Source organism: Haematobia irritans, chromosome 5 (genome assembly GCF_050003625.1).
Source record: "Haematobia irritans isolate KBUSLIRL chromosome 5, ASM5000362v1, whole genome shotgun sequence".
NCBI lineage: Eukaryota > Metazoa > Arthropoda > Insecta > Diptera > Muscidae > Haematobia > Haematobia irritans.
Window position 1 is genome coordinate 909,632 of NC_134401.1, and position 72,089 is coordinate 981,720.

At 32.9% G+C, this 72,089-nt stretch overlaps 2 protein-coding genes across 7 annotated transcripts; both read left to right on the forward strand.

The window, feature by feature from the left end:
* Positions 1 to 3,678: 3,678 nt before the first annotated feature.
* lov (BTB/POZ domain-containing jim lovell protein) lies at positions 3,679 to 16,585 on the forward strand. Of its 2 annotated transcripts, none has more exons than XM_075312936.1 (3): positions 3,679 to 5,899; positions 9,843 to 9,974; positions 12,786 to 16,585. In XM_075312936.1, exons 1-3 carry the CDS (start codon positions 3,679 to 3,681, stop codon positions 13,541 to 13,543), a joined length of 3,111 nt encoding a protein of 1,036 aa, XP_075169051.1. In that variant the 3' UTR covers positions 13,544 to 16,585. The 2 variants fall into 2 exon arrangements, with proteins under 2 accessions (XP_075169051.1, XP_075169052.1); XM_075312937.1 differs by having other exon boundaries at positions 3,679 to 5,863.
* Positions 16,586 to 24,314: 7,729 nt separating this feature from the next.
* gol (ring finger protein goliath) lies at positions 24,315 to 58,713 on the forward strand. Of its 5 annotated transcripts, none has more exons than XM_075309213.1 (8): positions 24,315 to 25,259; positions 51,727 to 52,583; positions 52,655 to 52,787; positions 55,301 to 55,442; positions 55,517 to 55,668; positions 55,757 to 55,853; positions 57,568 to 57,915; positions 57,964 to 58,713. In XM_075309213.1, exons 2-8 carry the CDS (start codon positions 52,034 to 52,036, stop codon positions 58,357 to 58,359), a joined length of 1,818 nt encoding a protein of 605 aa, XP_075165328.1. In that variant the 5' UTR covers positions 24,315 to 25,259; positions 51,727 to 52,033; the 3' UTR covers positions 58,360 to 58,713. The 5 variants fall into 5 exon arrangements, with proteins under 5 accessions (XP_075165328.1, XP_075165327.1, XP_075165331.1 ...); XM_075309212.1 differs by having other exon boundaries at positions 24,315 to 25,249; XM_075309216.1 differs by having other exon boundaries at positions 24,316 to 25,249; positions 55,325 to 55,442.
* The last annotated feature ends 13,376 nt before the right edge of the window (positions 58,714 to 72,089 follow it).

Genomic DNA, 72,089 nt, shown 5'->3' on the forward strand with positions numbered 1-72,089 from the left:
GATGTTTTATATTTATTTAATATAAACGGAATTCCGAAATGGTATATATACATCTCTATTATGATAATGTTTGGATGATGTTCCCTTAGCTAATAGAGCCTAGCGTTCAAGGTCGATGACCACCAAACCAATATGTTTATGTTGGTCTTTTCAAATTAATCTGTAAATTAAAAGCAAATCGCAATAATAATTTTTGGTGTTTAGTTTTGTTTACTTTGTATTCTACATTTATGATCCTTCGTAAAGCGCAGGCTTGGTAAATATTCCATACTACTTAACTCTTGATCTCACAACACGACTTTTAAAAACTCTGATCAACTAATCCCCGTAATAAATCGCGAATTTGTTTTTCTTAAAAACAAACTGAAAAACGCTACGCCTATTATTTCAATGTCAACAGAAGGATATATCTTGTTGAAGATACGTAGAACATGATTTCTCTTTCCATGCTAAGATCTGTTGGTTACTCAAATTCCACGAAATGATAATAAAAATTATGCAGATGCAAACCTATATGACCCACACCAATTTTATGTCACTAATATAATAACTAAAACAACAATCATATGTGTCTGCTTTGAAATTATGAACATAGTGACAATGAAGAAGAAATATAGAATTTGTTCTTGTGTGTTTATGTATATGCGTGAGTAGAGTATTTCAATTTATTTAGTGCAAGTGTAAATGAGCATACTAAATTTTATTACCATCGGTCCAGACGACCATGTGAATAGTGTTTGCAATTTACCTGTACAAAACACGCACGACTACCCATATCATATGCTCTGCGAGTTAGCTCTCGTTTATTGTGCGTGTGTGTGCAAGTATATGTGAATACTTGCTCCTACCTGAACTCTTGCCAGTAGTGTGTTTGTTTGTCAACACATATGATCACGCACCTGATTATCAGTTTTTATGAGGGTTGCATTTACCATCTTCTCCCATGGTCTGCAATGATCTACCAAGGCCAACAAAAAAAAACAAGGTTACGTTTTAGTTCTTCCACAAGGGATTTTTGTCTTGCAGAGAAGAATGTTGTTGCATTTCGGGGATGTATATTATTTGAGAATTGAGAGAGCCACATGCACTTGTCATTGATAGTTCCTATGTTTATTTGCATGATTTGAGAAAACAGTTACACTTAAACACTTGTCGTGTGAGCATCAAACCACATGTGTTCCTGTCGTGTGGTGTTGAGATAATAAAAATCATAAAACAAAACAATTAAACCAACATAAACATTTACATGTCAGTTAAACAAATAGAGAACGTGATCCAAACATCATTCAACTTATTAAGAAATTGTGGAAATTTTATGTCGATACAGGAATAGCTTAAAGAAATAAAATCAACAAGGTGGGCATTCAAGGCATATGGAATATAACTATTTCAACTCGAAATTAAAAACTGAACTAGCGAGAAAGTGATGCAAAAAAACAATATCTACGAAAGAATAGAATTCAAGGATCTTGGTCTAACACCAAAATGTGTTTCTGGTGAAATATTCTACGTTTGGATATAGATATTTGTTCATGATTTAATTTATATTTTTTTTATAAAGAAATGTAGAGTGAATAAGGAATTTGTATAACAACATTTACATGTGTATTTAATTTCGACAAGAAGAGTGTTAACAAAAAACAACTCATTTGAAGTGATTTTTTCTTTTTAAGCATTCCTAGCCTTAATTATGCTATATTGTATAGTGCATTTTAGTGTAAAGCATGTGTTAATATGCGGTTTCATTTCATTCAACAACAAAACAATCCAAGATCTAACCATTCAACCAACTTCCCATCCATCTATCCACACTGTTCGTCGTATGCGTACCAGTCAGTCATCATATCATCCAAGAGTTCCAAACAATCATCCTTAAGATGTTACACCAATGTTGAATGCTGTTGAATTGGAAAGGGAAAAGGGCTTGAGTGTAGGATGGAATAAGCCAAACAACGAATAACCAAGTCAAGGAAAAAAGAAACAAAAATAAAATAAAAAAATGTACAAAGTGTACATTTGTGGTAACAGCTGTTTTAAAAGTAAATTACTCCAGAAATAACGACGACGTTTCTTCTTGCACTCCTTCATAGAGGGCAAGAAGCAAACATAACTCTTTTACTGTGGAATCTCCTACGATGTGATGAACTAAACTAAATTATACTTGTTTCTGTGTCTCCTCCTGTTGCTTGTGGTGTTCTCGTTTTTTTTTTTTTTGTTTTGGAGGGAAGGAATTGGAGAAATTCAAGAGCGTATGTTTGCATATCCTTGATATGCATTTAAAGATCTACACGTGAAATAGAAAAAAAAAACTTTTTTAATTTGTTCTCCACTAAACAAAAAGTTTTCCAGCAAAAAGCATATTGCGAGTAAAACCAATATCATTATAAAATCCCTGGAATACACTCTCAGTCATGGTAGCAAATGAAGACACCTGTCTTTAAGTTTCATGAGTGGTTTCGCACTTTGCTTGATGCATTAATTAGATTCAGCTTGGTTGGAGGTAGAATAAAAATCTTTACAAAAAAAAAATCACCTCACAAGTCATTCGAAAACAAAAACCTAAAAGTAAGATAAATATAAAACGCATACATCAGCTATTATCAAAGCCCTCGTTTTAGCATACAAAAGCTCAAAAAGAAAAACAAAACATATCCTTAAGGATATGCAAGAGGACACGTACGTTCCATCTCTTCAATGGGATCTCATATCGCGATTCACAGGCATTAGGATGATATATGACAAGGCTCATTAACATATTATCACAACGCATATGTCAAAAAGCTTACGTTACGATGTTAAGATTATTTAGTGGCATACGTATGAAACGTTTTTGAAGAAACGAAACGCATAGGCATTTTATTAACAGCCAAGAAACTCAAGGGAGTTTAAACGAAAGTTCCATACAAAATATTTATTCCTTAGAGCCATAAACAATGAAACCAATATTAGATACTTGCATCTTAATGTGGATCAAATGTTTTCATATTTTCTATAATCATTTGTATATTAAGACATTGGCTTTCTTTATAAACATATTTCTATTTATACCTTCGACAGTTCGGAAATAAATACGCATCTCACCTCTACCAGGTTTTTTGTGGAAATTAAAATTTCTATTTTCTATTACTTATGTTTATTGTTGTTCTTATTTTACCTTTTCTTATTCTTGCAGACTTTACATCACAACTCTGACTGTGACTGTGCAGGGAAGAAAGATAAATATACGTGGCAAGGACCAAACAATTGTCGCTTATTTTCGACAAGGAAAGATACGGAATACACAACGACTACCGCAATGATGAGTTGGCTGCTGCAATAAGACAAAATTAAAACAAAACTCAAGGAAAGGAAAAAGGACAAACTCCTTTCTCACCAGCCAAAGCAACCATCATCTATTCATCCATTCTACATACATTCCATAGAATACCACCACGTGATTTCTTTCAGTTTTTTACTTCACCAAAGTAAATCGCCTTTGAAAAGGAAAAACGGCAACAAGAAAATAACCTTCAAAATAATTCAAAACTCACGTGAGTCTACCGCCTAAGTGTTAGTGAGTGTCGGTGTGTATGTCTCGCTGACAGACAAACGAAGGACGACGGCGACAAAAAATAAGTAGAAGAAGACCAGACGATAGCAGCGGAACATAACGGCAAGCAAAAGAAGATTGCCTGTTAAATGTTAAAGGAATCAGAGGAAGTCATTAAAAGGCGTAAACTGTCGTTAACGACAGATACAGCTACACTTGCTACAGATTTAGTTGGCGACTTAAACGCCACCAACATTCCGCCAGGTACGCCGCCCACACCCCCACCATTGAATATGACAATGGAAATTGAATCATCCACAGAAGCTTTAGCTTTAACCACCACAACGCGAACAACAGTCCCTGCCTCAACGGCGGCAGCTACTGCAACAACTGAATCGAAAACATCACCGAATGTGACCGACACCGCGGCTGCCGTGACCGCCAATGAAATGGTCAATGCCTTGTTGGCCAACAATGTTACCACTACCGCCACTGCATCAATACCCGATCACTACAGTCTGCGATGGAATAATCATCAGAACCATTTAATGCGAGCTTTCGATGCCCTACTGCAGTCCAAGGCATTGGTCGATGTTACCTTGGTGTGTGCCGAGACTAGCTTAAGGGCCCACAAAATAGTTCTTTCTGCCTGCTCCCCATTTTTCCAGAAATTATTTGCCGATACTCCTTGCAAACATCCCATCATTGTTCTCAAGGATTTCCGAGGTTGGGTCGTACAGGCCATTATTGATTTCATGTACAGGGGTGAGATCAGTGTGCCTCAGGAGCGTTTGCAAACTCTAATACAAGCGGGAGAATCTCTGCAGATTAGAGGTTTGGTTGAGAGCTCTATACCAGAACACACCCCCACACCGGCAGCGTCTCCAGATGATTTCGGAATGCTTGATACTGCACTGCTTTCACCCGAACTTGGGAGATGTTCCAGTTTTGATGAAGAATCGCCTTCCATGGTAACATCTGGATCGAAAATTATTCTTCCCTCTAGACTGTTTGGTGCTTCGTATCGACGCGAAAAAGAACGAAAAAGGGATCGTGACTTGGATCACGAGTTGGAGAGTGATCAGGAACTATTAAACGACTCCTTGACCCACAATGATCTATGCACGTCACCTATGCCTCGAAGAAAACAAGCACGACCGAGAAGACGATCAGGTGAATTGACCCATGATTTAATTAGTAAATCCTGCACACCCCTACCTCCTTTAGATTGTTCCCAAACAAGTGATCATCAACAACTGCAGCTAGAAAAATGTGACGAAAATGAAAAACCTGAGAAGAAAGAAGAACAAGATCCTCTTAAAACTGTGATCAAATCAGAATTAGCAGATCCCTTGGACGATGATGAGCCCCATGTAGGCGAACACGATAGTGGCAATGACAGCCATGAACACTCCGAAGAACTGAGTGATAAACAGCACGCGGATAACAATTTGACCTACGATGACCTGGAACGCCACCACAAGTCCTCAGCTCCATTGGCTGAAGCCGAGGACTTGGACGATGATGAGGAAGAACGCGAAGATGAGCCTGAAGATATAGAAGAACTTATCAATACCACCAATGAATTAAATAGACGACGAAAATCCGCCTTATCCATGAACTCCGATGGCCCTGAAGACCTGTGTACAACGAAGAAAGACAACGATACAAGTGGCCACCATTCTGCCTCCGATAATGAAGACTCATCCAATAATAACAACAGCTCCAAACTTAATAACAATAATCGCATAGTTCTATCACTTAAGGATATAAGGCAACTAAACAAACCTGCATCTTCAACGCCAAACTCCTCGTCGAATAGCTTAAACCCTTTTAACTCTGGTAGTCTAAGAGACTTGCGATTGGATCGCAGCACTATGGAGAATCAATGTAAAATGGAAGCCTTAGAAGCACAAATGCAGGCGGCAGCGGCTTGTGCCGCTGCAGCAGCAGCCAATGGCGAAAATCCTTTTCAACATATGGAACACCAAATGGATCTATCGTTAGCCGCAGCAGCAGCGGCGGCAGCCGTCTCTCATCAACAATCCCGCGAACGTGATCAGGCAATGCAGAGAGAGCAAAGGGAGATGCAACATAATGCTTATGCAAACAGTATTCTTGGGCAAATGGGTATGCCCGGTATGCCTCCTTTTTGCGGAGGACCCGGAGGTCCGCCCTCTGGTGGTCCAGGGGGGCCTTCAGCTCATGAACGTCTTGAGGAGAGTATGAATCGTCTGAGTAAAGAATTTACACCAACATCGCCAATGAGTCTACCACCACACTACAATCCCCAAGATGGACCACCACATCCACCGTCACCATTACCCTTCCCTGGTATGTCTTCAGCTTTAGGTTTAACGCCACCGCACAGTGAGTAGTTAGTAGTAGAATGTAGTTAAGCAAAGCCACCCCTTCATCACCCATCCCTAAGCTTATTCGCGACAAATGAAAACTCCTCTATGTTATTTTTGTTTTTCTGAAATTTCCATCAGGAAGAAGAAAAACTTCATAGAAGTCAAACATATTAACTCCTCATAAAACAAGCGGAAATCCTTAATAACAGCTTTGCAAATGTTGTCGCAACCTCGTCAACGCATATACATATGTTAAAGGCAACTTGCATCAATTCCTCTCCTCTCTGCCCGTAGCCTTCTAAAAGTCCTTTGATGTCTTGGATGGAGAGAGAGAGAGAGAGAGAGAGAGAGAGTGTGAGTGTGAAAGGATCATGCAATAATATGAGGCATCCTGTTTACTTTGTCAATCTTCTGTTTCTGTTTTTGCAACGTTTGTGTAACGTTCTTCTTTTTATTCTATTTTTGTATTGCAAAACATTTGCTTTTGGGATTTCAATCTGTAGCTTTTTTCCATAGTTATTCCTTGTTTTTCTGAGGGGCTGCGTGTTTTTTTTAATAAGTATTGCCATTCAAATGAAGGTTGAATTTGTTGCAGTTGTTGCTAATAAACGAGACTGGAAGTTGCTTCAAGTACTTAGGGAGCCAGTTTTGGTTTTATTATTATTTATTTTTGTCCTTCATATTATCATCACTTTGTTGTTTTACTTATGACACATGATGGTAAGGAATAACGACAAGGTTGTTGCTAGAACATATGTATGTCTGGGGGATTTGGTTGTCATGTGTCTAGTCTCCTCCATAGATTTCTAGCAAAAGCCACTTGAAAGATTATTTTTATGTTGTTTTGCACAAATGCAACAGTTGGTTGAGAGATGACTTGTTTCTCTGGTACCTTTTGGTTTGAAAATCAAATTATTCTAAAGTCATTATAGAGGTTTTTTTCTTCAAATATGGATTGCTGGCAGTAGAGCACAAGGAAGGGACAATTTCATTTTATACAATCGATTTATTTCACCACTCAATGCTTTTTACTACTAATAGCTAAAAACCACATTTAAATTAGTTGCAATATATTAGAGAAATTAAGTCAATTATTGTCTTCAAAAACAAACGACCCAGTTTGATTATAACTTGATTGAATTTCTAAAAATGTCAAGCTTTCTGGAAATAATGAAGAAAAGAAAAAAATCTCAACTAACACACTCAATAGTTACCAATTCATTCGTAGTGACTAAACGAGTTTATCGATATACTTTTCAAATCATTCATACATACATATATGTTTCGTTAAAACAATGACACAATGATGACACTTATTATTCTATTAAGATTTTACGCTTGAACGTTTTTCGTTTACCCTCAACACGTCTTTACTACTACATGTTTCCTCATCCAAATAAGTACTAGTCCTGTTGCAAAGACAAATAGACGTAAATTTATAGAGACAATAGAATACCAAATAAAGCGAAATACATTGCATAAGAGCCAGAAAGAGCTCGAAAATAATGTAGAAAGAGTCATTAACATACAAGTCCTTTTATCAGAGGACTATTAGAGCATATGACAACGCATATAGTATTGAAATTACGCAAATCACTGGTGGATATACTTAAGAGTGGGGAAAGATGCTTTCACAATATGACTAGGGAATGGTTACGTTATGTTTTTTTGTCTTTTAGACATCTCAAGTACGGATATGTGAATTGTGACTACAGCTATTGTAGACTACGATTGACTATCGCCAAGTTGTAAGAGATAAAAAGGAAAATGTTATAACTTGACAAATATAAATTCATACATGTTAGGTTAGGGTAGGTATAGTAGAAGCCCTTTATTTCAAGTTCATTTAGACTAGACTAGAAACCACTTAGAGAAGCTTTGAAACATTCAAAAATGTCACCAGCTGAGAGATGATAAACCATCACTCACTTTTTGTTGTTGATTAAAACTGGGATTGAACCCAGGACCCTTTGTATGCAAAGCGGCCATGCTAACCATTGGTGGTATAAAAAAAACTTCAGGATGTTGAGAAAACTATTTCTTGGAAATCAATTTATATGAGACTGCATAAGGTTAAAGTTTTGGAAGGCTGATATAATTATCACAGATTAAGGACCATCAAAACATTGTGGAATCAAAGCTCAATTATTATACTTATTTTTCATATTCTAAATTATGCAGAAATATATTAGAATTATTACGTGTGTTTTCAACAATTAACCTGTTTTGCTCGATACTACTTTACATGTATATCCGTCCTTTTTGTGGTATTCATTCGATTAAACTACCAATTATTCCATGCAAGCATTAACTCCAAAGGGAAAGTTAAATTTGATTTATTTCTACTGTTTAGGTTTGTTTTTATTTCTTTTCTATTTTTTTTTTTTTGGTTTCGTAATGTTCAAATTCCCTCCACTTATGATGTAAAAGAAACTCAGTGGATAACTAAAAAAATACGTCATATGACTCTATTCCCATTGCTAGATATTTATACATGTATTTTTGGCACTCATACAATTTCTAGAGTTAAGTTAAAATACCGCGATTTGGTTTTTTCCGGCTGTGATTTTTGTGATTCCGCTTCAAACCCGGCCCATTCCATCCACATAGTATAGTTGCTTGGCTTTTGCCACCAAACGTTCGTTTATTATTGTCATACACATCGTGCTTTTTCTTTTTTTTTTTGCATTACCTTCGCATACTGCTATGTATTCTGGTAATTCCTTTGGCAGAGTCCTTAATTTATTTTGCATATCCTGCGAAGGTCTATATGTTCGTCTGCCCGTCCTTAGCTACGGTTCTCGTTCTCTATCTGTGTTCATGTGTGATTGAATGGTATGTTTGAATATAAAAAACACTATGATGGGTAAGCGGCCATGGATAAGGAGTTATGAATGATGCATATATGAATATCTACCTCTCTTCTAACAGAAGAGGAACATCTTCTTAGTTTGCTCTATCCGAAGAGTTCTTAGGCAAACGGATATTATTAATACTCGTACGTTCAGTGTGAATGCCAAGGAGTTTGTGGACCGCTTTCTTGCATCTCTTAGGATGGTTCAATGTTGTGCCATTATTTGTGGGGTGTATGAGTGTGGGCCGCGGGCTTTGCTTCCGCTTCAGTGTTATTCCCATACCAAATGTGTGAGTCAAATATAAAAAAAAATCTATATTGAGTTTATTGAGCATATGAATCGGTAGATGTATGTAAATAAAAATGGTTTTATCCTTCCACATTTCTTTTGTGACAAATCATGAAGTGAATCGAAGAAGAAAGCTTGAAATAAAAAAGCAACAAAAACCTGTCAATTTAAATCAATGTAAAACCAAATAATGCTTTACGATAACTATGAGGAAAAAATAAAGAAAAAAAACCTTCGAAATTTTTCACCATTAACCTAATGGAAATTATATACACCGAAACTTTTGGCATTTAAATTCGAATAGTTAAAAGCAAATTTTGATTCAAAAATGAAATTTTGGGAGATATTACACACTAAAATTGCACTAACAGTCCCGCAAAAGTTTTACTTTGTATTGCTACTGTGAGATATTTATTCTCTTTCTTCAATTAGAACATTTCGATTCTATGTTCTAGATTAAATGGTTATTGCACTAGAAATTCTCAGAAATAATATTAGCATTACTTTTTTGTATGTCCTGCGTATTTAGTTTTTTGTATCGATGTTTAGCTTGCGATCAGGATGAACCCCTCAGATATGGAATGAGCAGGTTTATCTATTTTTTTTGCTTGCTTTTTCATTTAAGTAACATAATCTAAGAAGAATTTAATGTTGTATATTGTCTCTAAACTATTGTCACATTAGTACTTTTATCAATAATTTACCTCCCTTCACTATTATTCTAACTACCAATACCAAGTATGCACTGGATCTTCTTATTTTATATTTCATGAAATATTGTCTTTCTAATCTTTTACTTATTTTGTTTCATTTTAGTGTTTGGATTAGATTCTCCACTTGGTTTATTCCCACCTGGTATAGATCCTGGCAAACTATATAACCCGCTAATGGAAATGTCTGATCCCAGAGGATTGCCCGGAGAAACGCCACCATTCTTGAAAAAGAAAAGTAAGTAAACAAATTCCTTTTAGCGCCCCAAAGTTCAAGTGAACAATAGTTAAGTAGGCGCCATACACTTGTTTAACTTTCCATTTGTCATTATATCCATGTGAATATTAAGGAAATCCTATATCCAACAATTGTTGACATTGACATAATAATACGAACATGTTTTCTAAATGTGAATGAAATAGTAAAGCTCAAATAATCCATACAAATTGTTTCAATTTATGGTATATATACTTATCACATACTCGTTATCGCCAAGATCTTTATAAGCCTCTAATAATTTCTTCATTCATATTTTGATACATAGCCCAATCAAGAGTCATTGATCCATCTAAACATAAAAAATTGTTAAAGTAAAGCTGTCAATCATCTTGGGGGAATAGTTGTAACCAAATAAAAAGTGATTCACACACTTCTTATACCACAATCTGCAAGTTCCATATATACCACTACGAAAGAACTAAAAGAGAAATCCATTAATTTTTCTTGAGGTTTTTCATTCAAGATGAAATTATGATGGGTTTTCGTTTTAGTTTTTTTTTTTTTTTGTATGACGGATATAATTCATATAGATTATAGAGTATATACAATCTGTAGACGGACATATGCATTTATGGACAAGTGATCATTTTTTATTGGCTTCATATCGATAGAAGTACTTTTCACTGAGACACAATAAAATGGAGCAAAAAAAACTAGATAATGCATTTTTTGCTTGGCTGCTGCTTTGGCTTCTCATGTTATTGACGACTGACTGGCTTACTGAGGCATTTTGCTGATATGCATAGGTGCACATGCTCAATGAGCAAATGCAGGAAAACCACAAAATTGAATTTACCGCCTCACATGATTTCGAATCATTGTATCGTTCGGTGACTCTGGCCTCTCTAAATCTAAATGCAATTGTTGCACTTATTGCAAAACAAAGTGTCGTCGAAAAGTGATTGAATTTGGTAGAATGTATAAAGAATATAAGCATTATGTAAAAATTGGAATGACAGTATATCTGATCCAGCCTAAAAGCATACACAAAGAAGGCGATTGATTTAGGGGGTTAAATGTATACCCTATTAGTTGTTAGAAAATATAGAGAATATGTTGGTTTCCACTGGAGAAAATGTAAACGATATTATAGACAAAATTTTATTCCTACTTAGCATTGTAAAACTTAAGTTTTAGTATAGGCCCATTTTTAAATGCTTTGTGAAGTCACTATCAATAATTTTCTACAATCTGAGAACAAACTAAGAAAAAAGCTTCATCAAATTTAACATTCTGTATAATATACTAGGATCTTTTATGATATATAGGAAATATGAGTCAGTCATATCCTAGCTTCTAATCATATTGACTTCATTCTCTTTGTCTTACATATTTTTTTCTTCTAAAATTTGTTCCAATTCCTTAAAACCATTGTTTCCAAATGGACACAAAAAGGGCATTTTATCAATGATTGCAATCTTCCAATGCTCGTTTCTGTTTGTCCAATTCCATTTCCACAGTAGAGATTATCATCTCCTGCTAGAGAGAATGTGTCTGATGGGGTGACAGGGGGGGGGGGGGAGTATTGTGGGAGGAATTGTACAAATAACATTTTCTTGACTTCGGCATACCACACATAGTGAACTTAACTTGGTGTGGGTGTGATTAACTGATTTGTTCACATTTAAAACGTGATTTAAGATTTGCTACAAATATTTCCTTTTATTCCAATACCTTTCGTAAATGCAGTTAAAGAGATGCCTTTTTGTCTTGAATTTCATCCGTAATCGCATTAAGGCTTCATATGCATATTGGCAAATTGCCAAGGAAAATGGCCATTTAGTTTGGGGGTACATTGCACAACTTCAAGTCTTTAGCAAGAGAGACAGAGAGAGAGAGAGAGAAAATAATTCCTACAGTCCCTATAGATATGACTTAGAACAGGAGTACATATTTAAACAATTGAAATATGATATGAACTATTCTTGGAAATTTATGACAAAGAACCAGAAGGAGTATTGTTTGTGGGAGAGGGGTAAGGTGAAGATCTACATGGATATTTTGCTGCCATAGTTACTTAGAAAACGTGTTGACCTCTTGCTAGTTACGAGGTCACGCCAACATAGCTCTACGGTCATATAGTGCTTGGGCAGATTAATTTTTGTGAGTGTATGACAGCATCCATTCTCTTACTCACATACACATTCGTGTGACTGTTCATATGTGTGTTTGTGTCTAGATGATCTGGGTTTTATAAAAGATCACATATTGCATTGTTGAAGTTGTTATTGTTGGTGTTTTGGCAACAACCTGTGGCAATAAGATTTTCAGCCGATAAAATCATTTCTTGCAAGGCATCAACAACCAAGACGACTCTCAATTGAGATCTTCGGTATTTTGGCTGGATTTTTATTGAAGTCTAAAGAATTGAGTTTCTGTTTTTTTTTCTTTTTTTTGGCAAAACAAAAGACAGACAGACGACAGAAGACTAAGTGAGTGTGGTTGTGGAGTTGATGTTGATGGCTTGCTTGGAGTATGTGGTGCATAATTTGCATATGGAACCACCACAATGTGATCGCTGATAATGCACAACGTCTAATCTTTGTTGCCACAGCTCCACAGGGTGTGGGTGATGAAGTTTTCAGAAATATATTTTTTTTGTACTATTGGCTTTGTTTGCCGTTAAGTGCAAAAGGGGATTGTTTTACTCCTCTTGTGGCACACAAACACACACGTTGAAATAAAAAAAAATTAAAACATTAGTATAAAAGATAATCTTTTATTAATATTTTACTGATTTTTTCTTCTTTTATTGTTTTGTACTTGCAGTGCCTCGTCCCAAAGGTCAGCATTCAGCTCCTCGGGGTGGCCCACCCCGTTCGTGGACAAATGCAGAGTTGACTGAAGCTCTGCAACATGTTTGGAATAAGAAAATGACCACCTCACAAGCTTCTCGAATCTTTGGCATACCCTACAACTCCTTGCTGATGTATGTCAGAGGTAAATACGGAAAAAGTTTAAAGTTGGAACAGTTACGCAAAGATTGTATAAGTGGGCCACCGCTTGAGCTACTACAAATGGGTGTTAATTCCTCGTCATCGAATTCGAGTAGCAAGAATTCCGGAGAGACTAGAGAACAGAAGGAAGCTCGCAAAGAAGCCCAACGCAATAATTCGGCGAATGCCTCAAATGACATGGATATGGTTTGTGGACCCATGACTGGATCGGGACCTCGTAGTTCTAGCTCTGAACCAGACCTCCTCGGAGGTCCCAATGCCCTCTTCAATCCTTTCAATCCTCAGGGATTTTATCCAGATTTCCCTGGGGGTTTTCCAGGTCTTCCTTTGAGCATGCTTAATTTATTACCTCCTTCCGAAAGACAACATGCAGCTGCTGCCGCAGCCGCTATGCATCATTCCATGGTGATGGATGAAGATTGTAAATCAGACCGCTCCAAACAATCCTCATCAATGGACGATGAGTTTTCAATAAGCCGCGAGGATAGACATCGTCACAACGAACTCATGCAATCCGCAAATACCACCGCTTCGTCTCTCTCCCAGCAAAATGGCTCAGTGCAAGATTGAAATTTGTGGCGGGATTGGGCTAATAACCCATTGATATTCCCGCCGCCAGAAAATAATGGTTTTGATCTAACATCACATGCCTCATCACAGTTGCCACCACCACCAGCACCTCTCCCACCACATCACTCCGAATTGAGTGCCACAGGAGGCGATGAAGAAAAAGATCATTTTCGTCCACACATATTCAAGGAATTCAATCAGAATTTATATATGGCCCGCAAGAAACTGAGACGTTATCGTAAAAAACATTTGAAGTTACATGATGTCCATCCTCCAATGCCCAGTCACCATGCGGATTCATTTAGCTCGAAGCAAGGCATGCATATGGATAGTTTTATGGGTTTGCAGCCTCCATTGAGTGCAGCACCTGCGGTTGTTAGGACTTAAAACATTTGGAATTAACTGCAAAAAGGGTCTTTGTTATTGGATAATCGCTGTATATAGTATGTTTTGGGAAAAGAGGTCCGCATTCGCGACGATTCATGTTTTTTTCTTCTTCTATAGCTTAAAAACAGAACCATAATATGTTTTTCCCACAACCTCAGTATGCCAAGTTAAAATGTAATTTCTTCAAAAACAAACATTTTACAGAAATCTAGCTAGGCTGCTGGAGCTATATTTTGACTTTTAATGAATATTGTTCTAGGTTATTGAAAGTAAATAATATATTTATCACTATCATATTATTTCCCTTCCAAATACATACGTATATGCATTTCCTAACTGAGCAAGACCCCAGGTTAAAATACTCTATGTTCATAAAGGCTTTATTGAAGAGAATTTATTTCCTAATTGAAAAAAAAACTTTCAAAGAAATAAGCCTTTATTTAAGTTGTTAGAAAAGATTGAAAACTTCATGACGGCCGTACCAAATGCAGCTTACGAAAAATCATTTTCATTTTGTTAAGAATTTTTCTAATGATAATAGCAAAAATAATATAAGAAAACCAAACAACAATAACTGTGACTTAATGTGTAATTAATTTGCAATATTTTTTCTCTCTTCTTAAATACAATGTAATGAACTTTTAGTAATATTTTGTAAAAAAAAAGAAAAAACACAAAAAACGAAACACAAAGACAAATAATATTTATGTACATGTATAATTTATATTTAATAATTTAGCATTATTATTCTTCCATTTTCGAGCAACAACGATACTTAATTTTATCCATTTTAATGAACTATATATATTTTATTTTGTACAAAGTATTTTGCTTTTATGGCATATTATTTTGGTGCTTTTAGTTCCTATGTCCTTCCCTAAAGAATTATAATGATGACCCGTGATTAGAATTATTTATACGTTTTCAATTTTTTACATATATTTCCCCCCTCACAATGTTGCTAAAAGGCTTACAAAGCCTTATGGTAATTTTTATGTTTCTTTAATTTGAAATGCTTTATTATGTTAAAACAAGAAAGTTATGTTTTTTATCGAAAAATCAAAAAATGTAGAGATAAAAATATATATATAATTGTATATATAGACCAAAACAAAAGATTTAAGAAACAAACGCGACCCCAACTCTTGCTCTCTTACTCTCTCAAACGAAAACTATTGGCATACTTTGCTCGACAAGAAACGAGAACATCAACCGAATGTATACACATAAAGTTTGTATAGTTTTGTGTAAACTCATATTCTTGGCCTGTAAAGGATGACAAATACATAATAGTATTATGATTGTACCAAATCTTAAACCCCTCCCCAAACAAAAAAAAAAAAAAAACAAGGAGATTTAGTGTAATGAAGAAAAATACTCAACAATTCAATTGGGGGTTTAAGCAGTTTCCCATAAAATAATTCTCACACATATACATATACGAGGTAGTAAGAATTGTATTAATTTAGAATAATATGTAGTAAATAGGAAACCTAATTAAGAGAAATTACATTCCACAAATCTCATCGATTCAACCACCAACACATTGTAAATAAAAACATAAATCAATTTTAAAATCACAAAAATCAAAATTTGTTTTCATTTAATTTTCTTTTTATAAGGAATTATACAAATAAAATTAAAACAATAAATCTCACAAAAAGGGACATAATACTCGCTTGAATCTAAAGCATGGGAAATTGATCACAGAAAACTCAATTTGTACAATATTCAATAAATGGGAATATATATAAATCCCTATATATTTTGGGGATTGTCATTATTTCCAGCTAAATTCATATTGAAACTTAAGCTATTGTATACGCTCAATAAAACTAAAAACCACAAATACAAAAACATATATACAGAGTAAATAATTCCAATAAAACAAAATCCCTTCATGTACAAATCGGCATTATAGAAAAAAAAAGAGATAAGATATATATAAAAAATTATTAATCATTATCTTAAACCAGATAAGTAAACCATTCTGAATTTATTAGAAATAGAAAACGCCCCCATATAAAAGAACAGTAATAAGGAAAGGGAAGACAAATATACTCAATAGTTTAAAATACCTAACCAATTCACATCTCCTCAATTTCCTATGAACAAAAAAAAAAAAAACAAAACCTAACAACAATTGAAAACAGGGTACTCAGCAACAAGCAAAACGAACAAAATAATAAATTTTTTTAAACATATTATACACTTATAAACTTACATATACTTATATAACAAAACAAGATATCCCAGTATATATGTATTTTATAAAAAAAAATGAAGAAAATACCAAAAAATGCTCGAAATTATTAACATAAATTTACTTACAACTCCTTAAATTCGAAAGGATTACCCAAATGAAAAACTTTGGCTTATTCCTGTAAAGAAAACAGAGAAAAAACAAAAACACACTTACATGATAATATAATTGTTAATTAGTTTAAAACGGTTTAATTAGGTGATAATTTATTAAAGAGGCAACAGAAACGTAGAAGAGTTAGTATTAAATTCATACAAAACAACAAAAAAATATACAATAAAATAAAACAAAACATACACATTCACATACAAACAGAAAAACACCACAAATATTGTAAAATTTCAAAATATCTAAAATAAACATTGAAATACAAAAATATTTAAAACTAAATATCAGTACTATCTTTTATTTAACACTATTTATCCTTTTGGGATTTGGAACCATCACAGGAACTTTTTAGTACTGAAACATTTGAAAAAAAAAGGCAGCAACGAACAATAAATCAATGTTCCGGAAGAATATAAAAACTTCAAATATTCCATTTTACAGCATATCACAACATACACTTCTAAACTCCTTCCCTCCTTCCTCTCTTAGCACAATCTACAATTTTAAAGTTCAAAGCCTAAAAATTTCTAGAAGTTGTATATATTTTCACAATTTGACCAAAAGCAAATTTACAGAAGTCTATTCACTTTTATTTCTGTTTCTTTAAATTTGAGAAATATGTGATATCAAAGCGGTTAGAAATCGTTAATGTGTTAGATATGAATTCAAACATTTCTTTAAGTGTTCTGTTATTACAGTCCGGTTTAGGTTTATGTCTTAGATAAGTTGCCAAATACAGAAATAACTTATAAACATTTCGATAAGTTAAGAATCGATTTCATATGTAAAGTTTAATAATCTATCGAAAACACAATTATTTAAAAGTTTGTGACTCGGCTAAATTAGTTGGGATAGGAAAAAATCTGACGGCGTTCGTTTCAACTACGAAATTAAGTCGCAATGGGGGTTCAAATGTCTCATTGGTGAGCTGCCATCTACATGTCAATATACAAATCAGTATTTTCCATGATATAGATACTTAAGCGCCGAAGAGTATTTCTGCATTGGAAAATCTATAAAAATCGATAATTACGCTTAGGTTTTAAAATCTACTTAACCTCAATTATGTATAGACGTCTCAAGTTGCTTCATAGCACAGTCCTTTTCGTCGACGCCCTTTCTTCTGTAAACGCTGGTATTATGTTAAATTATAAATGAAAATATTGACGAATTATAGATGAAAAAGAAAGTGCACACAAATTTTCGGGCAAAATATGATAAAAAGCAAATTCTATTCATGTAATGGACTAACATGATGACATTTGTTAGTTCATTGGTAGAAACCAATGACAGCAAATTCTATTCATGTAGCCCATTACATGATGAAATATGTTCGTTCATTGGTAGAACACAATGCTGCATTTTAATTACTGATATTGTAAACATAACCATAGCGATATACAATAGGCGGACACTGGTTTATATGCATTTCTTAGCCCAAAATCCGCGATGGAATACCGTGCGGCTATTGGCGTGTCGCCGAATTAAAATTATTCTTATTCCATGGCGGAAAATGCGATAGTGTTACTATTAGGGCTGTCACCCGGATTAAATCCCGTCCCGAAATCCCGGGATTTTTTTATTTTGAATCCCAGGATTTTTCGGGATCCCGAAAAAATAATTCCAGTTTTTTAAAATTGTGAGTTTATATGATTGTTTATTAATAAATTGGAGTCCTCACTCTTAGATTTCATACCCGACAAATTGAGTTAATAAACATTTATGGTACACCTTGAGTTAAAATTTATTATAAATGAGGTATACTAAACAGCACAATTTCATCAAAAATCGAAGTAAATGATAAGGTCCTTTGAATAATTAGTTAATGTGAAATGGAATTCGTGCCACATAAAATAAAAAGCAATGATAAAAAGGTCCGTTGAAAATGTGATAAAATCGCGTTTATCTAATAAAAAATTTGGATGTCTTGATATTTTTAGCTAAATTGAAGTACAAAAGAATTATCACAAGTATACCAAAAAATACGCATAATCTAACCTGATCCTTAAAATTTTTTGGCGCTGTAGATTGTTATTACTTAAAATATTTGAAGAATCCCGAAACTTTTGGGATACCGAAAAATATCACGGGATGCCGGGATTCTATATTTTGAAATCCCGAAACCCGGGATTTTTAAAAATCGGTCCCGAATGACAGTCCTAGTTACCATCGCTTATCAATTTTTTGACTAACTATTACGCATTATCGCCTGCCCACGTGGAAATTATTTATAATATTTTATAAATAACTCAACAAATTACAAGATATTACATGTTTTTATTCAACTTTTATATATAATATTGAAAAATCATGCTATATTCACATCGAAATCAAAGACACAAGAAAGAAGGACATTTTTGCCGACAAAGTTCATGTATCATATATCTTCGTCACGGCGAAATGTTTCGCCTTTCGCTGTGGTTATGTGTACGCTCTTTGGTAATTCTAGTCTTATTTATCCACTTGGTTTGTGGCTTTGATAACCTTACTAAAGCGCCAAAAAACACATTAGCGGGGAAACGTGTTCATTGTGGAAAATACCTGGTTTGTGAATTTGGTATTTTGTCGCCAGTAAAACATTCAGCTAATATGCTTTGAATTCAAGTATATAAGATGGTTGCATATTGGAATTGTAGTTTACAACAACTTGCCTTCCCCATGTACATTAAGTGACCGCTGTAGTCGACTTCCGTGTAATAGTCAATTTATTCGCAAATATGAAATTTTTAACGATGAAAAATGGTTTTCCGGTTTTACAAACTCTGATATTTCATATAAATACCTCTCAAGATTTTCTCTTCTAATATTACGTGATTAGGTTATAATGGATAGAATCTATATAAAAACCTGAGCTCTACGGCTCTGAGGCCCTCTTTCATACATTGACACGAAATGTGTTAATTGTGGAAAATACCTGGTTTGTGAAGTTGGTATTTTGTCGCCAGTAAAACGTTCAGCTAATATGCTTTGAATTCAAGTACACAACATGGTTGCTATATTGGATTTGTAGTTTACAACAACTTGACTTCTCCATGTACACTAAGTGACCGCTGTAGTCGACTTCCATGTAATAGTCCATTTATTCTCAAGTATGAAATATGAAGGTTTTAACGATGAAAAATAGTTTTCCGGTTTTAGAGACTCTGATATCCCATATTAATATTTACCTCTCAAGATTTTCTCTTCTAATATTACGTGATTAGGTTATAATGGATAGAATCTATATAAAAACCTGAGCTCTACAAGCATATCCCTGGTACTTGGCTAATTTAAAAAACATAGTTTCGTAAATTTAGGCCCTCTTTCCAACAATGACACTTTGCAAGTAAAATATCCAATTTTAATCAGTTTTACGACGATGAAGAGAATAAATCGGAAGATTGGTTTGTTGATTTTGTTATGCGCTAAAAGCAAAACTTTTTAAATGGACTTCCAAACCAATACTCTATATTAAGAATGTAATGGAACAAGTAACATCTGTAATTTGTCACTAATAAATATGGACATACCATGAAACTCCAGCAGTGCACTGTGAATATTCCATTATTTCCATCATTCAGTTCAAATTGAGAACATTATCAAGTCTTGTTGAAAATTTTCATTGAACACCCGCTAAGATTTAAGTAAACAATGAAAATGTCTGGTGACAAATTTTATGAGATTGGGGGAGAAATTTATATGTGTTAAGATTTTGTCTCCATAATTTGTTAATTCATTCATTGCCAAGGCAATGGAATCAATTCAGCTATTACGAGGGGAGACGATGATTGTCTATGGGGGGCTTTAGAGCATCACACATCCATTATATGGGAATGGCCAACATGAATACTTCATTAATTGAACTATGCAACTTTGGGGTATCTTTTCGAATATTTGAAAAGTAAAGTGGAGTTTGTTTCAATATTCAAAATATTGTGTTGGTTTAAGAGAACTTTAAAATAGAGATAAAATATTCAAATGGTTCTAGTTTGAAAAATTAAGAGTTAGTAACCATTACATTAAAAAAATCTTATTTGTATGGTTAGAAATCAAAAGAAAGCGTGGTATTCTTAGTAAATATTACTCAGACTTCAATCATTTGTCCAAAATACTTTACGACATACTTAAGATATTTTGTTGGTTTAATCTCGCAGTCATGCCCAATTTCTTTACATATTCCTCAATTGTTTTAAAAATGAATAGAAAGACAAAACACACAAAAGAATTCAACAGGCGTTGCAAAACAAATTATTCAGGACAAGCGACATATGTTGCTTCAGAAGGAAATTAATTTGGAACTAAACTCAAATGTGCCCTACAACAAAGGTTTCATTACATACGAATTTTACGCAATGTGTTTCAAGACGTAAGGAACAATTTTGTGTGAATACTGATATCAGTGTGTCTTTAATGTCCTCCCGTCCACATACGGTTACTCACATAGGCAAGTAACGATATTTTTATAACCACAAAGAAATACCAGAGGGAGGTTAAAAAAATTACAGTTTTTTTGTAATTCACATTACATGCCATTGCAATCGCTGTTTTTTTACCATCAAAAACCGCGATGCAGTCTTGCCGTTCTTTGTTTTGTTTTCGGTATTATGGTTTGATTTTTATACCCTCCACCATAGGATGGGGGGCATATTAACTTTGTCATTCCGTTTGTAACACATCGAAATATTGCTCTAAGACCCCATAAAGTATATATATTCTGGGTCGTGGTGACATTCTGAGTCGATCTGAGCATGTCCGTCCGTCTGTTGAAATCACGCTAACTTCCGAACGAAACAAGCTATCGACTTGAAACATGGCACAAGTAGTTGTTATTGATGTAAGTAGGATGGTATTGCAAATGGGCCATATCGGTCCACTTTTACGTATAGCCCCCATATAAACGGACCCCCAAATTTGGCTTGCGAGGCATCTAAGAGAAGCAAATTTCATCCGATCCGGCTGAAATTTGGTACATGGTGTTAGTATATGGTCTCTAACAACCATGCAAAAATTGGTCCACATCGGTCCATAATTATATATAGCCCCCATATAAACCGATCCCCCAATTTAGCTTGCGAGGCCTCTAAGAGAAGCAAATTTCATCCAATCCGGCTGAAATTTGGTACATGGTGTTAGTATATGGTCTCTAACAACCATGCAAAAATTGGTCCACATCGGTCCATAATTATATATAGCCCCCATACAAACCGATCACCAGATTTGACCTCCGGAGCCTCTTGGAAGACCAAAATTCATCCGATTCAGTTGAAATTTGGTACGTGATGTTAATATATGGCCTCAAACTCCCATGCAAAAATTGGTCGAAATGTCCATAATTATATATAGCCCCCATATAAACCGATCCCCAGATTTGACCTCCGGAGCCCCTTGGAAGAGCAAAATTCATCCGATTCGGTTGACATTTGGTATGTGATGTTAGTATATGGTATCCAACAATATCAGTCCATAATTATATATAGCACCCATATAAACCGATCCCCAGATTTGACCTCCGGTGCCTTTTGGAGAAGCAAAATTCATCCGATCTGGTTGAAATTTTGTACGTGGTGGTAGTATATGATATTTAACAACCATGCCAAAAGTGGTCCATATCAGTCCATAATCATATATATCTAGTATATGGCCGTTAACAACCATGCCTAACTAGGTCCATATCGGTCTATAGTATATAGCCCTCAGATAAATCGATCCCCAATCACACAAAAATTGGTCCATATCAATAATTGTATATAGCCCCCATATAAGCGACCCCCATATTTCAATTCTTGCTCCCTACGTACCGTGCAAAAGTCCATATCGATTCGTAATAATTTGTAGACTTACCTACACATACTTTTTTTGTCTAATGTATACCACGTATGGACTAACTCACAATTTAGAAAACGATTTAAGATACCACAACCCAAGTAATTCGATTGTGGATGACAGTCTTTCGTAGAAGTTTCTACTCAATCCATGGTGGAGCGTACATAAGATTCGGCCTGGCCGAACTTACGACCGTTTATACTTGTTAGGTATTAAAGACTTTTGTGTTTATTTATATATAGTCAGTAAAAGGGATGAAACCACACATTTGTATGATAGAAAGAGAGTTTTAAACCACACATACACTGAAAAATTAAATAAGGACATATATATAAAATATTTAATTCTGAAAAAGTAGTTTTTTTTTAAATAAAAATTACTTAAATACACTTAAAAAAATTGTATTTAAATTAAACAAACAAAGTTGTTTTCGGTATGTAAATAGGTACTTTCAGTTGTTGTAAGTATATAGTAATGTCTACTTTTTTAACAGAAAACGGTAGTATGTGCGGATTTCGCATTTAAAGGGTTCGCGGTTATTTTATTAATTTTGAAACAAATTATTTTCCTTAGGTGATGCCTGGATCTTTTTCATGTAATATGTTTGTTGCGATTTATGTTTGTAATTATTTTATATATGTAACTGAGAAAATAAAATAATTTTCAACTCAAAAATCGAACATATTGTCGGCCACATAGCAGAAAATTAATGACGAATGTTGTTTCTATATATATACGACATCAATTCCTTGGCATAATTTTATCCAGAATAAAATATATAGCAAAATTAATTCAATTAAATTTCTAGATGATTGTTATAATACAAAAGTAAACATATAAATAAAAATTAATTAGTGTTTATAAAATATTATATAAATTCTGGGTTTGCCATGTTTTCAGTTAAACTGTTAATTATTAATTAAAAAGAACAATTTCGTTGTTGAGGCCAACAATTGAATTTTGCTTTTAAGGTCATATTTCAAATGTCTTATCGTTGCATAATCCGTTCACCTGAACTCGACTCATCCAAATGTAGAAATGACTACAAAATCGAAATTATTGCGATATTATTCTGAATTTTATTTAATATTAAAAACCTTTTTTAACGGTGTATTAAAGAGAAGCGAATCTCTTGCTTCCTTCTTGTTTTGTATCTCGAGCACAAAGTAAAATTACATCGAGTTCAAAACTAAGGAGAGTTCATATAAAGTGAGGTGTCGTCCCGCAATTAACAAAAGATTGGAGGAAGCAAAAATTTTATAACAAAATAATTATGCAGAATCCGTTCACATGAACTCGACTCATCCAAACGTAGAAATGACTACAAAATCGAAATTATTGCGATATTATTCTGAATTATATTTAATAGTAAAAAACTTTTTTTTTACGGGGTATTAAAGAGAAGCGAATCTCTTGCTTCCTTGTTGTTTTGTATCTCGAGCACAAAGTAAAATTACATCAAGTTCAAAACTAAGGAGAGTTCATATAAAGTGAGGTTTCGTCTCGCAATTAACAAAAGATTGGAGGAAGCAAAAATTATATAACAAAATAATTATACATAAGTACCATTAAATATTCCTTCGCTGTTAATATTTTTATTTCAAATAAATAATGCCATACGAAGTTCAAGATGGCCGCATTATTGGTCAAATTTACAAATTTTAAGAAATTCTGAACTGTGTTGTGGGAGACACGCATATTTACGCTTCATTTATTTTTAATTTCGTTTTCCTGTGTTTTAGTTAATTTAACTAACCTACGCAAAAAATTATTAAAGCCATGGAAACTTTCTTAAAACGTTATAATTCCATGAATTAAAATATAATTAAATCGGCTTTAGTGAAATAGAGGGTTCACTTTTTTTGAGTGAACAAAATGTTTTAGACAGTGACGGGATACCCTTGACATAATTGTTTACATTTTTAATAGTATAAATTAAAAATTTGCTATATTCTTTCAAATCTCTATAGTTTGTATTCATATTCAAATACATTTTTCCCAATAAGAAAAATTTAATCAACACTGCTCAAATATGTTAACTGATATGGGTTCGTAGTATAAGTCTCCCTGAAACCAACCAACGGATTGATTGTTCTCTCTCTCTCTCTTTCTCTCTTATGTTTGTGCTCAATGTATCTTTGTATCTGGGAACGTTTTGGCAACGAAACAAAGGCAAGCAAGACAGCAAACATATACTGATGGATGTCAAGTCTCAATAGCCCCACACAGGCACTCAGAGTCACCATGTAGCAGTATGTTTACCATTCAGTTGTCCGCCAGTATCTGCAGTGGGTTGTTGGCCCAGTGAGATTGCTAAACAATTTAATAAAAAAATACAAAAACAGATTTAAAAGAGTATCAAAATAAACAAAAAAAGAAAAAAAACAAACACCAGCAGCATTTCTGTGATACAAATCTAAAGTTTTTCAGATTTCTCACATTCGGTCGGTGTAAAAAAAATGAAAAATTTATAGGTCGCGTAACCAGAAATTTACAAAAAACGACCAACATAAAATATTTGTGAAAATCAAAGAAAATCTCGTTGGTCTCTGCAGAAGAGTCATATGGTGTGAAACAAGTTTTCTCTCAAGTTTGTATTTCCAAAGCCCAATTTTACAAATCCTTAAAAACTTTGTGTACAACTCCATCAACTACTGCTCCTCTCCCCTGTGCTTCAAATGTTAGCCACTTAAAGCTCGCCAAATAACAGAGAATGGGATTTCAAGTCCAAGTATTAATTCAATAGATTTCTAATGAAAGTTGTTTATCCCAAAAATAATAAATAATATGAACCAAAAAACCACTTGGCAAAGTCCATATACAAAATTGTATTGAGGTTGGTTGTTCTAGTTCCAAAGTTAAATAGTGTGGTGTTTCAATATCGAGAACGATTCGAGTCGATAAAATTGGTGAGAAACAAAAAAGAAGAAAAAAAACAAAAGCATAGCCTCAACATTGTTTTAGCACATGAGAAAAAATATACAAAATAAAATAAAAATTGAATAAAAAAACAGTCATAGATAGTAGAACAACCTTTTTAGTGAAGCCAGCGTTGAAAGCAGTAGAATAAGTGAAATAGCAACGGCTTTAAGCAGCAACAGCAGCAGAAAAACTTCATCATAAATTGACAACATTTCTGAGAGAAGGTGTGGACCGGTTTGTTATTATTTTGTTGTTTTTTATTATAATTATTTTATTTATTATTAGCATTCGGCCTGTTATTTATTCCATTTGGCTCCCCTCCACCTTAGGGGTATAAACAAATAGCGTGTTTAATAAAAGTTTTATAGAAAAATCAATACTCTTTTTAGCTTAACGCCTTCTAAAAACACCAAAAATATCCTCTGCCAAATACTATTGTTACTCTCCCAAACCCTTATCTGAGGGAAAACTCTATCATAATAGAGAGAGTATGCGAGAAAGTACAAACAACCCTAAGAGGGAGTTTGACATAAACAGCTGTTTTTATTTTTTGTTTGATAAATCCTTGAATATATTTTGTTGTTGTGTTTCGCAAGAGAAAATTGATTTTGATACCATTTGGCATTATGCCTTGATATTGACGAAAGCTATTATGTACCTGTCAAATTTTGACATTTTAATTAGAGAACGCAGCAAACTAGACTCCTACTCAGTACTCCTTTTATTGAGGGTGTATATCTCCCATCCACGTAGATTTTTTTTCGATTTCATTGCCTTGCATAAGAGTTCTACCTTGACATGAAAGTCAAATAGGCTATGAGAGCATATTGTTGCCAACATTACTTTTTTTTGGATGTGGCTTGATTTGATAATTTAACTTTTGATTGTAAAAGTATTAGATGTCACTGAATTACCGATATGTGTTTGTTGGATATTTCCAAAATATGATTGTTATTTGTCTTTTATCAATGAGTGACTCTCGATTCTATATTTACACAAAATTTAGTATTGTATATATAATGTTTATCGATCTAACTTTGTTGACTATAATAGAATTATAAACAATTTTAGTCAATCACTGCGAGAAAAACAATGAATAAAATAAACAATGCAAAATATTTGCATATAGAAATTTATATAAAATTTGTTTTTGTTTATCATACATAAATTATTATGCAGTATATGAAAGAATGTATACAAAAAATGTATTAAAAAGAATTCCCAATAATAAACAAAATGCAAAGACCAAAACAAAAAATATATAAATTCTATATATATATATATATATATACTTATGCGAAATATATATCTAAAAGTAAATTGTATAGTATAGTAAAATTGGAATTATAATAAAAGTGCTATGGCCTGCTGGGTTCAAACCAATTGAGACATTGCATAAATAATACAATACTGTGGGCCATACGAAGAAAAACAATATTTTTTTTAATATGAATTATTATTTAAAAAAGCCTAACCAAATGCAAGTTTCTCCTATGAGTCAAATAATCGAGCTAGGAATACCCTCGCACTGACATAATTTCAAATAAAGCGAATGAATAATGAAGCCAAAATATAATGAAGAGACAAAATCTGGTCACTGGCTAATAGTTATATGTTTTTCGAGTAGTTTTGTTCATTTTTACAAACTTTATCACATGTAACTATTACTTTTTGATTCCATTGATCCATTTATTAGTCAATTCCACGACTAAACAATTAATTTAGCTTTTTCCCATAATTATTGTAAAGAATTTCTTATGTTATTTTAATTTGTTATGCTTAACATAAAGTAATACTAAAGTTGCTATAATTTCAGCTTTTAGCCAATAGTTACACTTACATCGGTATAAAGCATTAATTTTATTCTACCATTGAAAGTTTCGTGACATTTACCTAAAATGAACAAATGTAACTCCCCATGGGAATTTTAATTAAATAATATCAAGGCTATTAATGCGGTAGTGTATAAGTATTTGTGTGCCATATCCCTTGGCCTATTATTCCCAACTCATCTACATAACTTCTCTCCACATCAACTTAAATAATAAGTGGCCCCAGCCTCTTAGTCCACTATTTGTGTTACGACTTGTCAAAAAGGAAATTTCTTATATCTCCAAGGCGACATTGCGCATGTGTTGTTTTGGCAAAGAATATTGAAACTAATGAGCCTTTTGTGAGACCATATGACAGGAGTTTACTGCAGAGAGGATTTTGTGTTTGGTAAACGATGTTCTTCTTCTAGAACTGCATGTTTGTATTTGTTGATATTTATATTACTTTGAGGGGAAAACGAAATAAAAGTATTTACTTGGCAGATACAAAGTATCGTATCTTGCATAAAGTATATATACATAAAATATATATGTATTGATTTTTTGTTATTTCTGTTATTAAAAACAAGAAGTTATACATTAAAACGTAGTTGGTTCAATAGTTCAACTGGTGTAGCAAAGAATATTATATTTTATTACGAAATCCTTTGTTAAATGAAATATTTTGTTAAGAGAAATCAATTTTACTGTCCAATCTTTAATTACTGATGGAAATATTGCAAAAATATTTAACAATAATACCTTGGATTTATTTATTGTTGTCATACTTTAGTCACCAGACAAAGCGGCTCATGTTGAGAAAACTTATAAAAAAGAGATTTCCTTGTTTTCTTTTTTATTGGTACTTCAACTCTGACGAAAAGTTTGCACAATTTCACGGCATTTTCAGTTATGCATTTCTGTGTCGTTTTATTTTATCATACGAATACTGTGGGCTTTATAAGAAATAAGTGCATTGTTATTACTTTGTCTGTTTAGTAAATGCACATTGATACAGGTTAGCCTCATTCAACATTAAATAAGTATTTATTTATATGAATATATGTGAAAACATTTTTTTTAATTCGATGTTATATAAATTTTACGTCATATTGATTGACTATTGGCAAGAATAATATTTAATTCGAAAAAAATGAGTGTGCTTGTATGTTTCTATTATTCTTTAAACAATGTGTTTATATGTGTTGATATCTTAAGATTCCAATAAATATAAATTTTATCTATTCTCATTTCTAACTAGAATAAAAATAAAACAAATATATTTTTCTAATATGTTTTATGTAGAGTAGGTAACGGATATAAGCACATCTCATATGAGAAAAAACGCATGTAAGAAAATGTAGCAACAACATCATGTCTTTTTGCTGTGTTTTGGTGCGAAAAATGTTTCATATAAGAAAAGCGTGTATATGAAAAAAAAAACTGATAAAAGATCAAACTGGCAATCACACTAGACCAAAATCCTATTACAAAAAATTTCCAATAAGAAACTTGTTATTTTATTATATTGGAGTTTTTTAATATCCTTTGTTTTTTATTTTAAGATTATTTTAAATCATAGCTAAGAATTTAGCTAAATAGTGATACCCCAAAAGACAATAGAACTAAGCACCTTTAAAAATTACCTATCACATATTTAAAAATATTACATATCATAGCTAAGCAATTATCATAGTGGTATCAGAAAAGACTATAAAACTAAGCTCACTTAAAAATTACATATTGACTTAATTTTGTATATTTTGTTTATTCTAGTTTTTCAGATTGGAGTTCTTAAATTCTCAATTTTAACTTTTTTAATAAGAACAAAAAAACTATAAACCGACATTTTCTTACTTCTTTCTAAAAGATCTTTGTGAAATATAATCCTATAAAAATATATTCTTATAAATGAATTATAAGCATATTCACTTTTTTATATGCAATAATTGTCTATAAGAAAAAAAAACGCATATAAGAAAAAAAAAATTGAAAGTCATAATATAATATACTAAATAATATTTTTACAAAATATTGGGGTATCGGAGGCATGAGAACATCAAAGAAAATCCTGATCTATTTCTTGTGTAGTGTATTTAGTTCTGGCTTTAGTGTTTGGTATACATACCAAATATGTGCTTGATCGGTTTCTCACACAAAGAACGGTGAAGAGACTTATGGTACGGTCACACTAGGCAAATATTTGACAGAAGTCAAAAAATATTTCGTGGCAATAGTGGAACCAACAAACCGTTTTAGCTCAATTTGGATATATAATATCAATATCATCATATGAGCGATTTCCAAAAACTGTATCCAGATACTTCCCAAATGCTCCTAGTAAAAAGTTTGACACTCGTTTTGGTCAAATATTTGCCTTGTGGGGCCATACTCTTATTTATTACAAACAAATGTATTTTTTCGTTTATCAATGAAATGACACTGTTCGTTACACCCTTTTATAGCGACATATGAAGGCGGATAGTAACCTACAATGTATTCACATGTTGGATATGGTGAAAAGTTGATTGAACTCATGGATTAAGGTTCACATGTACATCTGTGTATGCATACGGAATTAATATGGGTACATTTGAATGTACACAAGAGAGCGGAGCACGAATAAATATGGCCAATAATAACAGTACTCAATGGATTCAAAGGTCTATAAATTTCACCGCTATATGAAAGTGGTTTTTAGCCTTTCAAAAATGAATGAAATACGAAAACACAATATTTTGTTAAATTTCTTAATTGAATAGTGAAGTATAGATGACCGTAGCAAGTGTATGAATACCCGTCTTTCATAGTCATGTAGTCTATACCGAAAAGATGTTTCTGTAGGTCCCATTGGGAAATTTAAGCACTCATTGATAAGGAAGAAATTTACCATTTATGTTAATAAACAGTTACCCCCAAAAACAAGTCCAGATTAAAGTGCTACATGATATTAATTGAATATTGGTAAATATCCTGAATATCTCCAATCATCTTGTTTAATATACTAATGAATTTAATCAATATTCATTCTATTAATGCCCACTCTAATTTCTGTAAGGGTAAAAACACCTCTATATATAAAGTATTTTTAGAATTCAAGTGGGAAAACAATTATATCAAGGGGGTAATACATAATTAAAAGCAAAACTCCCGTCCTCTTCATGCACAAGTCCTTAATTATTACTCATTAGTCAACCAATCTGGCATGACATTTGACATTTTTTCATGACCGATGTTTAAATAACATTTGGATTTTTCCTCGAATTGGGAGATGTGTGGTTAAGATTCAATTCCGAAATTCATTTCGAATTTAACTCCAATTTCTTCTTCCTACTTTATTTTCTTCTTCTTTTGCTTCATCTAGTACTACGTTGTTTGTTGTAAAAGGTGGTAACCAATTTGCCTTAATAGCGGTTGTATGTGTATGGAATAATTTCATGTGATTACTTCTCATGAAATGGAAGTGTGAGAATTAGGTATGCATTGTTAGGATACAAATCTCCATATATATGCTGTTGAGAGCGAAGTTAGGTATTACCAAATGTTAGAGGTTATAAAGGGTAAAATGCAAATTTCGTAAGAAGTTGTTCCGTTTTATTATTCGTGGAACTAGTCTAATTTGAGATATATGTATATATCTCAAATCAATTTGCTATTAACTTGTCTATTTAGTAACTTAAATAGAGCTAAGTATAGAGGGTCTAAGAATGGCATATGACTGGACAAGACTCAGGGGCCTGAATGTTCTCGCATCTTGTCTTAGGTTAGGTTAGGTTATGTGGCAACCCGATGTATCAGGGTCACTTAGACTATTCAGTCCATTGTGATACCACAGTGGTGAACTTCTCTCTTATCACTGAGTGCTGCCCGATTCCATGTTAAGCTCAATGACAAGGGACCTCCTTTTTATAGCCGAGTCCGAACGGCGTTCCACATTCCAGTGAAACCACTTAGAGAAGCTTTGAAACCCTCAGAAATGTCACCAGCATTACTGAGGTGGGATAATCCACCGCTGAAAAACTTTTTGGTGTTCGGTCGTAGCAGGAATCGAACCCACGACCTTGTTTATGCAAGGCGGGCATGCTAACCATTGCACCACGGTGGCTCGCATCTTGTCTTGTTACAATAAATAATATTTAATATACCAATAATTTCAAACACTCTTCATCCTCAGCTCTCAAAAAAACATAATTTTTGGTCTGCTACTTGCGAACTTTATAAATTAATATTCTTAAACCGGTGTTCACTGGTTGGAGGAATTTATTTTAAATGAAATCTTTAACCTCTCGCCAACAATTTAATTAAATTCAATTGATAATGTTATTTTCCTCATAAACACACAATCAAAGAAGACATCCAATCCAAATGGCCGTCTGTGAGTATCTATGAGTGATGATTGCGTTTGCCATCGAAAAGGCGGGCATACAGTGCATTGGAAATAATTGTAGACTTTAAGAGCTAGACTCTGGTATGGGAGCTTTTATAAATATTTATAGATCTGTAATGAATTAATTTTAACCAGAAAGAATTTTTAGATTTTAATTACGATACAATTAATTCTTATTTAATTGAATACAAACCAGGAGAAAAGAAGAGGAAGAGATGGACTACAAAGAGAGGTACATGTGGTGTGGACAGTTAAAATTCATTTGATCAATTAACACTAAATCCACTATATTAACCATTGTGATAAAATCAATGGTTTGAAATTGCAAAAGTCACGTGTATGCAATTAGCCTTGTTTAATTGGTAGAATTTAGAAAAATTGCCGTAAACTAAAATTATATTAAAATTCACAAAATTCATATATGTATGTAATTAGCAAAAGTTTATGAAAAACACTTCAGTTACCGGCATCATTGAGGGATTCGTCTTCTTCGCATAAAAAAAAAACGTTAGAGTATTGCCCCAATTTAGCTTCGTTAAAGTCTCATACTGAACACAGTTATTTCTGCATGCAAGGCGGTCAAACTGTACATAAAACCAAGCGATTGTCGATAAAGCCCATAATCCTTGGTATGCCTGGAGGACATTCTACCATCATGTCTCCATGGGTTCTGTCTATTCTGAATTTCTCAAAGTCACCCGATCAATCTCTTCAGAATCACATATTGTGGAACATAGATTTAATTATTCAAAATTGTTTTTGTAGAATAGTTTATTTTTCCCTATACTATCTGTCACATACCAAATTTGTCATTTATTTCATCAATGGAAAAAATGTCAACAACATAAGCGTTTACATTTGAAATAATATTGCAACCTATTTTTTGGTCATTTATGACTGATGGTGACAATTTGTTCAGCTACTATTTCACAACTCATAAATATATTTGAACTGGAGGGGGTATGGTTAAAATATGAGTCGTTTGTTCCTCCACACAACTAGTAAAAATAAACACAAAATGTGTGTAATGATGGTTCCAGGTAGTTTGCTCTCGCCTTACGTAGTCAAATTAGCTTAGACACTAAATGAAGACTCATGCCAGCTCAACATCAAATAAATACCCCGATAATTTTTTTACGCCATAAAGGGCTTCGAAAAAAATGGAGGAACAAAAAAACTCAAATACATAAATTTGCATTGCCGGAATTAATTACAAATCAACAACGAACAGCGTTGAACTACGGCATCGGCAACCACGGAGAGAAGTGAGTCACTCAAACATATTGGACGAACCCCAGCAGACAGATTAAACAAACTATTGTACGACAGACATATGGACAATGCGGAGACAAAGTTAATTTTATCCATTGGAGGCTTCTCTTTGCATGGTGTCAATTTTTGGTGTGACTTCGTGGTTTGGTTATCTCGGCAGGGGTAAATCTATCGACGCATTAATATCAGCATTTTTAGTCATTCTGTCTCCCCAATTGGAGAATGGAGAAGCATCATTTAACAGTGAGTTGTAAAGATCCATTAACACTTTACACATTGCCTCATCTGCAGGAGATGGAAATAGGGAGGGATGATCGCCTAGCAAGCAAGGCGTACGGCATGATGTGGCATTACTCCATTGAAATTAACAAAACTCTGTGACACATGAAAAATCAACGAACGCCTGCTTTAGCGAAGAATATGAATATTTATCCATAAAATTTAATTGGAAGAATACATCCCACTTGACAGTACAACTTACACGTATACACGCCCCACGCTAAGATGGATTGACTACCAGCACCCATGTAAGCAGAATATTTTATTACTGGCACTTCTGCAATACAGGAGTGGAATGGACTTAAGGAAACCAAACAAAACATCGTAAAAATTTTATGAAACTGCAAATAGGGGTCAATTGTATTTGGGGAACTTCTTTTAATGATACATCTTCTAGATTTATGTACACTCATATAATATTTCGAAATGCATATACGAATTACGTTGTATACTAAATCGATTTGTATAAATTCTGATGTTTCTTCATTTTTAAGATTTATAGAAATTTTTGGTGCCAAAATTATTTTGAGATCGGTACCCAGACCCTAATTTGTTAACTACGCCCCTGCAATCCAATTAGACTAATGCCATAATTAATTATATTTTCTCTGCCGTTAAAAGTATCTCATGTCATTAATGTGCGACGTAATAGAAAAATTCACTCAAATATTCAATTATAATTGTAATAAATCTGAATAAAATATCTAACAATTTTATTTCAATGAGTGTTATTTTTAACTTGGTAACACTATTTGAATCAACGCTAATTCTTGTGTAATTAAATGCGATTTGAAAGGGCTTTCCTAGAATCCAAGAGGAAATCTCTCAATATAATGGCCTTAAATATGTATTTATTAATATTATATCGTATAATTTTCTATAAGCTTTTTATGGAAATACAATAAAGTTGAATAATATCTCTAAAAATGGTATCACAAATAGGTTTGTGGTTAATTTCAGAAGTGATAGTTGGGGTCATTAATAAATAGAACTCTGATATCATTTAGCACAGACCACAAGATTTTCTAACGAAGCATTGTCATATCAAAGTTAGTTTTCCCTCTACACGGAAGAAAAAGACTGTTTTTCATATGATTGGGTGTACAACTTGTATGTTTGGGACTAAAATGTTAAGCACATTATTTTTAAGTGCAAGCATATAATGTTTGGGACATAACATTTTTTGTTAATATTATATGTGTGGATGCAGACATATATTAATTTAGAATTGCCTATAAACATATATGTGTTTAGAAAGAGAGACCGAGAGAGTATGCTGCAAGTATAAAAATGGAAGTACCCAAGGCGCCAGCCTAAAAAAAAATAAAATACACACAAAGAAAATGTCATTAAAAGTTTTTTTTTTACCAGTCTATGCCTAAGGTGAAACATTATATTTTTGAACAATACAAACAATATATTGATTGGACCAATCTTGAAAATATATATGCTTGAAGCAGAATGTGTAGTGGGATTGTTGTCGTCTTCAACTTAGTTGAAATTTTACATTGGTTTGCTAGCTACCTTCAACCATCATTTGACGAAAGTACAACACAGTGGAAATGTTAAGTGTTAATGGGTTTTTCGTTGTTTAATTTCAACTGAACATGTTGTGACCCAGATTCATTCCAATTTCTGTTAATGTATGTGGGGGGCTGTCTGATGTTATCCCAAACAAAGAGTGTCATGGTGCGATAATGACATGTAATTGTTTCAATTTCTGTTTGAATGGAGTATTGTATGCAAATCCCACATCAACATCATTGACAAACTCTCAGAGTCGGCAAGCGAAGGAAATCCCATTTCATTTGGAATACAGATAAACCATGGAATTGGATAAAGCCTTAAAAAACATCATTGAGCTCTGTTTGTTTGTTGGATAATCAGTAATAATTTTGAACTCTGTCCAGAGACCATCTTATCAATGTTGCATCCAGCTATTATATGATGAGATTTTGTACAGTTTCCCGGTAGCGGAAGTTTTAGAACAACAAACTAATTTGTAGCTGACCAAATAGGGTGCTTATGGTGCTCAGCCATAAACATGTTGTCTCTCCATTGACGATTGTATTCATCCAATTCGATACGGCATAAATGGTTGGAAATATTTACATATTTAGGTAGATGATAGTTATACTACATTTGCATGTATTTATATATCAGACGTATGGTTGACGTATTCTTATGAATGTTAACGTTAATGTGTCTCTAGCTCGATAAATTTCCGCGATATTGACCATTGGTAGCAAGCACATAAATTTAAAGTAAAATTATACCTTGTAACCAGGAAATTCATAGTAAATTGAAAACTAAGTATAACATAATATCTAAAATGAGAGATTTACGTTACATATAATATTAAGTGCGAATGAGTATAACATACATTAGGGGGAGTAGAATTTCTATTAAAGTGATAGTTTCTAAATATAGTGGAATGTAGTATGGTTTGATACACTGAAAAAATAGTGAACCCACCAGGAAGAAAAATTTCGGTTAATTTTAGAAAATTTTGAATATTTTTAGAAATTTTTAACTAAACAGTATAACAAACGCTGGCATCACGCCGATGTCATAAAAATAAGTAAATATTTTTCGACAAATTCAAGAAAATTTATTAGACATAATTAAGTTTTTTCACTTGTTAAAGAAAATTTTGTAGTTTGAAGGAAAAAATTGGAGTTCAAAATTGCAAGAATGTCTTTAGTGACATACGAAGTTCATGATCAACGAATTTGTAGTAAAATTTACAAATTTAAAGAATTATTGAACTATTTTGTGGAAGACACGAATTTAGTTAATCTTTATCCTTCATTTGTGTATATTTTTTTCCTCGGTTTTAGTTAATTTAACTAACGTACACAAAAAATTATTAGAGTAGAGGAAACTTTCTCCAAACATAATAATTCCATGAACTAAACGAAAGTAAAATTGGCTTTAGTGAAATAGAGAGTTCACTTTTTTTTGAGTGTAGTTTTAAGATTTTCAGTTAGATTTCAAATCTTTATAGACTGTCACAGTGAAATTTTCTTTTACACAATAAAAAAATACTAAATAAAATACACATATTAATTGAATTCTCTAATCACGTTTCCATACACGCATTTTTTCTATATGATAACAATCAAATTCTAACCACACACAGCCTGTTCGTCTCGCACTACGAGTAAAATTTGCGACCAACTTGGTGATAAACTAATTTCAAGTGTTGACTCAACTAGACGCACATATGAAAAGACAAACCCCCCTAGTGTGTGTGGGTTAAATGAATTAAACAATAAAAATAAATAATAATAAAAATCAAAAATCATTCAATCATAAACATTTACAAAGCCGGACGAGCAGACGGATGAATGTATTTGCCAAGCGTAAGGGTAATATGCCGGCAAAACGTAATCACGTTTTTGTTATAATTCTTTTCAAATTATAACAAACCTTTGCCATTATCATGAATGTACAGTGATCACAATCAGGTTAATATGAGGGTATACTTTTGAATTTTTTTTTTTTAATTTTGAAAAAATTAAATTAGCCTACCAAGCCACCGTGGTGCAATGGTTAGCATGCCCGCCTTGCATACACAAGGTCGTGGGTTCGATTCCTGCTTCGACCGAACACCAAAAAGTTTTTCAGCGGTGGATTATCCCACCACAGTAATGCTGGTGACATTTCTGAGGGTTTCAAAGCTTCTCTAAGTGGTTTCACTACAATGTGGAACGCCGTTCGGACTCGGCTATAAAAAGGAGGTCCCTTGTCATTGAGCTTAACATGGAATCGGGCAGCACTCAGTGATAAGAGGGAAGTCCACCAATGTGGTATCACAATGGACTGAATAGTCTAAGTGAGCCTGATACATCGGGCTGCCACATAACCTAACCTAACGTAACCTACCAATATATGAATTCAAGAATTAATCAAACTATTGCAAAATAAGAAAGTTTGGCAGTTTCTCCTTTCGATTAAATATGAACCCCTTTAGACTGTACATAGAAAGAAATATTTTTTTTTGTATTTAATTACAAAATTAATAATCCAATTAATTTTTAACTGAAATTACTTCTAATTTATCCAATTAATTTTTAATTGAAATTACTTCAATCACGGCTGAGTAAAAATTGAGAGATCTAATTAGATCTGAGCAAATCCGAAAAGTGGTAAGATATGATTATATCTAATTGCTATAAGATTAGATATTGGCCTAGGTCTGAAACCATATTTTTTCAGTGTGGTATTCTACATATATCTTTTTTCTTTGCTGAGGAACGACACAGAAAGTTTTCTTTTCACGAACAAAAATTGTCTAAAAAACAAATCAATTCGAAACAATCGTTACAACTTTTATCTAAAATTCAGATTTATGTACTTTTACAGAAAGTACTTTAAACAAAAGAGAAATTCGTTTGTTTAATAGTTCGTTCCGATGGAAAGTATTTTTTTTTTTTTTTTCAAGTTCGATTTTCTTCCGGCACACTCTTATAATGCTTGCATAGAAATATTCCATGGGGCAATTTATAATAATGTCACAAAACTAATTGTCTTGCTTCCCAGATTTGATATGGATCTTATTGGGGTAGCATAGTACTATATCTGCATTTATCTCTCTTGATGTTAAGGACCTTAAAGATATTAGAAAAACTTAGTTTATATTTTTGATACGCTAAAAATTAAAACCAATTATTTCCCTTGAGTTTTCCCCTCATTACACATCTATCATCCAAGCATTAGATACATGGAAGGTCAGTTAAGGCATTCTTGGATTTTTAGCAGCAAATACTACAGAAATACTTTTTATTTAATACTTAGTTTTTATTAAAATTTTAATACAAAAAGTATGGGACTTCTACATCCACATAGAGCAATTGAAAAAAATTCATAAAATTTTCAAATTACCCAAATGTTTTTTTTCTTCCTTGAGTCTTAAATACATAAATGGATCCTATACTAGCTTGCTTTTAGTATTGTTGGACATTCGTGTATCTTGAAAATAAAAACAACGTCATTGAGAGAACCTTCTTGTAATCCTTTTATTTATCATACAATTTGCCACCTGCCTGCACAGCTCACGTGTTCCAAAACAAGTGGATCGATTTTCGTTGCCGTGAGCCATACTATTAGGTCTTTGTGTTTTATTTTTAACCGAAACACGTTTTGAGCACAATGCAAAAAAGAAACAGAATAAAGTGGGGATATGTGAGAAGTATTAAAAATACCAAAACATATACTTAGTGTACAAAATAAATAAGTTTATTTATACCAAATAAAATTCTTTGTACACATGATGGTTAATACAAAGTTCAAATGCAATTAACTTACTCACATGTCATTCGCTTTAGGTCTAATTCCCATATATCTCTAAAAAAAAGTCGGTCAATGCCTTTGGAATACCGAACAAAGCAGCATTGTCCACCTGAAACCAATAACTTTCAAAAATTCTTTTTTTATATTATCACACAGCCGAATATATGGGCCAAGTTTATAAATACACTTATTGTTAAGAACGTTCAGAACCTCTTTTGTTTTCTTTATCATTTTTAAGGGCAATAAGTTTTAACTAAATGTAAAGTTAAGCGGGTATATTTTGTTTACAAAATTTATTTTATTTTTTTTATTAACAAAAATTAAATTCTTATGGAGCTGATATGGAACCATTTCTATATCAGCCATATAACATAAATTGGTACTATGAACGATATTCGATGTTTGTATGGGTTTTTTACCGACTTTACCGATGCGTATTAATAGCACCAGAAAGGCATATTCTATCGAATCCTCATCAAACTTGTAGTTGAGAGCAAACTCCTCAAGGTATTTTTATAAATTCTGAGAAAAAAGATCCTACATTGACGCCGTATGTGGAGGAAAGGTAAAAGCATTACCGGGAGGAGATGATTATAAGCTTTTACCTTGCATAGATCCTCATTATGGCGGCTATAAGAAGAAGGTCCCTTAGGATTGAACTGAGCATAAAATCGGACAATGCTGGTTTTTCACCTTTTACAGATTCTCTAAATTTTGTTTTTGTGTATTTTCTTTATTAATGCGATCTATTTTTTTGCAAATTGTACTTCAATTAAGAAGAAGGTCCTTTAGAATTGTACTGAACATAGAATCGGATAGTTTGATACCTGTTGTGTCACATTTAACATATCTCGCATTATCTACGTTTAGATAAAATACTCCATAAAATTCTAAATCAACCGTACTAACCAAAAATGTTAAATTTTGTTTTATATTTATCCCTTTCTTTAATTATTCATGTGATATCATAAAATTCATGAATGCCATAAAATTTGTCTGTAACAAATATAAACAAAATTTTTCAATATTTATTTAAAAGACCTCTAAACTGACCTAATTTTTTTGTTTGGTTTGTGAAGAATACTTTTTAATTATGTAATTTCTAATTATTGTTTCCGTTCGATTTTTTGTTCTCTATTTTTTTTAATCTACAATACAAAATATAAGTTCCATTAATCAAAATAAAATTAAGCCATTTTTTTGTTGAGTGGCATTATTATTTATCCATGTAACGATGAAGGGTGGGGGTTTAAATTACATATGACCTAGCGGATGCGACCCAATTTTGTTGTTATGATTATGTACACAGAAAATTAAATTATAAAACTACGAACCATGGTGGAAACACTGATTTGTTGATGTTGCAGCGAATGTTGACACATGTTCTTTTCATGGCTGAACATTGTAGGTTATGCTGGTAATTATATAAGATAAACAAAACAACTACTAATAGTTTGAAAGGAAAAACATAACTCACACAGTGCTATATGGATAGAAAACTTGCATTTGCTAATTAAAATTGTTAGTATATCTTTTAAATGACCTCCATAGATAGAGAATGATAAAAATTTGATTACATTGATTTCACACTGAAAAAAAAGCATACTCGGTTCCAAAGATTTTGTATTTACTTTAAAAAATTTGGAATTGATTGCGAGCCAAAGAAGCGGAGAATACAAGTAAGGATACTTTTAAGACACAATTCACTTTTAAATTTAGGTTTTGTGTACTTGCTTCTAGGAAGCAAATATTAATTTTTCGCTTTCTCAGCTTTTTTTCTTCATATGCTATCAAAGTCCTTTAAAAACGAGTTAACGGCAACTTTATTTTCCAAATTAGGACTCGACTTCCAGTAGAAATTATGCTATGTTTGAAGTAAAAAACTTCTTTAAAATAAAGTTTTGAAAAACATGTCCTATATTTGAACGATAGTTTGCTTTGTAGTCAAGATGCAAAAAGACAACAAATTTAAAGACAATTTCATTAAATTTAAAGAATTTTTCTGAATTATTAAAGTCAAGTTGACCTTGGCCCAAAATTTTTTTCTTTCATGTTACGATACCCATTTAGAAGTTAAATCACTTAATTATAAGGACAATACGACTTCAATGAACAGTTTATCGACTTTTGGACAAGGAAAATAACTTTATTTTAGAGAAATGCGTCTTCTATGCTAAGCAAAATTTGTATTCGTATTTTAAAGACATGAAATCTTTGACCTCACGACAATATTTTTTTCAGTGCAGAAAATAATATGTGTAGCACAGGCATCGGATGATCTATTGCACTCACTCTGTTAAAATGCATAGCTATTCTTTTCTAATATTAAAAATAAGTAACCCGATTTTTTATATACGGACGAAAAAGACTGTTTTTCATATGTTTGGGTGTACAAATTATATGTTTGGAACTCAAATTTTTTAACATAACAGTTTTAAGTGCAAGCACATAATGCTCATAAACTAGCATAACAGGTTTGGGACATATATGTTAATATGTTAGAACATATTATGTTTGGGACATAAAATGTTTGTAAATATAATATGCTTAGATGCAAACACATATTAATTTGGAAATAGCCTATAAACATATATGTGTTTAGAAAGAGAGACCTAGAGAGTATGCTGCAAGTAAAATAATGGAAGTAACCAATTGGCGCCTTAAAAATATATGCACACATAGAAAATTTCATTCAAATTTTTTACTAACAGTGTATGCCCTAAGGTGAAACATAATATGTTTGAACAATACTAACAATATTTTGTTTGGACCAATTCTGAAAATATATATGCTTGAAGCAAAATGTGTTTGGGTTATATGTTACAGAAGCGATTTTTTTGAGGGTGTAGCGACCACTATTTAAGGAAAATTTTAATGAGTGCATTACAGAAGTTTTGTGAAATTTCTGAGTTGGTGTTTTGGTTCCACGACACATTTTTTCCTGCATTGCCTAATAATTCAAGAAAGAATAGTTTACCTTATGATTTATCAAACACCAAATTCTAAACACTTCGATCTAAATATGTTTAAAGTTTGCTTATTAAGTATCATATTTGATCCAAATCATTTCTGCTCCCACCAAAAAAGGCAAACAAGAACAAGTTCTCAACCAACGAGCTTTATCTTGTTCTCCGCCAAAAGTTGAAAGAAATTCAAAATCCATTCGAGGTCGCATTTAAAGTATTTTAAAGTCAATGTGGCTATTTGTTTGAATATCTTGTCATCATCTGATAAGTGTTTGGCAACGTTTTGGTCCATGCTGGATTATGTAAGCATTGCTGGGCGAAACAAAAAGGGCCCCAAAGTCCAAGGTCATTTTGTAAATTTAATGCGTACGAATGTGATTTTTATGCCAAAGCCCTCCTATACGCAATGATGCATATAATTCCACATATAAACATTTTCCACAGCCGCAAACAAGCCAGTCAGATAGAAAGACATCCAGTCCATCTATCAGAGATTATATGTGTTCTTTACCCACTCTATCTTGAGATTGAAATGGCGATGTGGTTTTTGTTTTTCTTGTCAGCAAGACAAAGACAATTCTCAAGTAAGACTTTTCTTGCTCTGATTTTGATATTGCGGTGCTCTTGTCCCCGTCTGTTTTTTTTTTTTTTTTAATTTATGGTGCATCCGCACAACATTTGGCCAGTGTCCAAAGTATCCAAATACGAGAGTCCATAAATTTATGATTTCGACACTAGGGCAATGGGTAAATATTTATGACAAAAAGCAAAAGCGACAACAACAAAAGCAATTTACATGACAATGATTACAATGTTGGTGGCTACAAAATTGAAGAGGACCAGAAGAGGTGTGAAAGAGCCCATGGTTGATACTAAAATGAGAAGCACTAAAGTCTAATTAAAGCAAACAAATAAATATTGAGTAAATGCAACACTTGCGATAATCAATCAATAAATGGTTATGAATTACAGTGTTCAGGTTATGATTTCCCTTGCACCCTACAAACATTTGTTTTGACGTGAACATTTTTTTATTATTGGTGTGGTTAAGGTTATTAAGTAAGTTTGTAAAAGGAGAAATCTAACGAATTCTTTCGAAGAATCACTTAAATCCGTATTAAGTGAAGTGATCCTATTGAATGCATTATTACTGCAGAGTTTAAGATAAGTTTAAAGATCTCCTGGTTTGAATAAAAAAACACATCAAATTCTATAATCAATTTTATTCCATCTTAAATTTCGGTGTATCACCTTTAAATTAATTTGTTCGAAATTTCGTTTCGGAGAACAGAAAATAATGTTTGTCTTTTACAATGTGAAGAAATATTAAAGTTGTAGTGTATCATGATGGTCTCCTTCACTTGTACAAAACTTTAGTATGACACTTCTAAAAAATCAATGTTCATTACAAGCGAATAAGGGTGCAATCAACAATTCCAGAATGAGTACTCGTATCCATATGAGATTGGATGAATGTTCACATATTTCACAATACAAAAGCCCTCATACGTAAGTAAGTACGCTTATTGTTGCTGTAGATACTACATTGTTATAGTCATATAGATGTAGGTTTTGTGGATTCCGACCAATATTGATTGGCTCTTAGCCAAATAGGTTGGCCTCATACTAGTTGAAAAGGGTGATGTGGTGATGTGTGAGGTTTTGGACATGAATTGCCACCTTTTATTCCATGTCTGCTTGTGCTAAGACCCAAACAAAGGATATTGCCGGTCTAACAGAAGCAGAAGGGCATCATTCAGCAGTGGGGTGTAAATGAAATCATGTCGCATTTAAATCATAATTAAATTACAAAATGCACCTCAACAAATTGAATTAATTCACAAACCTACCGTGAAGAAACAGTGAAAATGTTCACGTCACACCACTGTGTTGACATTGTATAGCGTTCGAGGTCCCTCATACACCTTGTTCTCCGAGATCCATAAGGGCGAACGGAAGGCTTAATGGATAATTGAAAACTACAATGAAATATAACTGGAATTCCTCCACACACACACAGACTGTGTAAACATTTGCACGTGCTCCATAAAACTACCACCAACACCAACATCTCATTCTCCTCCAAAATGAAGTGTTCTGTGTAATATCTTAATTCCGGTTGAGTTGCCGGTTGTTTTAGACATTTTCTTCGTTATGGCAACGTGATATCCGCTAACAGCACCATGTACTGCGTGTGAAATTTTAATCAGCTAAGTTTGATGTTTACTAACCGGTGCTACACATGTTTTATGCCGGTTAAAGTTAGCTTTTATTCCTATTCACTCTTTCGTTAGTGATTGCTTGGATGCAATAAAATAGAAGGTATTGAAGGATAGTGAACAAATATTAGATCAAATTTTACAATATGTAGCCCTTGTAAATAGGTATGCCAAAAATTCTCAAATAATACAATTTCAACTAATGCTATGGTCACACTGGGTAAATATTTCACAGAAATCAAAAAAGAATCCGTCGTCACAACCAAACCAACAGACATTTTTAGATCATATCGGATATCTAAAATCGTTGTAGGATTATTTTCCAAAAACCGTATCCAGATATTTGGAAAAGTGTTTGACACTCAATTTGGTCAAATATTTGCCTAGTGTGACCTTAGACATTAAAATCATATGCCACACTCCACGTAAAAAGTCAATGAATCTGTAACAAACTGTAACATATACAATATACCACTAATTCAAAGGGGTTGCTACCCAGCACACACTTTTATTACCAAGTAATCTGGTAGGTAACTTAGATCAAATTTGGTAAGCAATTACTGATAAATGGAAATTTTCTTTAATTTAGTAAGTGTCTGTCTACTGAGGAAAGTACATATGTGCAGCATTGTCTTGAGCTAAATTAGAAGCATAGACGAGATAACAGGTTGGCTGATAAGTCCCCGGTCTAACAAAGAAAAACACATTTTTTTTGTGAAAATTCGTTTTTATTATTCAACATAGTTCCCTTCAAGAGCGATACAACGATTATAACGACCTTCCAATTTTTTGGTACCATTTTGGTAGTACTCCTTCGGTTTTGCCTCAAAATAGGCCTCAGTTTCGGCGATCACCTCTTCATTGCAGCCAATTTTTATCCCTGCGAGCATCCTTTTCAGGTCTGAGAACAAGAAAAAGTCGCTGGGCGCCAGATCTGGAGAATACAGTGGGTGGGGAAGCAATTCGAAGCCCAATTCATGAATTTTTGCCATCGTTCTCAATGACTTGTGGCACGGTGCGTTGTCTTGGTGGAAAAACACTTTTTTCTTCTTCATATGGGGCCGTTTTGCCGCGATTTCGACCTTCAATAGCTCCAATAACGCCATATAATAGTCACTATTGATGGTTTTTCCCTCCTCAAGATAATCGATAAAAATTATTCCATGCGCATCCCAAAAAAAAGAGGCCATTACTTTGTCAGCGGACATTTGAGTCTTTCCACGCTTTGGAGACGGTTCACCGGTCGCTGTCCACTCAGCCGACTGTCGATTGGACTCAGGAGTGCAGTGATGGAGCCATGTTTCATCCATTGTCATATATCGATGGAAAAACTCGGGTGTATTACGAGTTAACAGCTGCAAACACCGCTCAGAATCATCAACACGTTGTTGTTTTTAGTCAAATGTGAGCTCGCGCGGCACCCATTTTGCACAGAACTTCCGCATATCCAAATATTGATGAATGATATGACCAATACGTTCCTTTGATATCTTTAAGGCCTCTGCTATCTTGATCAACTTCTTTTTACGGTCATTCAAAATCATTTTGTGGATTTTTTTGATGTTTTCGTCGGTAACCACCTTTTTCGGGCGTCCACTGCGTTCACCGTCCTCCGTGCTCATTTCACCACGCTTGCATACCAATCAATTATTGTTGATTTCCCTCGGGCAGAGTCCGGAAACTCATTATCAAGCCAAGTTTTTGCTTCCACCGTATTTTTTCCCTTCAGAAAATAGTATTTTATCAAAACACGAAATTTCTTTTTTTTCCAATTTTTTTTCACAATAACAAAAGTTGCTTCACAAAAGACGCTCTATCTCACAAACTAATTGACTTACAGACGTGAAATTTTGACACGAATCATTTGAAGGTTGGTACTATATAAAAATAATATGCATTTAATACAAGCGACGCCATCTATGTGTCAGACCGGGGACTTATCAGCCAACCTGTTATGAGTAAACAATGTATTGTGGTCAGTGTTGCCGGTATAGGGAATTTTCTACCAAATTGGGGATATTTTTTAGTGGATGGGCACAAAATTCTTGAGTTGAGGGGACTTGGGGATTAAGTGGAGACTTGGGGATTAAGTGGAGAAAGTGAAGAATCTTATGGCAGCTCGCAATCTTATATGACAAACATTTATTTTAAATTATTACTGAATTTCTATAGCAGAGCCTATTTCATTATTTTTCATAAAAACTTGTCAAAAATTTATTGGGGATTTATGGGGAACGAAAGCATAGCAATTTGGGGACAAAAGCCAGAAAAATACTGGCAACACTGATTGTAGTTTACGAGAAATAAACAGCAAACCTATTTGGCATGTGGTAGTACTCATGAAAACATGATGTATGGTTAACAAAACCACACGGCGATAGTAAGTCATTATCCTAAGCATACGGTATTGCATGGGGTATGGCTCAAATGCTCTTGGTAAGTAGTTTTACATATCAATTACTTCACCAGATGGGTATAAAGTCGACGTTACCCCACTTCAGTCTATTCTTATTTTTTTCTAAATCGACGCCAATTATTTTGGCTACATCTCCAAGTCCAAAATTTACCTAAAGAATAAATCTCTCATCTGTTTTTATACAAATCGGTTTAACCTTACCTATGTGGTATTGCTTACATGTATTTTAAAGCAAATCGATTGTTTAGAACAGATATTGTTTACATTGGATGAAACCTAAAGGAAATTATGAAGCAATCGCTCAAATGATTCAAACAAATTTAAGCACACTTGAACATTTCGTTATTTGACCTCAAGCTCATTGTACTTACAATTTTCAAAAATTCATTACACACACTTACCACCTTAAACCATTTTGAGGGGAAATGCGGTGATGATTTTTGTGGCTGTTGAGGTATTTGCCCCGTATTACAACATCTGCAATTAATTTCTATTTGAGATGAAAAAATCGCTTTCGCCTTGCCAAGAGATTCGTACACTGTTAGAAAAATATGTTTTTCATATGTTCCGATATAAACAAAATGTGTTTCGGACACAATTTTTAAACACAATATATTTAAGTGCCAACATGTAATGTTCCTAAACTAACACTAAATGTTTGGGACACATATGTTAATATGTTAAAATATATTATGTTTGGGGTATGAATGTTTCATAAAAATGATATGTGTGAATTTAAACATATATAAATTTACAAATTTCGAGCAAACATATATATGTTTACAATTTCTGTGAAACGGTTGTATGTTGTTTCGAAAAACTGATTTATGATAAGGCCAAAAATTGTATATGCTTAAGTCTAAATATTATTTAATTTGAATATTAGAATAAGTATTCGGAGTAAAGAGAATAGACATTCGGAACCAAGAGCATAGAGATTTGAAAAAAAAAACAGCATGTGTTTTCACCTTGAGAGGAGAATTTTATGTATGTGGGGACTGTAAATTTTTAATAACTCACATTTCGAAGTTTCATTATAAAAATTTAATATAGTATAAATGACTAAATTGCAAAAAAAAAATTGGTTCGGAGCAGGAATTGAACCCACGACCCTTTGCATGCAAGGCAGACATGCTAACCACTGCTCCACGTGGCCAACAAATGTATGTTTCTTTTAAATAATGTTATGTTTGCATGGGCTCGTGGGCGCTGCAAAGTATGCTATATAAATGTAACTTGTAACGATAATTGTCTACTGGTGACTATAACTACTACATAGCCCAGTGGATAGTGTGTTGGCTTACAAACGTATGGGCCTCGGTTCGATTCTCCGTCCAGGCGAAAGGTAAAATTAAAAAAAAAATTATAAAATTGAATAATTTCTTCAACATTATTTGTATTACAGAAAAAGGTGCCAAGAACTAAAAATTTCGTGGAAGTGAAAATTATTTGAGGGAATGATCACAATCTTCTTTGGGGAAAATTCTTCCAAGCATATAATTTTTTGGGCTCAAAATGCTTCCAAACATATAATATGTTCACATAAAACAAACATATTAATATTTCGGCAGTATCCAATAATATATGTGCTTCCTGCAAAATATGTTTGGAACATATGTTAAAGAAGCGATTTTTTTTGAGGGTGTATGAGTTTCACTTTTTTTCAGATGTTGTAAGGGAAAATAAAACTTGTACATATACAACAAAGTGGGTAATTATGTTAGTGCCATTAATTCTTTAATGTGGGGGAAAGAGGGGGGCAAAACTTTTTTTTATTCAGAAAAAAAATTGTTTGTTGTTTTTGTTTTTTCGGAGGAATCAGTATGTTGGCCAAATCCCTATTGCAGAACCAATAAATACTTTTTGTTATTTTCTCTGCCTATCGTATGCGTTACAATAGAGTTGCCTATTGATATTCATTTGCTACATTGTAAATCACAGATCATAAAACAAACAAAATTTATAAATATGCATTTAATTGATTTTGAAAGGAAACGGCATACATACATACGAATGAATGCATATACAGGCCAGCAAAATTGAAGACCCCAGTAGACTGTAAGTAAATATTTATAGAAAACCAAAGGAAATATTTTGGGATATTCACTAGCGGAAATTGAAATCATACTGTCTAAAATCAAATTGCACAGACATGTTTACTTTATAAGGTTTGCACATCCAATGAAATCTTGTTGGGAACTTATATAAGAATGCTGAAATTATACTTTTTTTAATGAACAAAAAATGTTGAGTTCTTTGGGAGAAATATACAATATTCATATAGAAAAATTAATCTTTTCTTATTGCTAAAGAGTAAAATCGCTGCCGCACAACAGTTGGCCAATGATAACTTAAAATGTATATTGGATTTGCATATACCCAATCTTTATGAAAATGTTCAGCACGTTTATTTTTTTCTAATCACGTTTTCAGTCATTCAATATTTTTATGTTTGTTTATTTCTGTACGCACGAATTTTATATTTTTAAAACTGTGTGTTTATTTTTCGTAGTAGTTTTTGTTTGACCACAAATCCAACCAATACTCAAATGAAAAAAAAAAAAACATAAACAATACTAATAAGCATATAGCAAATTGGTTTTAGCAATACTGGCGAAATGTTAGATTTTTTCACTGTAGACAGAAGCTCCCTTGGCAGTTTTGCATGCTTGTGGAATATATTTAATAAATTGTTTCCTAAAAGGAATTTTTTTATTATAGTCTGTATAAATGATTGTATGTAGTATTTATGCATGTTGTTATTATTTTTTTTTTTTTTCGATTCTTCTATCGTATGGAACATGTTTCGAATTATAATCAGTCATATAGCTAGCCACAAGTCTTTTGTTGTTGTTTAATACGCAATAAAATATGTTTACGGTGCGGAGAGAGATGGGAACGCGTGGCATTTTCATACGAGCAACAATTAATTCTCTACTACATAAAATCAAAATTATAGAAATTCCCATTGTGCAGTCCAGTTCACAAAAATAGCTTTGAGTTGTTTGTTCGAAAGACTTTGCCGGCAAGTCTCAATGGATTGCAGTAAATTTAAATGGCGATAGGGAATACATTGAGGAATGAATATTTAGATGTTGAAGATTTCAAGATAAACCGGTATATCATGCTAAGAAATTTCCATTATAAAAAGAAAATATTCATATGACTGTTTCAAGTCCAAAATATAGTGAAACTAGAAATAGAAATTTTGGAATTATGAGAGTTATGAGAGTTTAATTTTAATGTATTAATATAGCAAACGTCTCATAACAATTGTCCAATTTTTTAGAAGAGTCCGCTTGAGAGGTTTAATACTCAATGAAACAATATGTTTAACTAAATTACTATTGCTACTGATTAGCAATCACATCAGTATCACCATGTACTTCACACATTGAAATTTTCAAAATTCCCTGAACCGTTCATTTTCATTCATTCATTGTAATCCCTAATGTTTTATTACTGCAACGATTGCAAGAGAATTTAAAGATCAAAAAGTGACAAGGAAAACTGGTTGGAGACGTATTTATGACGCCCAAAGTTAAAAGCCTTCGAAATATATATGAGGTGATTACATTGAAATACACTCTCTCGAAACGCATGTAGATTGGTGTGGAACACCTCTACCAAAGAACAGTTTTACATTGACAGCACTACAGCAAGATATTTAGCGTTTTCTATTAAAATATACGATTAAAAGATTTTAAAAATGCACTTGAATTCAATATTTTAAACAAATATAAATCCTTGCTGATTTCTTCAGACCATCCTTGTAAACCATTTGTACTGCAGTCTCTTATCGTGTGGGGGGGTTCGACACATGTAAATAACAACCTGCACAAAATTAATAGCCAGTGTCAATGTGAAAAGTTGTGATGTTGTAGGCTGTCTACATTTAAAATATCCTGCGTGCATCATTGCCAAATTTCCCCACGTCTAAATATGTTGTTGTTTATATTTAGGCCATTTTTATTCACCCTGTCCTTAGGTTATGTATGATTTTGAATGCAGTTTAGGAGATTATTTAGCATTAATGGACAAACACCAAAATATTTCCAAATAACAAATGTGATTGAAGTTGAAAATGTAAATAATTAAAAAATTAAATGATACAATTAACTTTTTAATAAAAAATAAAAAGTAAACTCAACGAAGAAAATGATTGAAAATTTCCACGTTTTTAAATAATATGTATATTAATTGTATCAATTAAAGTTTTAATGAAATAAACAAATTTCCATATAAAAACGTACGCATTTGAAAATTCTATTCGGAAATAATTAGTTTCTAAATGCATACCAGAATCTAAATACCTTGTGTCAGAATGGCAATTTTTTATTCATTCGGTACGTCTATGGAACACACTCCCACACACCCTACAACGCAACAGTAACTCCTTAAATTTTAAAATCAATCTTTTTAAATTTTTCCAAAATTCCAATCAATCTTAATTGTAATGTCTTGATTTAGTCCTTATACGTTGATGAACATTTTTATAATATACCTTATTGTTTAACCTTTTTTATTATATCAATTTAAACATTGACATATTATGTTATGAGAATCCTGAACTTTAATTATAAGACCTTGTCTTGTTGTGTATGTAAACATAATATATATTTAAGAAGAAATTGTTCAAAATTTTGCAGGATAATAATGTATAAATTATTATTACCATTTATATTATATACATATATGTAATCTGTTAGAGCTAATAGCCCGGTAGATGAAATAAATAAATAAATAATATAAATAAATAAATAAATCATTAAATCTGGTCTCAAATCCAAAGAAAACTTAAAAAATCTTAAAAGAACGTTAAATCGTATGAAAATTACTCCATTATTATGATTGTACCATTTAAAAATTAAGTTGAATTTTTTTAATCAAAAATATTTTTAATTTCCTATTAATTCTGTGATTGATGGTATCATCTTCGTAATTGTAGCAATTTCAATTAACAAAGTTAATTGGATTAATTAATTTCGTGATTGCATCAGAAAAAAATTTTCTGTTAGCATAAAGTTTATTTGTTTTTTTTTTTTTGTTTTTGAGAATATTTCGTCCCATTGTGCAATATTGCTTTGAGTGCGAGCATTGTCCCATGTCCATATATCTTGAGATTATTTTGAATTTCTTTGCAATCTTTAATGGACGCGCCATGAATAGCCATTAAAAAAGAACGAGCTTGTGTAGGTTTTCGTGAAGTGAAGGTGGTGGGTGGTGAAACAGTGGTTGTTCGCATATTCTTCAAAGATTCCCACACGCACACACATGAAATGTGTCTACGCTAAAGTGAATTCATTTCATTGGCAAAAGTGTGAAATGTCCCAAAATATTTACAAACAAAGAGGTGACATTTGGCGTGTGTCTTGGTCAGTCAGGTGTATGCTATGAAAAATCTTGATATGGGAAACGACCTTTGGGATACGATGTGAAGAGTGTATCTGTGGAAAGCCAATATTCTTCCCGTAAATAGATTCAACCATTCGATCAAGTGGGAAGAAATGACAAATTTAGATTTTAAATTAATTCTAATGTAAGCTAGTGAAAGTGCATTTGATTTGAAAGAATAAAAGAAATGCAAGGATGTACATATAACACTCTCCTATTTAATTGGCCAACAGTTTCGGTAATTCAATATTTGCCATTTATCATAATGTTTTTGCTAGATGAGTGGATTTGGAAGTAAAGGCAAATTTGCCCTAAGCCATTTGTTTTTGTTTCGATTATACAAAATTTCTAGCATTCTCTACAATAAGGGACCATAAAGCTAAGTGCTTATCTACCAACAATACACCAATAAAGCCTTGTAGCAAACACCACAAAATAAGTGGAAAATATGAAAATACAATTGAGAATTTGCCAATTCCATACAACAATAGCGGAAAAGAATCAATCCAAGACGAATATGTTTGTACGTACTCTTGGTTGGACCCATTCGTATCGCATAGACATTTACGGCCAATTGGAATATTAGCGTTCCATTTATATTCTTTTGATAAGAAACAACAAACCCTACAGTACAATCAATTAATTTTGCTTTTATTCGATAGGCTTTCCAGAATACTGGCGACATTAGCAGCGAAAAGTTGACGAAAATCACATTCGAGTCTGGGAAAGTCTTTTGGGAAACAGACAAACAAAGAACAAGGGAAAGAGAGTAGCGAGCAAGAAACGCAGAAACAATTAAAAGACCAATGATCTCCTGCCAACGAACAAGAATAGAACAAAAAGATCAATCACACCCCATTGAATAGAAATCAAAGTGCCATCACATACGCCGGGTGAGGGTGGCAATAAAAAACCGGAAAATATCGGGAGCATCCAAAAACATAGATCTCTGGGACAAATACACTAGACATGGACAATACTCGAGATCTACTACTACTGCTATTATGTTTGGGACTATTGGGTGGTCTACGTCCATCCTCATCCTCTACAACGCTGGTGGCTGCCATGTCTATAGCTAATCAAGACTTGGAGCGTTATTTCCGCTCTGTTAATACAACACAAACCTTGGCCGCCGAGGAACGTATAACTGCAGATATCTACACATATGCGTTTCTCAACTATAGTTACGTGGTGAATCAGAATACAAAATTTATCAACTTTACCGAGGAGAAGGCCCGCTATGGTGAAGGAAAAATATTCAATGTTCATGGGAAGCTGGTGCACATCAGTGACGCCGAGAATATAGCAGATGATACTGCCTGCTCCAGCAACATACTGGGCACCAATGGTCAGCCCACTCCACCTGAGGGTATTACATGGATAGCTCTGGTCCGAAGGGGTCGTTGCACCTTTGAGGAAAAAGTCAATAATGTCTACAAGAAGAAGGCCTCCGGTGTCATCATATACAACGACAAGCAAGTGATGAGCTTGGAAAAAATGCAAATCAAAGGGAAAGCACGTGAGTAAAGCAGTAGAGTTTGAAAAATTGCGCATTTCATTGTTTCTTTTGTTCTTCCATCCATTTCTTAGGCAATATAACTGCGGTGATTACTTATCAATACATTGGCGAGGAAATGGCCAAGATATTGGATGATGGTTTCGATGTGACTGCCCATATTATCGAGGGTCGGAGCGGAATGAGACCCATAAACAGTCTAAATAGGTGAGTACTCTCATATCTGGTAAGCCATACCCACAATCTCCAATCATCCGTCTGTTATCTGTCATCTTCATAATCATCATCATCATCGCTTCAATGAATTCATTTCCCAGTAAGATTTAAGAGAAAAATGTAATCAATATTGATTGAACTCAAATGTGAATTGACTTCACGTCAACAGATGATGACCACCACCATTGTATATTTGGGATGCTACCAATGTGGTCATTGAACTCCTTAACCATTGCTCTGCAATTCACATTTTTTGTTTTCAAATCCATCTTGCATTGCAACCAACTCAGACTGTCAATATCAGATTTTTTCGCAAAAGCTTTCCAATGACTGTTAAGTGACAGTGCCATCATTATCATAGCTACGTAGTCATCACCCTTGAGATTAAATAAACAATTAATGTATTCGCTGATATCACAAACAGGCAAATTTAAAATTAATTACATATTAAAAATTGCATTAAAATCTCTTTCTACGTCTCGCCAAATGGTATTAAATAAACGGTAGCTGCTGAACTGTAATGAAATTCCATTTATTTTATAATGTGGGAATAAAATCAAAATAAATTTAATATTAATTCAGCAAATGTTTGAGTCTGAAGTATGCTATAGGAATTGGGACAGGCATTTACGATGAAAATATATTTATACGATAATATTTTACAATTAGTACAATTGGCGTTAAAGCTTATACGTGTTGCCAGTCGACAAATAGTATATGTCCGGCACATAGTCTAGAGATGAACATCCATATAATGTGGATTTAAAATAGTTTCCGATATCGAAATTTCATTCAATAAATATGGGTCACGGGTGGCATGCCCGCCTTGCATAAAAAAAGGGCCCCAGTTTCGACAGAACACTAACTTCCTAATCTAGGTGAAAAATTACAGCAGAAACCATCGAAACTTGAAATTTACAAATTTATCTTGGGCGAATGAACATAATCTTAGCATTTTAGAACAACTATACAAAGATGATGGCAAGGATTATCAAATTAAGCAGCACTCAAGATTACAGAGAATGAATGATGATGATAACAAACATGTTTCGAAAGCAAAATGTTATATTCATATTCCTTCTCTGTGTGCACTTTGTTGGCAAAATGGACTGAAACGTCTAAGTTAGTATGAAATATCGGGCTGCTGCCGTAATTTTTTCTAGTATAACCTTGCCATTGAGCTAATTATTGAATGGAACAGCACTCATTTGTAATAGAAAGAGTAAATAAAGGCCTGTCACTATACATAGCCGGTCCTCTAAAGGACTGAAAAATTATTATTCTGTCGTTCTACGAATATGGGGTGTCTTATCATTTTGCAAAAAAATATAATTGATTTACCGTCTTGAATATTTTACTTTGTGGTAATTTATTTAAGGATATGAGTGTAGATAAAAGCGCTTGGCTATATGGTATATAATTGTTGCCTTTGACTTTGGCACGAGTATAAAAAAATGATTTGTTATCGAAACATTGCGTTGGCCGTATTAATTTGTGTAAACAAATAAGCTATAATACTGCAATAAAAGATTAATTCGTTTCAAAATAGAATGCAAATAATCTGTTAATAGATGTTATTATAAAACGCAATTGTTTGACCATTTCATGGGAAATAGAGGAACTCTAACTACAGTCACTACGTGGAGAAAACTCCTTACTTGCATGGGAATTACGTATTAATGGAGATCCTTACTCAACAAATGAGAAATCGGATATCATGTTTCAAATTATTTGCAAACAAATTAATTTACATATTAGTGAGTGAGCTATTTTCGGGTTGCGAAGACGGAAGTTGAATGTCGTTTTCAATAATATCGTGAGATACGTTTATGGATTAAGGCGCGTTGACAATATCCCATGATACAGGCAACTTCATTATGGTGTATCATTCGATAATTTGTTGAAAATCCGACAACTTTTGTTCCTTCAGGGTTGTTTAAACGCATGAAGCAGGGTCCTTTTATGAGAGGCTTCGGTTTACAAGATCCAATAGGGGTAAGAAATTAATTATTTCGACTTGGCATTTCTTCACTCATGCGATAAGTATCTGGAATTTACTCCCTCAAAACATTCAGCGAAACAGTAAAACATTACAGTTCAAAAATATGTTACTTTCTCACTATTCAAATCCAGTATCTATTCAAATCCTTTTGCCTTAAATTAATACATTAATTGCATTATTATTTTTGATTTCTTTTTTTTTAATTATGTATTATATCTTCTCTTAATTCCCTCTTTGTATTTTAGAATTTTTTGCTTTTCTTTATTTATTTGAATCTAATGGAAATTTTCACTAAATTTAATAAGAAGAAATACCTGTTAACCAAAATTCCTGTACAGTAAATACAAGACGTAAGTCTTGTTGTGCAGAATTTATAAATAAATAAAAAACTTTCAAATTAAAAAATAAAGCAAAACCTCATCATCTTTTCCCAGATATTTAATAACCCTTCCTTTGTAGGCTAGTATATTGGCAATAGAAAAGATATACGCAAAATTAATAGATTTGCAAATTTTGTCTATTTTAGAACATCGGTATTGTTTGTGGCTATATCCTTTATTATACTCATGGTGATATCGTTAGTCTGGTTGATATTCTACTACATACAGAAATTCAGATATATGCAGTCTAAGGATCAACAATCGGTAAGCTTTAACATATGAAGTAATCATTGGACTAAATCAATGGACTGAACTTACAATTTTCATTTATATTGAAGCGCCAGCTGTGTTCGGTTACCAAGAAGGCCATTATGAAAATACCCACAAAAACAGGAAAAAGTACGGACGATAAAGATGCCGATTCTGACTGTTGTGCCATATGCATTGAATCCTATAAAGCATCTGATCTCATAAGGGTACTGCCTTGCAAGTAAGTATAGATGTTGAAATTTTCACAAGAACTTTTTTGCTTCTAGCCTAAACTACCACACTAACTTCCTATTTTTGGTTAATTACAGACATGAATTCCATAAAAATTGCATTGATCCCTGGTTGATCGAACATCGCACATGTCCCATGTGCAAATTGGACGTACTGAAGTTCTACGGTTATGTGGTGGGTGATGAAATCCATACAACGCCATCGCCCCAACATATGCCAGCTAACATTGCAGCTCCCATAGACGACACTGAAGTGCCAGTTGTAGTTGTAGGAGTAGTAACCCGCCAAGCCACCAACAGCATATCACCATCATCACCACAATCATATAACATCCATATTTCCCAAATACCACGCAGTAGATTTAGTGCCACTCAAGCGAGTGTAGAGACCCAAACAACAGCATCCCTAGAGCCACATAGTAGTAATGATTTTGAGCCATACTATCACCGAGAGACTGCCGCTACAATAGCTGAAATCACAGAACCTGACCATCCAACTGCTGACCCAAGTCAAAGGCAGGGTCAGACGAATGCATTTCATGTCAGCACGGCCAGTCGCCAGGTGACAGATGTCTAACCTGGCAATCCACGAAAAGGGTGCTAAGCTTTGAAAAAAATGTTTGCGGGAGCATTCGTTTTTAAATATGCGTTGTGCTCCCACAGCCAAACAATTATTTTGATTATTGTAAATAATTATATTTTAAGTTTATTGATTGATTGATTTCTTTTTGTAGTTTAAACGCTTAAACTGATCCCAAAAATGAATACTTAAGAGTTCTAAGACTTGATATGCAACGTTACACTTTAAGTTTTTTTAGGTTTATTACATAACTTTAGCTAAACTTACTGGAAAAGAGAAAACAAAAATAACTTTTTTACACCGGAAACGGAAATACCCCTAGATCCCAAAAAGTCCCTTTGTAAAACTAAGGCCATAAACTAATTTGTGTGTTCGCTAAATGAGAAGAACACCCACAGCGCACACCAGTGACTAAAGACTAGTCAAATTATAAATTAAATTCGATCTATAGATATTTAAAGATTTAAAGAAAGACAAAGGACGATATGCGCTTTGTCGCTGGACAAACACACGACGAGTATAACATAGAATTGTATATAAAAATTAAACTAAAATTAAATTTAGCAACACAAACATTGGTTAACATCTTTTCTATAAAATTATAAAGTATTACCAACAAAACATAAAAAAAAACAACAACACTTATACGAAAAACCCAACAACAAAAAATGAAAAACTCAATTAAATGTCGAAATTAAATGTTTAAAAAACAAGCAAAAAATTTAAAATTTGTTGTTTTAATCTGGCTATTGTTAAATACTTTTTATATCTGTAAGATTTGATTACCAGGTTCCGTTTTTAGATATCAATGAGTCCAAGTCGATTTCATACAGAACATCGTCGATACAGAAAAATCGTCATTATTGTCTTCACTAAAAATGTGGTATAGGTATAGGAGGGAACCCCATAACTTTGGAGAATATTTGGGGATAAAAGAAGTATCGAATTCAGACGGGCCATATTAACCTAACATAGATTGTTGCAACACTTACTGCGATCTCGGAAGATTTGATTGGCATATGATAGCTAAAGACGTTGCCATATCCAACTCATGAGCCAATCGGGGCTTAGTTGCATCAATGAATCCGCAAAATATTGTGTGTCGGGTTAGAAGTTGAAATCCAGAGTTGTCAAAAAATGATTTGTCAATATTGTGTGTAAGCATTTCTCACAAGGAGTCATTATAGTTCATACAAATCCCCTTCTTAGTCTCAGTAGTGCTTAATCCCAAGCTTATATCTAAAGACACTAAGTAGTTAGATCTTTAAACAAATTACACAAAAAAGTTTATCTTGAAAACTCTCTCTAGTTCCTGGGCAGCGAAGAAAGCATTTTGGAATACGAACCGGATCCAGTTGAACCTACAAATAATCTTACTGCTCCCAATAGGGCTAATCCAAGGCAAAGTGGCGCTTTAGCTGATTTAATCAGAAGTCGTGATTTCGTTATAGATTTTCCAAGAATTTTTGTTTTAGAAGCTGGCACTACCACAGGTCGTAGAGATTCAATGTTGAATGTTGATCTGCCCGAAAGATCGCAATCATCGATGGGATTTCCACAGGCCAAGGAGTGGATGTATTCGGTAGCCAATAAACTGGAAGAGCAACATGGTTTAAGGAGGTCCAGAAAATCCAGCCAAAGAACAGAAATGCAAGAGGTAAGTCAAGATATATATAAAAAAAATATTAACTATTTCCATTTCCAGAATCTGTTAATGGTACGCTGTGATACATTGAAAAAGAGACGCTCCCACTCTGCTGATGGACGTTACTTTTTACGACTCCGAGATAATGAAAAAGATACAAACTATGGCGAAGAAGATGGTGCCTGTGGGGGTTGTGATATTCCACCTCAGGGCTCTAGTCGCCGCAACAGTAGCACTTCCACCCACCTCACAACCTGCCAACAACCATCACAGGCTTTAAAATTTGATTATTTAAATAAACGTCTAAAGGCCACTAAGAACGCCAATGCCGGAGCCATTGGGGCGACACAACATGAGGTGACACAGTCTATTCATGTGGATGAAGAAAGTACGACACCCATTGTCAACATAAAAATACAAATAAATGACGATGAAGATAACGCTGACTTGCCCTAAGTGTGAGAATCTTCTATGGACAAACTGAAGGGCCTATTACAGAAAGTTCTCCTCACAATGGAAATTACTCTACTATTGTAATTATTTTAAAATAGCTTTCTTTGCACAGGAACATTCCCTTTCATAGACACAGCAACTATTGTAAGGATAAGTTTCATATAAAGGTCCTTCAGTTTCTTTCGAAGAGGCTTTGGGCCACATTAATTATTGAATGAACTTTACTTGTTGCAGAATATTGAATTGTATACATTAGATATAACTAAGCCTAAACTCATAACACTTACATTCATATACTATTTTTAAATTGTTCAATGGAAATATGTCCAATAAGCAAAACTGAAAGGTAAAGACAAATACTCAATTGTTAAAAGGCCCAGTAATGACAACTCCCAAAGGCCAAAAGGCACCCAAATATATTTTATAAATTCTAACATAGCCACCACTAAAATTACACCATCCAGCTGAAGTTCAAATTTTCAACGATGTATTATATGTTAGATCACTTAGGTTAGGTTAGGTTATGTGGCAGCCCGATGTATCAGGCTCACTTAGACTATTCAGTCCATTGTGATACCACAGTGGTGAACTACTCTCTTATCACTGAGTGCTGCCCGATTCCATGTTAAGCTCAATGACAAGGGACCTCCTTTTTATAGCCGAGTCCGAACGGCGTTCCACATTCCAGTGAAACCACTTAGAGAAACCCTCTTTGAAACCCTCAGAAATGTCACCAGCATTACTGAGGTGGGATAATACACCGCTGAAAAACTTTTTGGTGTTCGGTCGTAGCAGGAATCGAACCCATGACCTTGTGTATGCAAGGCGGGCATGCTAACCATTGCACCACGGTGGCTCCCCACATTTTTAATTTTATGAAATTATGAACCTCTACCCAAGTGTAAAGCTTTATAATTTTTAACCCTCTAATGTCCCAATTTTTTTTGTCAGCTGATTAAATATTCAATATTAACGGCACAAAAGCAAGAAAACTAATCAAGAAAAATGTATACGGTTAAAATCAGTATATGCTGCAAAGGCTCTTGAACATATTCAACTAAGTTTTCTTTTTATTTTATTCATTTTTGTTGTCTTAAGGTGTGTTTTACTAAAAGCTTCCTTATTTAATGAGACCCGCCTAAAGGCGGGTTGGGCATTAGAGGGTTAATGCTCATTTTACTTTCATTCAATTCATTTTGATCAGTAATGAATTTCAAAATATGGGTTTTCAGAGGAGAAAATTCATTTTCGACATTAGCTAGTAATTTTAATATTTGAAGAGAGTCTATTTCTTATTTCAATTATGAGTACTTATGTCAATTTAATACAAACGTTTTTGTGACATCTTTATCAAGTTCAGAAATTCTGCAATCGTCGCATGACTTTTCAAAAGAATACCCTAAATAACAATATTGCTTAAAAACAGGATCAATACCAACTTCATAACAATTAAATTTTATATTTGGCAATTTAGTTGAGTTCTGAAGCTTTTGCAATTCTAATTAGAACTTGTGTATGAAAAGCAATATATATGCTCATAATTAATACATGCTTGTGTTAGTGAAGATATATAAATTTTATTTTTTTTTCCTACGAAAATAACAGCTTACAGTTACTGTTGTATTTCTAGTAAATAACGTAAAATTATGTACTACTCCCACAGAAGTACAGTACGTAAATTATCTAACAATTATGTATTGGTAAAAACTTAATTTCTCAAATAACAACAAAATTATGTTGTTATTTTAAAAGCTATGAACTTAAAAAAAAACTTACATGTAAAGTACCAATTCGACTTAATCAAAAAGTTTCTTGAAAAACACTAATTATGTAACGTGTATGTTTGTCATGTGTATAAATGGTTTTCTAACACTGTTATATAGTCCACAGGAGAAATAAAGTAAAACACAAAACTACAAAAATATTGTCCGTGGAAAGTTATCGTAACACACAAATCCAACCAAATGATACAAGAATGAAAAAGTAACAGATTGATTCAATTTTAGATATCAATAAAATAACCTGTTGGGTTAGGAGAGGAAGCGGATATTAAACGCATGCAATTCATGTTGACGGCAAAGGAAAGTCTCAGTGTTTGTGTTTTTTTTTTTCGGAAGATATCATTAAATTAAACTCTTCTTTTTGCACTCGCAGTTTTGGTTCTATTGTTCCCCTTTATAACCACCTCCCCATTATACATTTATTTAGCCATTCTTCTGTTGATGCTCTGTAAATCGTCTGCTTTATTCACCGCTATGTTCTCTCACATTTTTTTTTTTTGTGAAGAAATACAAATACAAACACTGTTAAGCAATGGTGAATTGAGTGGAACGGCTCATATGCTCATATTTAGCAATGTATGCTCATATTTAGTGTAAGCTTGTGTGTGTGAAGAAATACAAATCTTATTTTCCTACCACAACAACAGCTTATGGTTGATGTTGTATTTCTAGTAAATAAGGCAAATTTTTATACTCACTTAAATACTTGCACAAAAGTACAGCACGTAGGTGATCTAACAGGTATGTATTGGACAAAATGAATTTCTCCATTAACAACAAATGTATGTAAGCATTTTAAAAACTTTGTTACTGTTCAAATTTACATGTAAACCACTAATTGGATTTATTAAAATTATTTGGCGAGTATGTTTGTAATGGCTATTGTTTTTTTAACACTGTTATATAGTCCACATGAGAAATAAAACACACGCACACTAAAAAATTTGCACATTTTCATAACACGCACAACACGAACTATACGGGACGAGCATAAAAACCGAACTGTTAGTTTAGTTTTTGGATGATAATGAAATAACCTGTTGAGCAAGCAGAGGAAGTGGTTATTAAAGGTATGCAACTCATTGATGATAAAGCTTTATTCACCGCTATGTTCTCTCACATTTTTTTGTGAAGAAATACAAATACAAACACTGTTAAGCAATGGTGAATTGATTGGTAGACCACAAGCAATGTATGCTCATATTTAGTGTGAAGAAATACAAATCTTATTTTCCTACCACAACAACAGCTTATGGTTGATGTTTTATTTCTAGTAAATAAGGCAAATTTTTATACTCACTTAAATACTTAAGTACAGCACGTAGGTGATCTAACAGGTATGTATTGGACAAAATGAATTTCTCCATTAACAACAAATGTATGTAAGCATTTTAAAAACTTTGTTACTGTTCAAATTTACATGTAAACCACTAATTGGATTCATTAAAATTATTTGGCGAGTATGTTTGTCATTGCTATTGTTTTTTTTAACACTGTTATATAGTCCACATGAGAAATAAAACACACACACACAACACTAAAAAATTTGCACATTTCATAACACGCACAACACGAACTATACGGGACGAGCATAAAAACCGAACTGTTAGTTTAGTTTTTTGATGATAATGAAATAACCTGTTGAGCAAGCAGAGGAAGTGGTTATTAAAGGTATGCAACTCATTGATGATAAAGCTCTCTCAATGTTTTTTTTTTTTTTTTGTGAACATGACTCGCTTTGTTTGGCCATAGCAACAACAACGAAACAGCCAAACACACATGTGTAAATGAAATGGCGTAAAACCTGCGAAAAGAACCTGCCTAATTCAGCGATGGAAGAACTTGGAGACAGTGATGCCAATTTGGTGCTTTTAGCACCAAATTTAGTGCTTTTTGATTTCTAAAAAGCACCAAGTTGCAATTTTGGTGCCTTTTCAAAAAAGCACCAACTTGGTGCTTTCTGGCATTTTCATTTAGTGCTTTTGGTGCTTTTTTCATTTTGAACAGTATTAAGTTTAATTGATACAAAAATTAGGATTAGATTTTCAAGAGCCAAAGAAACTCAACTTTATTGCCAAATATAGAATTTGATTGTTATGAAGTTGGTATTGATTATTTTTTTATTAATATTGTTATATAGGGTATTCGGTAGGAAAGTCGAGCGATGAGTGTCGAATTTTTGAATTTGGTAAAGATGTCATTAAAAACGTTTGTATTAAATTCACAAAAGCACGCACAACTGAAATTAGCAATAGACTCCTTCCATATATTAATATTTTGAAAGTTGAAATACATCACTGATCAAAATGAATTGGACGAAAGCATTAAAACTGATCAAAGTGTATACTTGAATAGCGGTTCATAATGGTGAGTACTAAGTTCGATTTTTGCCGCTAAAGTGAAAACTATATAAGTAAAAAAGGCATAAAATTATGGATATTTGCTGCAAAATGTATTATAATGGCCAAAAGCAAATTTTCACAAAGTTTGTATTCCTTAAAATGAATTATTAAAGAAAAGTAATTGTGAAAAAATGACTATTTTAGCAGCTAAACTCGATCTTAATGCTCAATTCACAAAAGTTCTATAATACATCTTCGGAAGTTTTTTTTTTTGTTTTTTTGTTTTTTTTTAGTAGCATTTAATTTTCGATTTTGTGGTGGAAGGTGGTATGTTAGAATTTATAATATATTTTTGATGCTTTTTGGCCTTGGGGAGTTGGCAACACTGCTTGGAGAGTGCAATAAAGAGATATTTCCAAACGTGCATATTCTTTTAGACATTTTGGTCACTTTGCCAGTTACTCAGGGATGGAAAATACAATTTTTAAGAAAGTACAAAAAGGTATTTTTTGAGCGGAAAGATACTTTTTACTAAATTTCAACAAAAATTTCACTGGAAAATTATTGTCAATAGACTAAATTTTTAAGAAAATAAAATTTTGACAAAATTTTCTATATAAATAAAATTTTGCAAAAAAAAATCTGTAGAAAAAAAATGTTGCAAAATTTATTCTATAGAAATAAAATTTTGCAAAAATTTCCTATAGAAATAAAATTTGTACAAAATTTTCAATTGAAATAAATTTTTGACAAAATTTTCTATAAAAATAAAATTTTGCAAAAATTCTATATAGAAATAAAATTTTGACAACATTTTCTACCGAAATAAAAAATCGATAATATAGAATCACATTCTTTTTTCGACTAAAACATTCTTGAAGTTCAATAAAATCCGGTTTTTGACTATGTCTTTTACAAAATCGAGATTTTCTTCCCACATGAACATGTTTGTTTTGCCATATTTGTAAAAGACTATTAGCAAATAAGGTTGATAAAGACTTTCTCAAAATATTAAAATATTTTGTCAAAGCTATTGTACCATAAATCTGATATCGACTCAAAAATGTCTACACAAAAGGTACTAAATCATTCGCGGGGGTACTACGGTACTGACCGGGGTGAAAAAGTACTATAGTACTGCATTTTCCATCCCTGCAGTTACTACGTACTCATCCGAACTTTCATTTTCAACAATGAAGAGATTATAGACGTATCTTAGAAATTCGACTAGCGAGAGTAGACTCAATGGATTGGCATTAATGTCGGTTCATCGCCGAATAAATGTGCCGACTGAAGAAGTAATTGATTTATTTGCTGCCCAAAAAGCCCGTCGGCTCAATTTAATATTATACAAATATTGTATACATACCTATGCATAAATAAAATTTTCTACACATGAGATTATATGAATATTTTTTTTTTTTAAGTTGAACCCTTTTCGGAAGATATCATTAAATTAAACTCTTCTTTTCGCACTCGCAGTTTTGGTTCTATTGTTCCCCTTTATAACCACCTCCCCATTATACATTTATTTAGCCATTCTTCTGTTGATGCTCTGTAAATCGTCTGCTTTATTCACCGCTATGTTCTCTCACATTTTTTTTGTGAAGAAATACAAATACAAACACTGTTAAGCAATGGTGAATTGAGTGGAACGGTGACCACAAGCAATGTATGCTCATATTTAGTGTAAGCTTGTGTGTGCGAAGAAATACAAATCTTATTTTTCTACCACAACAACAGCTTATGGTTGATGTTTTATTTCTAGTAAATAAGGCAAATGTTTATACTCACTTAAATACTTCCACAAAAGTACAGCACGTAGGTGATCTAACAGGTATGTATTGGACAAAATGAATTTCTCCATTAACAACAAATGTATGTAAGCATTTTAAAAACTTTGTTACTGTTCAAATTTACATGTAAACCACTAATTGGATTTATTAAAATTATTTGGCGAGTATGTTTGTCATTGCTATTGTTTTTTTAACACTGTTATATAGTCCACATGAGAAATAAAACACACACACACAACACTAAAAAATTTGCACATTTCATAACACGCACAACACGAACTATACGGGACGAGCATAAAAACCGAACTGTTAGTTTAGTTCTTGGATGATAATGAAATAACCTGTTGAGCAAGCAGAGGAAGTGGTTATTAAAGGTATGCAACTCATTGATGATAAAGCTCTCTCAATGTTTTTTTTTTCTTACTTTAATCCAAAGAAAACATAAATTTAAGCTCTACTTTTCTCATTCGAATTTTTAGGTTTCGTTCTCATTTATTATGCACATAAAATTCGAAGATGGGTTATTACTATTATTTTATTATATTCGTTACTATACTCACAAAGTATTACAAATTTAAGACCAGTGTTGCTGATTTATCGGCATTTTGACGAATGTCTGTTTCATAAAATAGAAAAATGCCGCTTCCCTTTCAGTGAATTTAAATACGTGTAGATCAGCTTCCCATATATTACTAACAGTTTTTTTTTTTAATAACAAGCAAAGAAATTTAAAGTTCTGGAGGGGACATAGTCTTCCCGCCTGAGTGCTTTCTAAAAAATGTTTCCGTATAATTTCGAAAGAGCTATTTAAAAAGGTTTTTGTTTACTTTTATGATTTATGCGATCTTTATTTTTCAAATGTTTTTTCGAGCTTGTTTACGCAAAATAAAAGATTGGAAATATTTTGTTTTTTTTTTTTTGGGTTTTTTTGGGTTTTTTTTTTGTGATAAAGTTGAAGTTATCAAAACCAGCTTTCAAAACATTTCAGTTTTGGCATGACAAATGAAAATGCCCACCAGTATAAATGGTAAGGCTATATCAAATATGAATTTAAGTCGTCGGTTAATATATAGTTAAAAATACCAAAGAAATTTAACAATAATACAATAATAGTCGTTTTCGTATACACCTTATAACTTATCCAACATTATTTTTTTGTTGTTATTTTTTCGATCCTTTTTCCCTTCACCATCGAGTACAGCGATATTTCGATGTGCTACAAATGGAATGACAAACATGTTATTTTACAATCCTAAAGGGGAACAAAACAACAATAACTGCCAGTGAAAAAAGTAGAGCCTAATCCTCTAATGCCCAATCCCGCCTTTAGGCGGTCTTCATTAAATAAGGAAGCTTTTAGTAAAATACGCCTTAAGACAACAAACATGGGTAAAATAAAAAGAAAACTTAGTTGAAACTATTCAAGAGGCTTTGAAGCATATACTAAATTTTACCGTATAACATTTTCTTGTTTAATTTTCTTTCTTATGTGTCGTTAACATTAAATATTTAATCAGCTGGCTAAAAAAATTGGGGCATTAGCATGTTCTCTCTCGATAAAAAAAGAAACAAACGTTGAGAGAGCTTCATCAATATGTGAGTTGCATGCGTTTAATATCCGCTTCCTCTCCTAACTCAACAGGTTATTTTATTGTCTTCCAAAAACTAAACTAACAGTTCGGTTTCAATGCTCGTACCGTAAAGTTCGTGTTGTGTGTTGTGAAAATTTGCACTTTTTGTAGTGCTGTATGTGTGTGTTTTTATTTCTTCTGTGGACTATATAACAGTGTTAAAAAACTATACCCATAACAAACGAACTCGCCAAGTAATTTGAATAAATCCAATTTGTGCTTACATGTAAGTTTGTTTACGTTTCAAACTTCTAAAAATGCTTACAAAAATTTGTTGTTATTAAAGAAATTTGTCCAATACATAACTGTTAGATCATTGACGTGCTGTACTTAGTGGTAGTTGCAGTGGGTACGTTATTTACTTGAAATACAACAAAGCTGCTTTTTGGTAGGAAAATAAAATTTGTATTTGGTGCCTAAAAGTATGCTAAATAAAAATTAAGAAATATTCATTCACAATAGCAAACGCTTTACAACTGGACGAATATCCGACGGAATATCAGATTCAACAACCACACATTGTGAATACATAAAGGTGATTGTCTAGACTGAATTTCTTCGTTTATTCATTTCCGTTAAAATAAGATGTCCAAATTGCCTCTTGCTTTTTTGCTTGTTGGAAGGTTTCTTTGCAACATTTTCTACAATTCCTCTTTAAAAATGTATTCGTAGCAATGTGTAAATAGTTGTGTTCGGGGGACCAATAATGTGTAATAATTTGTGACTCTAAAATTTTTCGTTTAGACAAAAACACCAACAATAAGAGATAAAAAAACAACAATTGACAAATAACGAAGTTAAAAGAGGGAAACATTTTGAATTGACCGCTACTACGGGCGTGTTTGCAAAATTAAAACTGTAAAGTAAAAATTCATATTTTCTCAGAAAAACTGTAGAAAACTTAATGCAGAAAGATCACCAGGGAACATAATAGACATCTCTTAATGATTTACATCTTAAGGTGGGTATTCAATTCCAGTTTAGCCGTTAAAATTGCCATTTTTATCATCATATAATTATACCCTTCACCACTACTGTGGTACAGGGTATAATAAGTTTGTACATTTGTATGTAACGCCAAGAAATATTGGTCATAGACCCATCTTTTAGTATACCGATCGGCTTAGAATTAAATGCTGAGTCGATTTAGCGATGTCCGTCTGTCTGTCTGTCTGTCCGTCCGTCTGTCTGTATATGTAATTTTGTGCACAAAGTACAGCTCGCAATTTAAGTCCGATCGTCCTCAGAGACAATCGGGGACAGAGACAATCGCTATTGGTTTTGGAAAAAATCGGTTCAGATTTAGATATAGCTGCCATATATATTTATCCCCGATTTGGTCATAGTTAGCGTGTTTATCAACCGATTTTCTTGAAATACCGTACATCCAAATATTTTATGAGTCTCGAAAATCGTGCAAAATATCAGCCAAATCGGTTCAGATTTAGATATAGCTCCCATATATATCTTTCGTCCGATTTAGACTCATATGACCACAGAGGCCAAAGTTTACTACCGATCTTCGTGAAATTTTGCACAGAGGGTAGAATTGACATTCTACCAATGCTTGGTAAATTTGATTGAAATCGGTTCAAATTTAGATATAGCTCCCATATATATCTTTCGTCCGATTTGAACTTATATGGCCACAAAAGCCAGAGTTTTGCCGTGATTTGCTTCAAATTTTGCACAAGGGGTACGTTTAATAGTATCGTTAAATATGTCAAATTTTGTTAAAATCGGTTCAGATTTAGATATAGCTCACATATATATCTTTCGCCCGATTTGGACTTATATGGTCTAAAAAGCCAGAGTTTTGCCCTGACTTACTTCAAATTTTGCACAAGCGGTACTTTTAACGATACTATTGTATGTGCTAAATATGGTCAAAATCGATTCAGATTTAGATATAGCTCCCTTATATATCTTTTGTCCGATTTGAACTTATATGGCTTCAAAATCCAGGGTTTTGCCGTGATTTGCTTCAAATTTCGCACAAGGGGTACGCTTAGTAGTATTGGTAATTGTGCCAAATTTGGTTAAAATCGGTTCAGATTTAGATATTGCTCCCATATATATCTTCCGTCCGATTTGCACTCATATGACCAGGGGGGCAAAGTTATACTCCCATTTACGTGAAATTTCGCTTAGATAGCAGAATTATCATTCTAACTATATGTTACGTGTCAAATTTAGTCAAAATCGGTTCAGATTATATATAGCTCCCATATATATATATATATATATATATATATATATATATATATATATATATATATATATATATATATATATATATATATATATATATATATATATATATATATATATATATATATATATATATATATATATATATATATATATATATATATATATATATATATATATATATATATATATATATATATATATATATATATATATATATATATATATATATATATATATATATATATATATATATATATATATATATATATATATATATATATATATATATATATATATATATATATATAGCATTCCATTGTTATACATTTTAGACCCATCTTCAATGGAAGTTTCCTCCAATTAATTAAATTTTAATTCTAGAGATTTTGTAGAATTAAAAAAATTTTCTCCTTTATATAGCTTCCAGCAAATGTGAAGTAGTTGAGATGGTAACACAAATTTTGGCCTACATAGGGGTGAAGGGTATAATATAGTCGGCCCCGCCCGACTTTAGACTTTACTTACTTGTTATAAATAAACCATATTAGGCATTATGTCTTGTATGGCAATGCAATTTGTAAAGATACGGTACCAATAAAGACACAACAAAATAAAAATAAACACAATTTACTAGAAGTAATTTCTTTTGGCATAAATGTTGAATGAAAAGAGTGCAGAAACAGGCCTATTAACGAAATTGAAGATTCTTCATTTTCTTTTCTTTTTTAGATTCGTAACATCATACCCATTTTTTTCCAACTCTCTCATACATGTATGAACCTAAACTCATGAGCCTATTGGAAAAAAGAGGAAGCATATAGACATCTTGTTATTTCAGATAATCTTTGGATATATCTCCTGGGGGCATATGATCGTTTCATTTTTGTTTGTCCGACTTTTACTGGTATCTATTTTAGCCAAACGTTTCAATCACTATGTCGTAAATATGCGGTGATAAAAAAAACTATATAGCCGAATTCGACTGAAGGACATTTCGATATAAATCAAATTTTTACGTTGCCAAACAAGGTTTTTTCCTGTATAAGCAAACTTCTATTAATCGACGTTGAATGGCATAAAAAAAACTTTTGTTTGAAGCGAAATAGGCCAGCGAAGTTTTCTTTTATTCTTAAAGTTGTATCTGTAAACGTAGGTTAAGTTAGGTCTAGCGGGAACTCGATATGTCTTTAGGCTCACTTAAACTATTCAATCCATTGTGATACCACAGGTGATAAACTTCTCTCTTATCAATGCCCGATTCTACACTGAAAAAAATATTTACGTGATATTAAAGATTACGCAACCTCAATTTTAGGATGCCTCAATTTTAGGATGCGCAATTTACACACTATTAAGGACAAATTTCTTTAAAATAATGACATTTTAATTAAAAGAAAATTTATAATCTTTGCTTCAAAAATTTTTTTCATTAAATTTAAGACATACATTTTGAAAATTTGCGTCCCTTCGTTAAAGTTGCATGTCTTTAAACTGAGGCAAAATTTCCTTAAAGTAAAGAAACACATTTTTGATTTAAAGAAATCGTCATTAAATTAACTAAAATATTGCATTTTTAGATTTAAGATAAAAAACGCTTAAAATATAGGCTAAGACTTATTTTGAGGATTTAGCATCTTTGGTTTAAAATTTTTGGACCTAAGAAAATATTTTTTACTTCGAAGTATCCGTCATAATTTGGAGTTTTAAACTGGCATTTGTTTGTACCTGAATAGCTTTATTAATATACCGGACAAATAGAACAAAAATTTCGATAAATGAGATGTGTATCCTAATTTTAATTTTATAGATCCTATATGTAAAGCCAGATAGGTCGCAAAAAATTTCCTTATTTTAAAGAACCCGCATCTTTGGCTCGGAATCAATACCAAAATCCTTAAAGGAAGGTCAAAATCTTGGGATCCAAGTAAGCTTTTTTTGAGTGTATGTTAAGGGACCTTCTTCTTATAGCCGAGTCCGAACGGTTTGCGCGTTAATGTAAAATCACTTAGAGTGTCGTTGATATACTCAGAAATGTCACCAACATTATTGAGAGGGGATAATCAGCTGAAAAACTTTATGGTATTCGGTCGAAACTGGGGTTGGACCCACAACCCTACACTCTCAAAAAACCTCTGTTATATATACTGCTTCAACAAAAAATTGTTTGTACTGTGCAAATATATTATGTTTCATTTGATTCTCTCATTGTGATATGCTGAAGTCTTTCGTTATCTATCTCCGTCGCCATCTTCATCATTTTACTCTATTCTTTTCGCTCTTTCTCTGGCGATTCTACCCAAAAAAAATTTATACGAAATTTCTAAATTAACCCTAAACAGCTAAACTACGTCTAGGAGGCGTATGCGTCTTTTAGTTTTTCGCACCCCCCACATGAATACTGAATATTTGATTTTTTTTGTTACGCAAAGTTTATCCAAACACGTGTTTAAATAATAAGAATTTGTATAAAAAGAAAAATTAATAATAATAAACTATGATTCCTCCCACAGACGTATGTTTATCTTATCCGTATCTTTCAGTGGTTGAAACTTTCTTTCTTGCCTCCAGAGACATTATATTTGAAAAAAAAAATAATGTATCAAACATAATATGTTCTAACATATTAACTTATGTGTCCCAAACCTGTTATAATAGTTTATGAACATTATATGCTTGTACTTAAACATAATGTGCTAAAAAAGTTGAGTTTCAAACATATAATTGTTACACGAATAATGTATTAAAAAGAGTATTTTTTATCCACGTATGTATGCAAGGAGGGCATGCTAACCATTGCACCACGGCGTTTGGTTGTCTTGAATTAATTGTTTATATAGCAACAAAATTGTGCATCTTTTGAATAAAAACTGAAAAAAGAAAATCTCTAGAGTCTTATCATATCCAAGATTAACTAACCCTTACTACTCGATTATTTTCTCACATTTTGGCTAGTTTTTTGGTCCAATTTTCGAGTTACGGAATTTTTCAACTCAATTTGAATTCACATATCGAAAATTCTTGCAAAACTGTATGTTTTACAATTTTTGTTATAAATTTGTTCATAAACTTTGTTTGGCTTATGTATCCAGAGATTTTTTTAAACTGACCATATCAATTTAAAAATTCTTCGACCTTCATTGTAGATAATCCCATGTCTGTCAATCAAGTGCGAACTGCTTGACCACCCCTCTAGCATTTATTTAAATCAATTAACACGAATATATATCGAAACAGAAGACATTAGCGGACTCTCGCATTATTACCTGGCCATTACGTTAGGTCATGTATTAAATCTCAGAGCATCATTGTTGGTGGAAACATATATTGGTCGGGAATTCTTTGAAGGCACATGTCATATCTTTAAGGCTTCCTGTCTCATCCTTCTTCATGATGATTATAAATATTAGAATGATAGACTGTAAGCGTGACATTCCATTGACACAATTTTGAGGTGTGCTGTTTTATGTGTATGCATGGGATGAATATGTGACAATGACATTCATCTAGTTAGGCCTGAGGATTCTCTTGGGCCATTCATTTGGTCTACCACTACCACTACTACTGTCTCTAATATATGTCAAAGTTTGAAAATGACACTGATTATTTTTAAACTCCGTAACGAAATCAAATTGGTGAAGAGCAACAACAAAGCGAGAGTAATATTTACTAGTGCCTCTATCGACAAAGAGAGATCAGAGAGAAGGATGTGTCGTGCGGCCTAACACCGCAACAAATTTGAGAAACATTGAAAAAACCCGAAAAAAGGCCGGCCAAGTTTTGTTTTCGAATAGAAAATTGCAGCAAATGCAGGAGCAGCCACCAACAGCTGGACACACCGATGCTAATCTCTTGTAAATGGTTACACAATAACTGAATGATCACCGATCAGTATTGTAGAAGCAGCAACAACAACAACAGTAACATTATTCATGCTTCGAGATCATCAGTACCGATCATGTGCCAAAAAAA

Bases quoted from the DNA above. Each gene is read 5' to 3' on its own strand.
- lov (XM_075312936.1), top strand. From the start codon at position 3,679: ATGTTAAAGGAATCAGAGGAAGTCATTAAAAGGCGTAAACTGTCGTTA. The intron at 5,900-9,842 runs GTGAGTAGTTAG...GTTTCATTTTAG, and splicing joins AGGTTTAACGCCACCGCACA to TGTTTGGATTAGATTCTCCA. The intron at 9,975-12,785 runs GTAAGTAAACAA...TTGTACTTGCAG, and splicing joins ACCATTCTTGAAAAAGAAAA to TGCCTCGTCCCAAAGGTCAG.
- gol (XM_075309213.1), top strand. From the start codon at position 52,034: ATGGACAATACTCGAGATCTACTACTACTGCTATTATGTTTGGGACTA. The intron at 55,669-55,756 runs GTAAGTATAGAT...GGTTAATTACAG, and splicing joins ATAAGGGTACTGCCTTGCAA to ACATGAATTCCATAAAAATT. The intron at 55,854-57,567 runs GTGGGTGATGAA...AACTCTCTCTAG, and splicing joins TGAAGTTCTACGGTTATGTG to TTCCTGGGCAGCGAAGAAAG.